The sequence below is a fragment of the Euphorbia lathyris genome, chromosome 4 (genome assembly GCF_963576675.1).
Source record: "Euphorbia lathyris chromosome 4, ddEupLath1.1, whole genome shotgun sequence".
Lineage (NCBI taxonomy): Eukaryota > Viridiplantae > Streptophyta > Magnoliopsida > Malpighiales > Euphorbiaceae > Euphorbia > Euphorbia lathyris.
In genome coordinates, this window is record NC_088913.1 from 24,171,620 (window position 1) to 24,243,708 (window position 72,089).

The window sequence follows — 72,089 nt, forward strand, 5'->3', positions numbered from 1 at the left end:
TTGAAGATAAAGCAGAAAGAGGGGAAAAAACTTCAATTGATGAGCAAATCATTGTAAGTTTTCTTAATAGCAAAACCCCCAATTCTATTGTGTACATTAGTTTTGGTAGCATGGCTCGTATACCTGAAAAACAACTTCTAGAAATTGCATATGGACTTGAAGCTTCTGGTCATCCATTCATTTGGGTAGTTAGAAATGTGTCCAAAATTGGGGAAGAAGAAGAACATGAAACTTGGCTACCCAATGGATTTGAAGAGAGACTTAAGGGGAAAGGATTGATAATTAGAGGATGGGCACCACAACTTTTGATCTTAGAACATGAATCTGTAGGAGGATTTGTGACACATTGTGGATGGAATTCAACTTTAGAAGGTGTTAGTGCAGGATTACCAATGATAACATGGCCAATTTCAGCAGAACAATTCTCTAATGAGAAACTTATAACTGATGTGTTGAAGATTGGGGTTAAATCAGGAAGCATGGAGTGGCAATTATTTAAGACAGAGCCAAAGTTTATTGTTGGGAGAGACAAAGTGGAGATGGCTATTAGAAAAGTAATGGATGATGGAGAAGAAGCACAAGAGATGAGGAGAAGAAGTAAAGAACTTGGATTTAAAGCCAAGAAAGCTGTTGAACAAGGTGGATCATCTTATCTTGATGCTGATATCTTGATTCAAGAACTCAAATCTCGCCGTGGAAATTGAGCGCGAGAGATGATTGGTGTTAAAAATAATTGATTAGTGTGTTGTAAAATTTCTCAATCTTGTTATAGTATTCAGCATAGTTCAATAAAATCTCTAACTTCATATTTGATTTCAATAAATCAATTCAGGAATTTGAATCCAAAAATTCCAATCTTTCCATTTTATTGTTGATTTCTCAAAGTAAACTCATAAAGAAAATGAAAGGCACAGAACAATCAGTTTCTATGCTTAATTAGGTCAATCAAAGCATTGAAATCAGAGAAAGAAGATCCACCAATTTCAACTGCTTCTCTTGCCATCATTCCTAACTTTCTAGCTCTGCTTCTCATTTCCTCAGCCTCTTCACCTTCCATAATTCTTCTTATTGCCTTCTCTATAGCTTCACTTTTAATCTCATCTCCATGAAATTTAACCCAATGTTTGACTCCAACTTCAATCCCAATCTTCAAAACATGAGTAACCAATTTCTCATTATAAAATTGTTCAGCCGCAACAGGCCATGTTACCATTGGTTTCCCTGCTGTTACACCTTCTAGCGTCGAGTTCCATCCGCAATGACTCACAAATCCCCCAATTGCCTCATGTTCAAGTATCAACACTTGGGGCGCCCATCCTCTTATTATCAATCCCTTCCCTTCCATGCGGTCTTCGAATCCTCGAGGCAGCCATTCGTCTTCCTCGCCTTCGCGGCGTTCTCCCTTCTTTTCTCGCCTCACCACCCAAATAAACTGCTGTCCTGAAGCTTCAAGAGCTACTGCAATTCCCTTCAGCTGTGCTGCAGTGAAATTGGTTACGGTTCCAAAGCATATGTAGACAACAGAAGCAGGTTTCTTCGAATCGAGCCATTTCAAGCATTCGTGTTCGTTAATCCATGCTTCGTTTCCTCTCCGTGCTTTATCTTCAATAGCCCTGTTGCATAACGAAACCGGGCCTATATGCCAAGCTCTTCTCCCCAATTCTTTCCTGTAGAAATCAGCATAGTCCGATTCAAGCTCGTAAAAGCTGTTGACAATAACTCCAAAGCTCTTCAACTCGGATTCTTTTGATCCTTTCATCAACCTGGTAAGCGCGGTATCCGCCTGATCTTGCCTCAAATGATCAGGAAGTTGGTTTCTTGTAAGCTTAATCTCCCCAGGAAGACCTGGGATGATAAAAGGTTCAGAATCTGATGAGACTTTCTTGGTGGTTCATACAGCCTTACGCATTCAGCAGCACACAGAGAAAAGAAGCTAATGCCATGAAACACAATCCTCGGAATCCCGAACTTAGAGGCAGCATCAGTAGCCCAAGGAAAGAACATGTCTGCAACTAAACAATCCGGGTGGCATTCTTGAAGTAACTTCTCAAGTTGTTCTTGAAGCATAGTTGTGGCAACTACAAATTTATCTAGCATTTCCCTGCCATTTGAGACAACAAAATCCAAGTTTTCGCATCCTTCTGGCAATCCAGCCTCGGCGGAAGGGAATTTGAGGATTCGAATATCGATTTGGAAGCCGAGATTGTTGGTTGTTCGGATTGATTTGGAGATGGAAGGTGCATTGAGAGGAGTGGTGATGATGGTAGTCTTTGCACCTCGAGATGCAAATAACTTGGCCATATCTACAGTTGGTATGGTATGGCCATGAGCCATGAAAGGGAAGAAAAAGATATGAAGTTGATTATCAAAACTACCCATTACAGGAAACAAAATGCAGATGAAGAAGCAGAGATTTCTTAGGTTTGCTTGTTTTTGAGTGATGCAGAATGCAGATGAATCTTGTGTTATATATACAGACCAGAAATGTGTGGATATGCATATGTGTTAGAAATAGGAAACAAAACTCGATACTTCATTGTGTTGTGTTAAATGGAAAATTCCAGCGCAGACTGGAAACTTGTAATACGTGTTTGCAATTCGTCATCCTTCTTTTTTTCTTTTTCTTTTTCCTGAAAAAATAAGTATCCTTAAGTTTTTGATACTTCCGATAATTTGCTCATTATGATTATGATTTTCCAATTCTGACATTAAATACATCAAATTTTCAATAGTTATAAACATCTAAATGAGTTAATTTTTGCATGGAGTACAAAGACTATAGAACGGGAGAAATTTAGTGTAGGCACGCAGCTAAAATTGTGTAACTCTCAATGAGTATTATTAAACGTAAAAGCTATTAATATAGCTGTACAGATTTAAAACTTAAACATAATATCTTTCCAATATCCTAATAGACCGAATGTTAACAATAATATCTTATTAGCCCCGTCCAAGTTAAAGGTGGGTGAAGCTTTAACTTGTCACGAAAAAGATGAAAGCGAGACTTGGAGAGCGGCTTAGTGAATATGTCAGTGATTTGGTCAAAGGTAGAAAGATAGGAAACTCTGAGCTATTTCTTAGCAACCTTGTCACTGACAAAGTGAAAATCAAGCTCCAAATGTTTTGACCGTACCATGAAAGATTGGATTCGGTGTGAGATAGGTAGCATCGAGATTGTCACACCAAATGGTATAGGTGTTGAAGTGACAAGGTATCCAATTTCAGACATTAGCATTTTAAGCCAAATGATTTCAGAAGAAAGTGCTGCCAAGGCTCGATATTCAGCTTCTGTGGAAGAGCGAGATAAAGTGTTGGAGATTTAAGGGAAATGCCCTTTTTAGTCATTTACCATTTCTCACTCTTGTAACTTTATGTATCCCACATAGGAAACTTGTGAGGAAGTTGAAAGGTTTATATTGGGTTGGGCTTTATGTGATATTAAATTGTGTTAAAGTGGGTTTTACAAAAAACACCACACGCTGTTGTAGAGACACCTTTAGAGTCATGAACAAGAAGATCATGGATGCATTTGTGCTGGTGGAGAGACAAAGTCTAAGAACCCCAATAAGCCTCAATGCCAAAGAAATAAGGCAATTTCCCTAGATCACGGATTGCAAATTTTGTTTTGTCATCAAGTCAACATAACACCATTTATTATGTCATCAAGTTAACATGTCATATCATCAAGTCAACATGTTATGTCAAGGTTAACGATTCATTATTCATATTATCAAAGTCAAAAAAATGTAACATACCATGTTATTTAAGACTAACACCGTTAGTTGAATTTCTTTTCTTTACTAACAGTGTAAAGCACATAATTGTTTTTACAACAAATAGAACACCACATTGTTCTACTTGCAAATTTATGAACCCATGTGTTTTTTTAGTATTTTTTTTCTAAATATTATATATCACATTAAAAAAATATTTTGGTATTCTATACAAATTTTGGTTGAACTAATAACCAAACCAAAAATATCATAAAATACTAATTGATATCGAACTGAAAATATAAAATAGCCGAACTAAGATATAATATCGGTTCGGTTTTCAGTTATCCCGAAGTTTGCTCACCCATAATAAGAAGGAGAAAGGGTATTTACATAGCTGCAATGCTGAGGACAGTGAGAGAACGTAAGCTGTTGGTGAGTAGGCATAAGACCTCCTTCCACAACAGAAATAACAGATGCTGACAAGCAGTAAGCAGAGACCAAAGCCTACAAACCATATTATAGAAATGGCAAACAAGGGAACAGCTGTATATCCTACAGACTGCAATAAATAAAAAAATCTAAGAGATGGCTATTAGAAAAGTAATGGATGATGGAGAAGAAGCACAAGATATGAGGAAAAGAAGTAAAAAACTTGGATTTAAAGCCAAGAAAGCTGTTGAACAAGGTGGATCATCTTATCTTGATGCTGATATCTTGATTCAAGAACTCAAATCTCTCCGCCGAAATTGAGCGCGGATCAAATGAGAGGGATGCATATATCTCGTTCATGAGAGATGATTGGTGTTAGAAAAATAAACGTGTATAAATAACATCAATTGATTGGTGTGTTGTAAAATTTCTCAATCTTGTTATATTATTCAGCATAGTTCAATAAAATCTCTAACTTCATATTTGATTTCAATAAAATCAATACAGCAACTTGTATCCAAAAATTGAAGTCTTTCCTTTTTGTTGTTGATTTCTCAAAGTAAACTCATAAAGAAAATGAAAGGCACAGAACAGTCAATTTCTAGGCTTAATTAGGTCAATCAAAGCATTGAAATCAGAGTCAGAAGATCCATCCTTTTCAACTGCTTCTCTTGCCATCATCCCAAAATTTCTAGCTCTGCTTCTCATTTCCTCAGCATCTTCACCTTCCATTATTCCTCTGATAGCCTTCTCAATAGCTTCACTTTTGATATCATCTCCATGAAATTTAACCCAATGTTTGACTCCAACTTCAATCCCAATCTTCAAAACATGAGTAACAAATTTCTCATTATAGAATTGTTCAGCCGCAACAGGCCATGTTACCATTGGTTTCCCTGCTGTTATACCTTCTAGTGTCGAGTTCCATCCGCAATGAGTCACAAATCCCCCAATTGCCTCATGTTCAAGTATCAAAACTTGCGGCGCCCATCCTCTTATTATCAATCCCTTCCCTTCCATTCGCTCCTCCTCTTCCTCGCCTTCGCGTTCTTCCTTCTTTTCTCGCCTCACCACCCAAATGAACTGCTGCCCTGAAGCTTCAAGAGCTACTGCAATTTCCTTCAGCTGTGCTGCAGTGAAATTCGTTAGAGTTCCAAAACATATGTAGACAACAGAATCAGGTTTCTTCGAATAGAGCCATTTCAAGCATTCGTGTTCGTTGATCGATGCTTTGTTTCCACTCTGTGCTTTATCTTCAATAGCCCTGTTGCATAACGAAAGAGGGCCTATATGCCAAGCTCTTCTCCCCAATTCTTTCCTGTAAAAATCAGCGTAGTCCGATTCAAGCTCGTAAAAGCTGTTGACAATAACTCCAAAGCTCTTCAATTCGGATTCTTTCACCCCTTTCATCAACCTGGTAAGCGCGGTATCAGCCGGATCTTGCCTCAATATATCAGGAAGTTGGTTTCTTGTAAGCTTAATCTCCCCAGGAAGACTTGGAATGACAAAAGTTTCAGAATCTGATGAAACTTTCTTGTGTGGTTCATACAGCCTTATGCATTCCGCAGCACACATAGAAAAGAAGCTAATGCCATGAAACACAATCCTCGGAATCCCGAACTTAGAGGCAGCATCAGTAGCCCAAGGAAAGAACATGTCTGCAACTAAACAATCCGGGTGGCATTCTTGAAGTAACTTCTCAAGTTGTTCTTGAAGCATAGTTGTGGCAACTGCAAATTTATCTAGCATTTCCCTGCCATTTGAGACAACAAAATCCAAGTTTTCGCATCCTTCTGGCAATCCAGCCTCGGCGGAAGGGAACTTCAGGATTCGAATATCGATTTGGAAACCGAGATTCCTGCTTGTTTGGATTGATTTGGAGATGGAAGGTGCATTGAGAGGAGTGGTGATAATGGTTGTCTTTGCACCCCGAGATGCAAATAACTTGGCCATGTCTACAGTTGGTATGGTATGGCCATGAGCCATGAAAGGGAAGAAAAAGATATGAAGTTGATTATCAAAACTACCCATTACAGTGAAGAAAATGCAGATGAAGAACCAGAGATTTCTTAGGTTTGTTTGTTTTTCTGAGACGCAGAGATGCAGATGAATCTCTTATATTATATATACAGACCATAAATGTGTGGATATGCATATCTGGTGGAAATAGGAAACAAAACTGGATACTTCATTTGTGTTTGTGTTAAATGGAAATTCCAGCGAAGAATGGAAACTTGTTTTACGTATTTGCAATCGTCATCCTTCTTATTACCATCTTAAGCTTTTCATTCTTATCCCATTCGGGTTAAATGCATCATTGTCACTGAACTTATATGGTTGTCTCAAAATGGCCATTCAATTTCAATTTGTTTCAATAATATCATTCAATTTTGAGTTCTGTCTCAATTAGATCACACCGAGGATTTTCAGTGATTGAAAAGCATCAAATGATCACGTAGGTGACATGTTAACATGAATCAACTCAGATCAATGACGGTGTCGGTTATTTTTATAAAAAAAACTAATTTTTTTTTCATAAAAATAATCGATATATGATATCCATGTGGCACATACGTGGATGTCATGTGTCGTTTCGGTCCGATATTTGAGTTGACTCATGCAGACGTGTCATGTATGTCATCATTTCAATGATTTTTAATTACGGAAATCGCCATAGTGACCTAATTGAGACAAAACTTAAAATTGAGTGATTTTATTGAGACAAATTGAAGTTAAGTGACAATTACAATTTTGAAATAACCATATAAATTTAGTGACCAATAGTACATTTACCCCTGTCTGATTATTAATTTGACATGAAATCTTTTCTTGTCAAACTCATTAATCGTACCCTAAAGTTGCATGGGCTATTTTTTTTTTATAATAGGAAAAATACCCTAACTTCAACAGTTAAGGGTAATTTTACGTAGAACATTTAAAAGTGGTGTAGTTTTACGTATTATGTTGATAATTCATGGTTAAAGGTAATTTTACTTAGAACATTTAAAAATGGTGTAGTTTTACCTATTATGTTGGTAATTTTACTTATAACATTTAAAAGCGGTGTAGTTTTATGTATTATGTTGGTAATTCATGAGTATTGGATAGAGATAGTTTGACGCTCAAGTAGTCACTCAAGAAACTTAAATTAGTACTTATAATATAGGATGTGAATATATTATATAAAATTAAGACGGCACGGATGGTCTAAATAGTAGTTCAGGCCCTTTCACTTTCTAAGCGGTTTCAAGTTTGAACCTAACCATACTCATTTTATCTTGGCATTTTGATTTTCTCTTAAATCCTCAAAATGTTTGTTAATTCTTTATTTTTCCATTATGATTTTTTTTTTCTTAAATCCTCAAAATATATGTCTATCCAATTATAATTTTATCTCATTGTAATTTTTTTTTCTTAAATTAAAATTTGTTTTTATCCGATTATAATTTTTCCCTTAAATCCTTTTAAATAAAAATGTGATACTAAATTTTATTATTTCTTTCTATCATTATTTTTATCTAATTATATTTAAAAAAAAATTAAAATGCCAATGTTATAATTTAGTTAAATTAAAATGTCAAATCAATGAAAATTCCTTCTTATTACCATCTTAGGCCATCTCCAACCATGCTTTAAAACTTCTCTAACCATCTACTTTATTTTACCTACTCTTTAAATATTTTATTATTATTATATTAATTTTTCACATAACATTTATATTCTTTATATTATTAATCAGAATATATCCATATATAATACAATAAAAAATCAAATAACACTATAATTAATAATTAAATACGCACAAATACTTCTAAAAAAAATACACAAATAATAAATATATATATACAAGAAATAAAAATATACATGAAATTAATATTTAAAAAAAACAAATAACATAAAATAAATACTCTATAAAACAAAATATAAAATAAATAACTACTAAAAACTAAAAGTTAAGTTAAATTTAAAAAAAAAATACAAAGTTAAGTTAGATTTATAAAAAAAATAATACTTTGTCTTGCGGCAAAGATGCCGCAAAGCAAGGTGGTACTGCATATATATATGCAGTACCACCTTGCTTTGCGGCATCTTTGCCGCAAGCTTATCCAGCTCCATTCCTATTTTTAGAGAGTCTTTGGAGATGGTCTTAAGCTTTTGATTTTTACCCGATTCTTTATTAATTTGACATCAAATCTTTTCTTGTCAAACTCATTAGTCGCACCCTATGAATGGGTTTTTTTTTTTTTTTTTTTTTTGAAAATGTAAAAAATATCCTAACCTTAATAGTTAAGGATAATTTTACTTAGGGGTGTTTGGTTCACTAAAAATATATCTTGGGATGAGAATGAAAATAATTAATTCCCTTTTATAATGTTTGATTCACAAAAATTAGCTTAGGAATGGGAATCTAAAATAATAATAATAAAAAAAAATTAATAGATAAAACCGTAAAACCCACCCCACTACCTCAAAAACAATCCCACTTACAATATTTTGACAAAGTATAACCCATGATTAGTTATATATATATATATATATATAAATAAGAGTTCTCAATGGTGATTCTCCATCCATGGAGACTAATATATTTTGATTAAATGACCTGCTATAGCAGGTTACCAAAAGGTTATCAGGTTACCTAGTTATTCACATCTTTCAAAAATACTCTCTTTCCATAATAAATGGTTGTCCATATTTTTCAAAAATACTCTCTCCATCATAAATCCATAAAAATTATTTTGTACATAAAATCATTTAAAATCATATATCAAAATCATTTAAAAAGAACAATAAAATCGTGGTGAATATAACCAAAAAATATTGTTGGTGAATGTTTCTTTTTTAGAAAATTGAAAGTTTGTTTTAAAAAGATAACTATTAAATAATGGGTATAATACATCCATAACCATTGCTGATAAAATAACTATTGCTGGTACATCCATAACCACAAATTACAGGGCAACTGATATTTGGACTCATAAATTTCATCTTGATATAAGAATTATAGAACTTTATATTTTGTAATATTAAAGTCCAAATCAAACAAAAATCCATACAAAAAGTTTAACGATATGATGACCTAGACAATTTTGAATTCATCATGACTTTTTTTATCCATGTCACTAAAAACTACAGTTACATACCTATGAAGTACTAATACTTCTAAAAGATTGACATACATTACGTTACGTTATTTACGTTACGTTACGTTACGCTACGTTACGTTACGTTATGTTACGTCACGTTACGTGATGTTATGTTACGTTACGTTACGTTGCATCACGTTATGTCATGTTACGTTACGTCACGTTACGTTACATTATGTGGCAACTGCAAATTTATCTAGCATTTCCCTGCCATTTGAGACAACAAAATCCAAGTTTTCGCATCCTTCTGGCAATCCAGCCTCCGCGGAAGGGAACTTCAGGATTTGAATATGGATTTGGAAACCGAGATTCTTGCTTGTTTGGATTGATTTGGAGATGAAAGGTGCATTGAGAGGAGTGGTGATGATGGTTGTCTTTGCACCTCGAGATGCAAATAACTTGGCCATGTCTACAGTTGGTATGGTATGGCCATGAAAGGGAAGAAAAAGACATGAAGTTTATTATCAAAACTACCCATTACAGTGAAGAAAATGCAGATGAAGAAGCAGAGATTTCTTAGGTTTGTTTGTTTTTCTGAGATGCAGATGAATCTCTTATATTATATATACAGACCATAAATGTGTGGATATGCATATCTGGTGGAAATAGGAAAACAAAACTGGATACTTCATTGTGTTTGTGTTAAATGGAAATTCCAGCGAAGAATGGAAACTTATTTTACGTATTTGCAATCGTCATCCTTCTTATTACCATCTTAAGCTTTTGATTCTTATCCGATTTGGGTTAAATGGATCATTGGTCACTAGATGTATAAGATTGTCTCAAAATAATTACTCAACTTCAATTTGTCTCAATAAAATCACTCAATTTTGAATTTTGTCTCAATTAGGTCACTGTGACGATATCAAAATGACGACATAGGTGATATGTCAATATGTGTGAACTCAGATCAATGATGGAAGCGACACATGACATTTATTTTTATGGAAAAAAACTAAATTTTGTTTTTTTTCATAAAAATAATTGACATATGATATCCATATGGCGTATACGTGGATGTCATGTGTCATTTTGGTCAAATATTTGAGTTGACTCATGCAGACACGTCATGTATGTCATCATTCCGATGCTTTTTAATCACTGAAATCGCCAGAGTGACCTAATTGAGACAACTTAAAGTTGAGTGATTTTATTAAGACAAATTGAAGTTGAGTGACAATTTTGAAACAACTATATAAGTTTAGCGATCAATGATGCATTTAACCCTATCCAATTCTTTATTAATTTGACACCAAATCTTTTATCGTCAAACTCATTAGTCGTACCCTAAAGTTGAATGGGTTGATTTTTTTTTATGATAGGAAAAATACCCTAACTTCAACGGTTAAGGGTAATTTTACTTAGAACATTTAAAAATGGTGTAGTTTTACTTATTATGTTGATAATTCATGGTTAAAGGTAATTTTACTTAGAACATTTAAAAATAGTGTAGTTTTCCATATTATGTTGGTAATTTTACTTATAACATTTTAAAAGCAGTGTAATTTTATGTATTATGTTGGTAATTCATGAGTATTGTGAGGGGCAGAGACAGTCTGAAGGTCAGGGCTCCGATAGTCACCCAAGAAACTTAAATTAGTACTTATAATATATGATATTATACAAAATTAAGATGGCACAGATGTTCTAAAGAGTAGTTCAGACCCTTTCACTTCTAGAGGGTTTCAAGTTTGAACCTAACAATCCTCATTTTATCTTGACATTTTGATTTTCTCTTAAATCCTCAAAATGTGTGTCAATTCTTTATTTTTTCATTATGATTTTTTTCTTAAATCCTCAAAATATTATCTCATTGTAATTTTTTTCATAAATTAAAATTTGTTTTTATCCGATTATATTTTTTCTCTTAAATCCTTTTAAATAAAAATGTGATACTAAATTTTATTATTTCTTTATCATTATTTTTATCTAATTATATTTTTTTCTTAAATTAAAATGCCAATGTTATATTTAATTTAGTTAAATTAAAATGTCAAATCAATGAAAATTCCTTCTTTATTACCATCTTAGGCCATCTCCAACCATAATCTCTATTTTACTTACTCTATCTTCATTTTTCTCTACTCTTATCTTTAAATATAGAGTTACTACAGTAAAACTTTTCCAACCATCTATTCTATTTTACCTACTCTTTAAATATTTTATTATGATTATATTATTTTTTCACATAACATTTATATTTTTTATATTATTAATCAGAATATATCCATGTACAACGTGATAAAAAATCAAATAACACTACAATTAAAAATTAAATAAAACAAATACTTCTAAAAAAAATAATTCATAAATAATAAATATATATATACAAGAAATAAAAAAATATACATGAAATTAATATTTAAAACAGAAACACATAACATAAAATAAATACTCTATAAAACAAAATATAAAATAATTAACTACTAAAAACTAAAATTTAAGTTAAATTAAAAAAAAATAATACTTTACCTTGCGGCAAAGATGCCGCAAGCTTATCCAGCTCCATTGGAACTGGATTTTCCAAAGGCTCTATATTTTTAGAGAGCTTTTGAAGATGGCCTTAAGCTTTTGATTCTTATCCGATTCTTTATTAATTTGACATCAAATCTTTTCTTGTCAAACTCATTAGTCGCACCCTACGAATGGCTTAATTTTTTTTTTTTTTGAAAATGTGAAAAATACCCTAATCCTAACGGTTAAGGGTAATTTTACTTAGGGGTGTTTGGTTCATTAAAAATATATCTTGGGATGGGAATGAAAATAATTGATTCCCTTTTATAATGTTTGATTCACTAAAATTAGCTTAGGAATGGGAATCTAATTCCCCAAACTATAGGAATCCTGACTCATCTCTGATCCCATTAATCAAATTTCATTCCCCCTTATTTATTAAATTTACCAAAAAAATAAAAAATTAATAGATAAAACCGTAAAATTCACCCCACTACCTCAAAAACAATCCCACTTACAATATTTTGACAAAGTATAACCCATGATTATTTATATATATATATATAAAATAAAATAATAGTAAATAATATATTATATTCTATTTTAGTAAATTATATTTATCAAAATTATTATTAGTCTAATTAATTTAATAAATAAATATTATATTCTGATTACGGATTAAACCAAACATAATTGTTAAATTGTGCTTTCGATTTCTTATCATTCTAATTCTGATTCCAAAGTTTAAACCGAACGCCTCCTTAGAATATTTAAAAATGGTGTAGTTTTAGTATTATGTTGATAATTCATGGTTAAAGGTACTTTTACTTAGAACATTTAAAAATGGTGTAGTTTTACTTTATGATGTTGGTAATTCATGGTTAAAGGTAATTTTACTTATAACATTTAAAAATGGTGTAGTTTTACGTATTATGTTGGTAATTCATGAGTATTGTCGAGGACGGAGACAGCCCGGAGTTCGGAGGGGGGGGAGTTGAGCCCCCCAGTCTCCAGCACCACCCCTGAGCAATAGTGTTTCAGTCCCGAGTAGTCCTCCAAGAAACTTAAATTAGTACTTATAACATAGGACGTGAATATATAACACAAAATTAAGATGACACAGATGGTCTAAATAGTAGTTAAGGCTTTTCCACTTCCAATGTTATACTTAATTTAGTTATCTATTTTCATCATCATTATTAATTAATTTTTAATTTTTTCCAATGATCAAAATATCAATATAAATATTCCATTAATAAAGAATAATATACTTGTTTACGAGTTTTAATTTAGGAAACTAGCGTTAACCTTATATAAAATTAAATATGTCTAAGCGTTTTACGTCAGATACTTTTAATTTTTTAGTCAACACACTAAAATGAAATAGTTTTATCATGTTGGAGGTTAAAAAAAATTTGTCCAACCCGTTAGGGCTGGACTCTACAAAATTAACCCGACTTGTAGGGCTAAAATTAGCCTCATCGGATATGAAATCCTGGCTCCGCCACTGAGTATTGTTACGCTAATGTTGGTAAGTTGTCTATTTCGAACACCACTAAAAAAAGAGATAAGTTCAAAAATAAATCTTGCGGTGTCGGGTTTTGACACTTTGAGAACTGTGGTATTTTTTTTTTTTTTTGATAAATTAAGAGTTTTGGTTTTAGATGTTAGTAAAAAAAAGGATTTTTTTTAGTAATAGAGTTAAAATCGAAGGAAATTTTTGATACATGTGTAGAAATTGATGATGCGGCGGATATAAATTTCAAAATAATAGTCCAAATAAAATCCAATGTCTTCTCTCAATCGGAAAAATTTTCCGGTGACAATGGTGACGTGACGTTATTTTATATATTTGTAATAATAGCGAAATTAAATACCTAGATAAAAGAAAGTGGTTGGACAAAAAAAATCTTTATTTTAATCGTATTATTAGAAAAATCATTTTTTTTTGCTAACATCGAAACGCACAAGTACTAAGGACAAAATATACCACAATCCTCAAAGTGTCAAAACCCGAAACTATAGAGTTTATTTTTGAAATTATCCCTTAAAAAGATACGAATATTTTATTACCATATTCTGCATAAATTGCATATTAGTTACGTTAATAAAATTTCATATTGGAAATAGAAATTGATATTTTTAGATTCGATAAAATATTTGGATTTTTTTTCAAACTCGCCCAGAACACAATATAATTTGGTAATTTTTTCACGTGTGTACAAATGTTTGTCATGTGTTATACTAATGAATAATAAAACTATTTACACATGGGGGAAGATGGCAAGATTGATGACTTAAAAGATACAATTGATGAGTTATTTTTTAAATTTACCCAACTTGTCAACATTAGTGGTAAAATTATTTTTGCACTATGCCATTTTTCTATTCATATGATACAAGATACGTAACAAACAGTTCTTTTACTGACATCTGAGTGTTTTTAGTATCCGTTTTTTAAACTTCTATCATTTGAAATCAGCATGACAAAAAACCTCAAATTAGATGTGACTTTGTGATAATATACATTTGTCATCTCTTAAGCACAATTTCAAGTCTAAATTTCCATTATATATTCAGATGACATATTCAATTAGTCGACTTATATAAATTTAGATGTGTTGGCCAACCGATGAGAAAGTCCGGCACTACGCATGGCGTGTCTTCCAATACGTGGGGCGTAGATCGAGCAACCAGAGAAGGTCTGCTTCAGAGGCTCCAATACGCGGGACGTAACCTCAGAGACGCCACGCGTAAAACTTGGCAACAAGGCGTTTCGAGATCAGAAGCTCCAATACGCGGGCCGTCCATTCTCATACGTAGGACATACTTCCTTACGCGGGACGTAATGCCAAGTACGCCACGCGTATGCACCATCAACAAAACGCGCCAACTCTAGAAGCTGCACTACGCGGGGCGTAGTCGGACATACGCGGGGCGTAAACTCTCTCTCGGCAGCAGTTGGAAGCAGTCAATGGAAGTTAATGGTAGTTAGTGGAAGTTGAGGTAGTGGGGTGATGTGGCATGGAGGTAGTTGAGTTAGTTGGTGAATAATTACCAAAATGCCACTGAATAATTACCAAAGTGCCACTCCAAAATACTATAAATAGACCCCCTCCCCTTCATTAAAAATCACACTCAACACACAACAAAACCCCTCTCTCAAGCTCCAATGCTTAATCCTTAGTTTTGTTCTTTAGTTCTTAAGTTCTTTCGTTCTTAGTTCTTCAAGTTCTTCCTTTCGTTCATCATTTTTCGTAGCTTCAGTCCCTCATTTAGCTTCCTTTAGCTTCAATTCAAGTTCCAAAAGCCTCTTTTCAACTTTCTCGACTCAAATTAGTGTTTCTAAGTCGTTACTCTGCTCAAGTTTTCAATTAGAATTTCCTTTCTAAAATAATTTTCCAGATTCGTCCATCCTTTTTCAAAACCCAATTCTGTCCATTTAACTTTATTTTTTGCCTTCGATCCCTTCGACAAAGTTGTTCCTAACATCCTGAATTTCGATCTAGCCTTTTGATTCACTCAATTCCGTGTCCAGAAACTCCGTTTACAAGCTGATCTTTGTACCCCAAATTCTTTTAGCTATTCTGCCCAGAATTTCCCAGATTCGACTAGTTGTTTTCAAAGCCAGATTCCGTCCATTTAGAATCCGTTTTAGCCTTCGATCCCTTATAGAAAGTTGTCCCTGACTTCCCGAAGTTAAATTTAGCCTATTTACTCGTCCAATTCCGTGTTCTTAAGCATCCAAACGAGCCTCCCGAAGTTGAGGGTTAAATCTGCCCCATTTGCCTACCAACGTTTTGCCATTGCCAAGATCATATACCGTACGGGCCCGACCGGTTGCAGCTCTCCAGGGACCTCGCACCGACACCAAAATTCAACATCAATCCCAGATAGCTATTGTGGCTCCGAGTTTGTTGTTGAATTCCAATTTATTTTAATTGCATTTCAATTCCTTGTATTTGATTTGTTCTTCCAGTTCAATTGAATTAGTTATATGTTTAGTATAGAAGTTCTTCAATTGTAATTCATTTTCAAGTTCATGCTTACCTCAAACACATGTATTCAAACCTTGATTTACATCAATAAAATACCGATTTTTCACCAAATCTCGTGTTAATTTCGCACCTTCAATTTCTTTATTTTTCCGTCTTCAATTTACACGCTTAGCTTAAATAAAAACAATTTATCTCGCAACGTTTTTATAACGGCGCGAGAGACCCAAGAGGGACTTTTTTAATCCTTGCGTCCCTCACCAATCGCTTCGATTTAGAATTCATGTTTTCGGCGCACAATTTCACAAACGTAACCGTTTTTCATAATTGAGGAATAATTCCTCTGGCACGCCCGCACCCTAACCACACGTGACAAGGTTGAAATTAGCATATTTCGAAAATATCGCTAACAATTTTTGGCACGCCCAGTGGGACATTTGTTTTTTTTTTAGCTTAGCCAAAAATTTTAAAAGCCTGTTTCTTTTCGTACCACGTATATATTTTTATTCAGTTCTTAAACCAATTGTTTTTCATGCTATGTTATTATTCCATTAATAAGTATTCATTTATTTTCTTGTCCTTTCTTGTTTAAACTCGATCATTAACTTTTTTTCATCATTTTCACCCATAAATACTCACGGAGAATGCCTCCAAGGAAGAACACCGGGAAGGATCCAATTCCATTCGATCCAGAAGAAAGTCAGAATTAGACCCGAGATCAGAACAATGAGCCCGGCATGCCTGAAGGCTTTGTAGCCGAGACCGTGAGCAATAGCGGAAGTGCAAACCAACAACCACCTCAAGGCCCACCCATATTCGACATAACACCACTATTAGCGAGTATGGAGAAGCAAATCAGCCAATTCCTACATGGATTTTCACAAACCATGAAAGAGAATCATGAGGTTATATGCAACGCAATGCAAGCTATCAATGAGACCCTGTTCAAAACTAGCAATGAGGCGGTAAACAATTCCAATAAGGTTCCGGCTCTCGAGGAGAGGATTGTCGATTTAACCGGAGAAATCGACAAAATCTCGAAAAAATGTGCCGAGCTGTTCTCACAAAAGTCAACATCTCAAGGACCAGCGGACAATGGAAAGGGAACACCGATCTCAGGTGCCGGCGAAAGGTACATCCCGCCACTAGCCCGAGAAGAGAGTCTCAGGTTCAATGAGCGCGGCGATAGGATTAGCCCAGAACCCGTTCAGGTCCCACCACCTCAACAGCATTTTAGGTCTCATATCGGGCCTAGTAACCATGCCGAATACTATAAGGAAAACCATACTCGTAATATGGGGGGCAATAGGAGAGGAACCAGCTTTCACCCACAACGGATAATGCACACACGCATGGAGCCCGCCAACAACTTGGGAGAGGCCCAACGCATAAGAAACATCGTCCAAGAGATTTATGGGCCAGCCGTGAGGGAGGTGTACCGACCCGAGTTTCAAAAACCGTATCCACGGCAGTACGATCAACTATATCCCTTACCTCACAACTTTAGAGTCCCTGATTTCACCTTGTTTTCAAGAGAGGAAGGGCAATCCACCATAGAGCATGTGGCACGCTTCACCTTTCAATGCAGTGGTTTGAGCATGGCTATGAACTTCGACATGTTGCGCTTACGCTTATTCCCAGGATCATTAACAGGACCAGCGTTCTCTTGGTACACCACTTTGCCATCCGGGTCCATTCATGGATGGGAACAAATGGAAAGGCTTTTCCATAACCAATTCTATCGAACGGAGCCCGAGGTCTATGTGGCAGAACTTTCCCATGTAGTGCAGCGACATGGGGAACCGGTCGAAAATTTCATTAATAGATTTAAGAAGATGCGACATCGATGTCGAATCAACATTCCCGAAGTCGAATTTGTAAAAATTGCTCAACGAGGCTTGGAATTCGAAAACTGAAAGAAATTCCAAGGGATCGACTTCCATGATTATTATGAGTTGGTAGCTAAAGTATCTGAGTACGAAGAGTTGATGAAGGAGGATCATTGGCGAAAAAAGAGCACTATGGGGAGCTATCAAGAAAATATGCAAACACATGAGGTAGCTATTGCCGATTTAGCAAACACCGGATCTCGGATGTGCCCCAGTTTGATAAAGAACCCTAAGACACCAGACGTAGTCAAAAGGAGTCCAACCACTCAGTACACTTTCGACGTCTCAAAGACAGAAGAAATCTTCGATTATTTGTTGAAGGAAAAGTTCATCACACTACCACCTAGACATGTGATTCCAGCTAAAGAAGAAATACGTGGACGAGACTATTGCAAGTATCACGACAACTGGAGCCATAATACTCAAACTTGTTTTAGTTTTAGAAATGCCGTGCAGGATAGGATAAACCGCGGGATACTCCAATTCCCGGAAAAGAAGGAAAGCATGTTGATCGATGATGATCCATTCCCGGTGGCCAACATGATCAATGCCACTTCACTAGTGTGGGGGGGGGGGGGGGCAAGGGAAAAGAGTGTTCCAACCCAAGGACCCAACGAGTTTGGGTACCAAAGGCCATATCGTCAACATTTAAGTCGGAGGAGAGTTCGAAGGGCTCAAAGAAGAAAGATATGCAGCAACGGCTACCACATTTTGTGAAGCCTCCAAAGACGTTACCCATCGACCAGTGGCAGATAATCAACCATAAGAAGTTCCCAAGACCTCTCTCAAAAAATGCGAAAAGAAAATTAAGAAAAAAAGAGGCAAAGAAAAGAAATAGTCAAAGGGAATCATCCAACATTAACTCTAATGATGCGAAAGAAAAAGGGAAAAGCCAAGAAAAGAGCATCCAAATCCGTGTGGGGGATTTCAACATACAGACACATTGTGCGACCACCTCTTTGATCTTACCTCCAAATTTTAGAAGTGAAGGCACTAAGAAGGAAGCCTCTAAGCGCGAGCACAAAGAGCAAGAAGATCTAGCGCCGAAGGCGTCCGTCGAAGACGCCATGAGGAGGGTTTACTTTGACAAGCCCACTCCAAGGATGACTCGCCACAATAAACCTTTATACGTTAAGGCTCATATAGATGCCAAAACAATATCGAGAGTGCTCATCGACAATGGATCAGCTGTTAACATCATGCCAATGAAGACGGTCTTGGCCCTAGGCAAATCGGAGGAAGACATAATCTCATCAGAGGCATCAGTTTCAGCCTTTACGGGAGAAATCACGAAGACATACGGTGTCCTACCTTTGGAGCTCACCATTGGCTCTCACACCACCATGGTTGCTTTCTTCGTAGTAAATTCAACTGCAAGCTATCAAGCGCTTTTAGGAAGGGATTGGATTCATTCCAACTCATGCATCCCATCATCTTTGCACCAACTCCTTCTATTTTGGAAAGGAGAGGATGTGGAAGTTGTCTGGGCAAACGAGAAACCATTCAAAACCTACTCAAACGGAGTCGAAGCCTCCAGGAGATTGATGCAATTGGTATAACAAAAATAAAACAGATTTTTCACAAAAAAAAAAAAGGTTCAAAAAATCCTAAATACATTCTTTTGTGTACAAATTTTCAATTCTAGTCAATTTATACACAAAAGAGCGGGGCAATTGTTGGCCCAAAATAAAATAAATTTTATTTTTATGTATATAGAAAGCTTATGTTTAATTTAGGGTATAGTTTCTATTTTTGTCTAGAAAATAATGAAAAAATACACTTGTAAACTAACCGCCAACCGACGAGAAAGTCCGGCACTACGCATGGCGTGTCTTCCAATACGCGGAGCGTAGATCCAGCAACCAGAGAAGGTCTGCTTCAGAGGCTCTAATACGCGGGATGTAACCTCAGAGACGCCACGCGTAAAACTTGGCAACAAGGCGTTTCGAGATCAGAAGCTCCAATACGCGGGGCGTCCATTCTCATACGCAGGACATACTTCCTTACGCGGGACGTAATGCCAAGTACGCCACGCGTATGCACCATCAACAAAACGCGCCAACTCTAGAAGCTGCACTACGCGGGGCGTAGTCAGACATACGCGGGGCGTAAACTCTCTCTCGGCAGCAGTTGGAAGCAGTCAATGGAAGTTAATGGTAGTTAGTGGAAGTTGAGGTAGTGGGGTGATGTGGCATGGAGGTAGTTGAGTTAGTTGGTGAATAATTATCAAAATGCCACTGAATAATTACCAAAGTGCCACTCCAAAATACTATAAATAGACCCCCTCCCCTTCATTAAAAATCACACTCAACACACAACAAAACCCCTCTCTCAAGCTCCAATGCTTAATCCTTAGTTTTGTTCTTTAGTTCTTAGTTCTTCAAGTTCTTCCTTTCGTTCATCATTTTTCGTAGCTTCAGTCCCTCTTTTAGCTTCCTTTAGCTTCAATTCAAGTTTCAAAAGCCTTTTTTCAACTTTCTCGACTCAAATTAGTGTTTCTAAGTCGTTACTCTGCTCAAGTTTTCAATTAGAATTTCCTTTCTAAAATAATTTTCCAGATTCGTCCATTCTTTTTCAAAACCCAATTCTGTCCATTTAACGTTATTTTTTGCCTTCGATCCCTTCGACAAAGTTGTTCCTAACGTCCTGAATTTCGATCTAGCCTTTTGATTCACTCAATTCCGTATCTAGAAACTCCGTTTACAAGCTGATCTTTGTACCCCAAATTCTTTTAGCTATTCTGCCCAGAATTTCCCAGATTCGACTAGTTGTTTTCAAAGCCAGATTCCGTCCATTTAGAATCCGTTTTAGCCTTCGATCCCTTATAGAAAGTTGTCCCTGACTTCCCGAAGTTAAATTTAGCCTATTTACTCGTCCAATTCCGTGTTCTTAAGCATCCAAACGAGCCTCCCGAAGTTGAGGGTTAAATCTGCTCCATTTGCCTACCAACGTTTTGCCATTGCCAAGATCATATACCGTACGGGCCCGACCGGTTGCAGCTCTCCAGGGACCTCGCACCGACACCAAAATTCAACATCAATCCCAGATAGCTATTGTGGCTCCGAGTTTGTTGTTGAATTCCAATTTATTTTAATTGCATTTCAATTCCTTGTATTTGATTTGTTCTTCCAGTTCAATTGAATTAGCTATATGTTTAGTATAGAAGTTCTTCAATTGTAATTCATTTTCAATTTCATGCTTACCTCAAACACATGTATTCAAACCTTGATTTATATCAATAAAATACCGATTTTTCACCAAATCTCGTGTTAATTTCGCACCTTCAATTTCTTTATTTTTCCGTCTTCAATTTACACGCTTAGCTTAAATAAAAACAATTTATCTCGCAAAGTTTCTATAACGGCGCGAGAGACCCAAGAGGGACTTTTTCAATCCTTGCGTCCCTCGCCAATCGCTTCGATTTAGAATTCATGTTTTCGGCGCACAATTTCACAAACGTAACCGTTTTTCATAATTGAGGAATAATTTATCTGGCACGCCCGCACCCTAACCACACGTGACAAGGTTGAAATTAGCATATTTCGAAAATATCGCTAACAAGATGTTATATGGTTATAGCTACATTTATGACCTAGTGAACCAGTTATAACCGACAAACTAACTTTTGAACGTCCAAGTTCAAAATCCACTTCCACACTAACCTTCTTGAAACGAGGAGTGCTCTTTTTAAAATAATTATCTGAAGAACAAACCTATTGTTTTTATTAGGACAACATAAAATGATATCCTTAACTTCTTTTAAGATATCATATAATCTAGAACACTCGTATATAATATGGTGTTTTAGGTGTTTATTTAAATCGGCGGGGCTTTATGTTAAATGATTTGAAGAGATATTGACTTTTAATTGTTCTTTCCTTTTTTATATGAGCATATGAAAAAAAATGTTTATACTTTAATAACCTACTACATCCAATGTATTTGTTGCATTTAGTACTTATAATTTGATTAACTTCTTATTAAATTAATAATTTATCTAAAAACTTATAGTTTGAAAATACAGTTTCTCTTACGTATCTAAGACTAGAGAACTCAGCTCTCTATCATTTGAGTCTCATGTGTGTTATCAGTTTATATGTTTCCTTAAATAATATGCTAATATAGGTTAAGGTTTCTAAATATCTTTTAAAATTTAAAACTTTATTTTACTCTTTATAAATTAGGATTGTTTAAGACCATTCTACCATTAGTACTATACTTATGAAGAAGATATTTGTGAATGTCTAATATTATAAATAAATAATCAGGGTATCCTAATCCAAAGCATATAAATTTTAATTTATCTAATATTATATAAATTAAAATCTATATGCTACTGACATTTTTGATTTTTTTTCAATAACCTCATATTTTTTCCATTTGATGAATTGGTCTCCATCAGTTATAATTATATATATTAAATTTGTGTTATCAAATTACTTAATGGTAAACATTTTATTTGATAGACAAAGCATTACGTATTTTATTTGCGTTTAAAATAATATCCTTACAGTTCGAAATATGTTTTTTTATATTTTTTTCTATAGCAACATTAGATATATATATAAAAAAATGGGTTTGTACTATTAGAAATTGTAAGTTTTAAATATAGGTGAAATAAATAATATTTTATTAATTTAGTTTTACGTTAAAGTATGATTTTTCTAACTATGTGGTTTCCTAACTATTAAAGGTTTAATATCTCTAATTTTGAAATTTAATAAAAAAAAATCTAATTTGTCTAACTAAATGAACTCGCAAAGCCGCCTATAAGGTCTCCCGATTCGGAGATTCCAATATAGTACAATGCAGATAGTGTATGAATAGAAAACGTAATGCATTATATGTATTCTAAATGAAAATTTAGAAAATTGATTGCATTAGTAAATATTTACGTAAATAAATGTCAACTTAGACCTATATATCTTTGGCTGTCGAAGAAAGAAGAAATCTTTTCAAATTAATCAAATTAAAAAAGGAAGGATGACTATTGCTAATTTTTCTCTTGTTTCACTTATTCTTCCTTTTAGTTCTTATGAAGTGGATTTACTATAAATTTTGAATTTTTGTTTTAAGATTCCTAAATTTAAATTTAATGAGATTTAAATTTAAATTTTCATGTTTATCAATCACAAAGAAAACAACCATTCATTATTAAGAAATCTCAATTTCTTCTTATGCATTTTCTTCAATGGCAATGACTCATGGTCCTAAGTTATAATTATATATATATATATATATATATATATATAGGGGAGGGATCAAGTGAGAACCCTCCCTTAGGTGAGAACACTTTGTTAGGTGAGAACACTCAAAACTACGTCGTTTTGAGTATAAAAATCAATTAAAATCAATAAAAAACACTCATTGCTACTTGTAGGATTCAAACTTGGGCTCTCCTATTTACACTTCACCCTACTTACCACTAAGACAATTACTTCTCTTATTCATTATATCACACGCGCTGCTTAATATAACATTGTACTAGTAGCTTCTATTATTTAATATTTGACGCATGCAATTATTAATATCGATTAAATATGCATAATAATGAATTATTAATAGGAAAAAAAGAAATGTGCATAATAATGAATTATTAATAGAAAAAAAAAAGAAATGTGCATAATAATAAATTATTAATAGAATGAAAAATGAGAAAAACAAAAAACACGAAAAACTTGAAAAAAATGCAATAAAAAAGACGAAAAACAAAAAAAAAATCGTGATGGAAATATTTCATCACGTTTTTTGAGTTTTTCGTTTTTTGTATTTTCAAGTTTTAACGTTTTTTTCATTTTTAATGTTTTCTAGTTTTTTTTTTGTTTTATCGTTTAATAAGAATTGTGAATAATAAGTATTAATAACAAAATGCAAGAGTTAGTCGTAATGAGGATTCATGTCTATTATTTATGTAATGCTCATTACATAAATTTGTAAAGAAAACTTGAGTGATGTATTTGTGATTCTAAAATCTAAGAACATGCTCTAATTTTTTATTTATTTAATTCCTTTATATTTTTGTAATTTATGTTATATAAGAAAATATATTTTTTACAACATACGTTAGAACATATATTTTAACTTTTAAAACACGAACTATGAAGTTTAGAACGTACGACATATTTTTTAGAACATACGATATGTTTTTTAGAACATGTGTTATGTTTTTTCGAACATGAGTTATAAATTATATTATAGAACAAATGAAAAAACGATCCAGATATCTACTGATTTTTTTAGAACATTATACTTAATTTTTGGAACACAAACTATATATTTTTTTAGAAAAACGTTAGAACATATATTTTAACTTTTAAAACACGAACTATGAAGTTTAGAACATACGACATATTTTTTAGAACATAAGTTATGTTTTTTAGAACATGTGTTATGTTTTTTCGAACATGAGTTATAAATTATATTATAGAACAAATGAAAAAACGATCGAGATATCTACTGATTTTTTTTTATAACATTATACTTAATTTTTGGAACACAAAATATAAACTTTAGAACATACGTTATGTTTTTTAGAACATACGTTATGTTATTTAGAATATGAGTTATAAATTATATTATAGAACAAATGCAAAAATGGTCCATATATTTACTATTTTTTTTAAAACATTATACTTAATTTTTAGAACACAAATTATAAAGTTTAGAACATATGTAACAATGGTGCCTTCTATGGTTACTTTGTTTTTGACAAAGTACCATTACTTGGTGTGTTTTCACCGTTGGATGATGGAGTGTAAAATTAATCCAATGGTAAAAATACACAAAGTAAGGCTTACTTTGTCAAAATCAAAGTAAGCATGACCTTTACCATGTAACAATATTTAGAACATCGTCCTTAACATTTTAAAATATAAATTACAAAAATATAGAGAAATTAAATAAATAAGAAATTAGAGCATGTTCTTGGATTTTTTTCTATTAATAATTCATTATTATGCACATTTCTTTTTTTTTCTATTAATAATTTATTATTATGCATATTTAATCGATATTAATAAATGCATGTATCAAATATTAAACAATAGAAGCTAAAAGGGCAATGATATATTAAGAAGCGCGCGACATAATATATAAGAGAAGTAATTGGCTCAGTGGTAAGCAATGTGGAGTGTAGTTGAGAAGTTTAAGGTTTGAATCCCCTTATAAGCAGCAACGATTTTTTTTAATTTTCCTACTCAAAACTACGTAGTTTTGAGTGTTCTCACCATAAGGATATATATATTAAATTGATGGTTATATGATAAAAAGACATTTTCTTTGCATCTAAGATAATATATTTTTAATTCATTTTTTATACTTTTTCTGTAGCAGCGTCAAATATATAAAAAAAAAGTAAGTCTGCATTATTAAAATTTTAAATTTTAAATATAAATAAAATAAATAATATTTTATTTAAAAAATATATAATATTTTGTTAATTAGACTTTATATGAAAGTCTGATTTGCTTAATTATGTGATTTCTCTAACTAATAAAGTGCATTTACCATAAATTTTGAATTCTTTTCTAGATTTTTTCCATAAATTTGAATTTTGATATTTGTGAGTCACAAAGAAACAATCATTCGTTAACGAAATCTCAATTTAAAATTGATGGTTATATGATAAAAAGACATTTTCTTTGCATCTAAGATAATATATTTTTAATTCATTTTTTATACTTTTTCTGTAGCAGCGTCAAATATATAAAAAAAAGTAAGTCTGCATTATTAAAATTTTAAATTTTAAATATAAATAAAATAAATAATATTTTATTTAAAAAATATATAATATTTTGTTAATTAGACTTTATATGAAAGTCTGATTTGCTTAATTATGTTCTCTAACTAATAAAGTGCATTTACCATAAATTTTGAATTCTTTTCTAGATTTTTTCCATAAATTTGAATTTTGATATTTGTGAGTCACAAAGAAACAATCATTCGTTAACGAAATCTCAATTTCTTCATATGCATTTTTATAATGGCTCATGGTCATCAATTTATAATTATATATATTAAATTTGTGGTTATCAAATTAGTTAATGGTTTATATGATAAAAAGAGCATGGGGCTGCTAGGTTAAAGGGGAGGGAATAGAATTTTTAATTTCAATTAAACATTATCTTCCCCTTTTTTCCAAAACTGATTTAATTAGGATTTAATTCTAACTTAAATATTGTAATTCAATCTTACCTTAACCATATTTATATTTATATTTGTATTTATATTTATATTTATATTTCCTTAATTAATTATTACCTTAACCATTCAATATAATAACTAATTAGTTAGAATTTAATTCCAAATTTAATTCCAATTTTAATCTTACCATAAGCATATATTTATGTATCCTTTCTATATAAATATATATTATTTGATTAATTATTATAACATATTCACTAATAAATCTTGTAGAATTCCTCTACGAAGGCTTTTGGTCTAGGCTTGATTTTAATTCGCTTGATATCAACTGCTTGTTGGTGAGGTTTTTGTGTTAGAGATAATGTTTTAGTGTTTATAATTGTCCATAACATGTATTGTGTATTCCTAATCTTACACTAACTCATATATTTATCACTATAAATAGAAGGCTTCAGGCGTAACCCTAATTAAGGAACTCATTATATTCTTATACTTCTCTCTCTATTTCCATTATGCATATATCCCTACAATATATTCACCATGTATCTATCACACATTTAACATGGTATCAGTATTCTCTACTTCCGCATCATTCGAACCAATCAATTTATCGATGTCTAATTCCTATTATCCGACATCCACCGTTCCTCCTTCTGCTGCTCATCTCCATAAAATCTAACTCGTTCTTTGACTTCAACATCAATCCCAGTCTTCAAAACATTAGTAACCAATTTCTCATTATAGAATTGTTCTGCAATAACATGCCATGTTACCATTGGTTTCCCTGCTGTTATACCTTCAAGCGTTGAGTTCCATCCGCAATGAGTCACAAATCCCCTGATCACCTCATGTTGAATTATTAACACTTGCGACACCCATCCTCTTATTATCAATCCCTTCCCTTCCATTCGCTCCTGGAATCCTCCAGGGAGCCATTCCTCACTTTACCTTTGCTTTCACCTTCACTAAATGAAATCCGTTACAGTTCCAAAGCATATGTAAACGATAGAATCGGGTTTCCTGGACTCTAGTCATTTCAAACATTCATGTTCGTTGATCGATGCTTCTTTTCGTCTATGTGCTTTATCTTCAACAACTCTATTGCATAACGAAAGGGGCCCTATATGTCAGGTTCTTCTCCCCGATTCTTTCCGGTAAAAATCAGCATAGTCCGGTTCGAGCTCATAAAAGTTGTTGACAAAAACCCCAAAAATGCCTTGGTAACTGGGGTTTCAGCCCGATCTTGCCTCAAATTCATCAGATCTTGCCTCAATTGATAGGCAAGTTGATTTCTTGTAAGCCTGATCTCGCCAAGAAAAAACGTGTCTACATGTATTAGATTCACATCTTACTAATAAGCCCCAGTCACTCTCTCTCCACTTTCGATGTGGGATTCAATTCATTCCTATCCCCATCGCCATCACTTAGAGCCGCTCCTTGCTCAGGCCTTCTACCCATGCACCACCCACTTCGGACCAGGTCGTTATAGGCCCACCAGCTTCCACCTGGTTCGTCCCTGAACCACCAATTGTAACATCCTACCAAATACCATGTACATATTGTCCGCTTTGACCCAAATCCAACACCTTGGACCTCACAGCTTGAAAACGCGTGTACATGTATTGGATTCAGACCTTACTAATAAGCCCCAGTCACCCTCTCATTATTTCTGATGTGGGATTCAATGCATTCCTATCCCCATCGCCATTCCTTAGGGCCGCTCCTTCCTTATACCTTCTACCCTGGTGCCACCCACTCTAGACAAGGTCGTTACAGCAGTAGCCCAGAGAAAGAACATGTCTGCAACTAAAGCATGCAGACAACATTCTTGAAGTAACTCCTCAAGCTGTTCTTAAAGCAAAGTTATTGCAAGTCTAAATTTGTTATACATTTATCCGCTATTTGACATAACAAAATCCATGTTTTTGCAGCCTTCGAGCAATCCAACCTCTGCGGTAGGGAATTTAAAGATTCGAATATCGATTTGGAAACTGAGATTCTTGCTCCTTTCGATTAATTTAGAGATTGAAGGTGCACTGACAGGAGTGGTGATAATGATTGTCTTTACACCTCGAGATGCAAATAATTTGGCCATGTCTACAGTTGGTATGGTATGGCCATGAGACATGAAAGGGAAGAAAAATATATAAAGTACTTGATCACCATCAGCCATTATCATTCAAGAAAATGCAGATGAAAAAACTGAATATTAGATTTATTAATCTCTAATTTTGTATTAGAGAAAATATTTTATCAAATTACAATGGAAAGAAAAGTTTAGTTTTACTTAATTTTAATAATACATGTGTAATCTTGATAGAATAATACATGTGTGACAACTGGTGAACTAGTTATCGTATTTTAAAAATTATACGTCTAATCTTTTTATGGAAGTTTTTTTCCATACTCTTAGTTTGATTAAATCTCTAATTTTATATTAAAGAAAATATTTTATCAAATTAGAATGCAAAGAAAAATTTAGTTTTACTTAATTTTTAATAATACATGTGTAACCGTGATAGAATAATACATGGGTGACAACTGACCAACTAGTTATCGTATTTTAAAAATTATACGTCTAATCTTTTTATGGAAGTTTTTGTCCATACTCTTGGTTTGATTAAATTTATTAATTTAATTTTATATTAAAGAAAATATTTTATCAAATTAGAATGCAGAGAAAAAATAGTTTAATGATAATAATATATGTGTGATAGACACGAATACCTGTGTGACTGAGATTTTGTAAATTTCGTTAACAAGGAAGGATTGTTTAATTTATTTAAATTTAAGCTCATTAAATTAAAATTTAGGAATTTTTTTATAAAAAAATCAAAATTTATGTTAAATGCACTTTATAGAACTAAAAGGAACAATCAACCAAAATATAAGTGCACCAAGAGAAAAAGAATAGCAATAGTCATCCTTCCTTTTTCTTTTTATTTTTTAATTTGGTTAATTTGGAAGATTTCTTATTTATTCGGATGCTAAAAGATATACAAGTCTAAATTGACATTTATTTAAATGTTTACTATTGCAATTAATTTTCTGAATTTGCATTTCAAATACATTAAGGATCCGTTTGGTATACCGTAATGTAATGTAATTGATAATTTAATGGAATGGAATGATGATTCTATTACCATATTTTTGGTTGAGAAATTAAAAGAAAATGATGAAATGTAATGACCATTACAATATTTACTTTTGCCTGGTTAAATGTAATCATAAAATTTTATTTATATAATTAAACTCAACGAAAACCATGAAAACTTAAAAACAGTTGAATTAGTATATAGTTTTTCACATTTCCATATATTTATATATATTTTTCTTGTTTTTTTATTTTCAACCTTTTTTATCATTTTTTTCTATTTTCTCATTTCTTCGTTTTTTATCATATTTTCGGTCCGGAGTTGGTGGCGTCGGAGTAGAAGGCTTGAGCAAGGAACGGTCCTCAGCGCTGGTGATAGGGGCAGGAATGAATTGAATCCCACATCGAAAATGGAGAGGGAGTGATTGGGGCTTATTAGTAAGATGTGAATCCAATACATGCAGACGCGTTTTAAAGCCGTGAGGTCCAATGTGTTGGAATTGGGCTAGAGAGGACAATATCTACATTGTATTGGACTAGGGTGTTATAATGTAGATATTGTCCGTTTTGGCCCAAATCCAACCCCTTGGGCCTAACGGCTTTAAAACGCGTCTACATGTATTGGATTCACACTTTACTAATAAGACCTAGTTCTCTCTCTATTTCCGATATGGGATTCAGTGCATTCCCGTCCCCATCGCCATCCATTAGGGCCGCTCTTTGCTCAGGCCTTCTAACCCGGTTCCACCTACTCCGGACTGGGTCGTTACAGCAGTAGCCCAAGAAAAGAACATGTTTGCAACTAAAGCATGCGGGCAACATTCTTAAAGTAACTCCTCAAACTATTCTTGAAGCAAAGTTTTTTCAAGTCTAAATTCACTATACATTTCTCCGCCATTTGACATAACAAAATCCATGTTTTCGCAGCCTTCGGGCAATCCAATCTCTGCGGTAGGGAATTTAAGGTTTCGAATATCGATTTGGAAACCAAGATTCTTGCTCCTTTCGATTGATTTGGAGATTGAAGGTGCAGTGACAGGAGTGGTGATAATGGTTGTCTTTACACCTCAAGATGCAAATAACTTGGCCATGTCTACAGTCGTATGGTATGGCCATGAGACATGAAAGGGAAGAAAAATATATGAAGTACTTGATCACCATCAGCCATTATCATTCAAGAAAATACAAATGAAATAATTGAATATTAGATTTAATAATCTCTAATTTTATATTAGAGAAAATATTTTATCAAATTAGAATGGGAAGAAAAATTTAGTTTTACTTAATTTTAATAAGACAGTGTAATCGTGATAGAATAATACATGTGTGACAACTGGTCAACTAGTTATCGTATTTTAAAAATTATACATCTAATCTTTTTATGGAAGTTTTTGTCCATACTCTTAGTTTGATTAAATTTATTAATCTCTAATTTTATATTAAAGAAAATATTTTATCAAATTAGAATGCAGAGAAAAAATAGTTGTACTTAATTTTAATAATATATGTGTGACAGACACAAAATAATACATGTGTGTTGAGATTTTGTAAATTTTGTTAACAATGGAGGGGTAGCTTAATTTATTTAAATTTAATGCTCATTAAATTAAAATTTAGGAATTTTTTATAGAAAAAAAATTCAAAATTTATGGTAAATGAACTTTATTAGAATTAAAAGGAACAAAATATAAGTGCAACAAGAAAAAAATTAGCGATAGTCATCTTTCATTTTTCTTTTTCTTTTTTAATTTGGTTAATTTGGAAGATTTTTTATTTCTTGGGATGCTAAAAGATATAGAAGTCTAAGTTGACATTTATTTACTTAAATGTTTACTAATGCAATTAATTTTCTGAATTTTCATTTCAAATACATTAAATGCATTACGTTTTCCATTCATACACTTTCTACATTGTAAGGTCTCCCGATTTGGAGATTTTTTTTAAGATAAAAAAAAAGAATCTCCAAATCGGGAGACCTTATAGGCAGCTCCTGGAGTTTACATAGTTAGACAAATCATATTTTTTCGATTAAATTTGAGATATTAAACCATAGTTAGGGAAATCACATAGTTAGACAAATCATGTTTTAACTTAAAATCTAATTAATAAAATATTATTTATTTTACCTATATTTAAAACTTACATTTTTAATAGTACAAACTCAGTTTTTTATATATATCTGATGCTGTTATAAATAGAGTATAAAAAGTTTATTTCGAATTGTAAATATATTATTTTAAACATAAAGACTGTTTATCAAATAAAATGTTTACCATTTACTAACCTGATAAATAGGGGTGTTCAAAAACCAAACCGGACCGAAACTAGAAATTAACAGCTTTATCTTTTTAGAAACTAAAAAAAATTAATTCTTATAATATTTTAAACATATAGTAGGCACTTTCTGTAGATGTATTTCTTAAGTTATACATTTAAAAAACATAATTTAATTAGATTATTTGCTTAGTTATATAAAAATTAAATGTTGATTTTCCATACATATATGTTTATTGTATATTCATATAATCATGACTTTTGTTTTAATATTCAATCCATAATGTGAATATTGTATATTCACAGGTTATGATATATTCTATCCATATGTCATAACCTATACCATTCACAGAGTCGTGACTTTTCTTTTCAATATAAATATGGTAATAAGATAATCTAAAATAAGAAATAATTTATTTAATAAATGATAAAACCAAATATCGAACCGAACCGAACCAAAATATCTGGTTCGGTTTGGTTCGTTAATATTATTCGGTTAGATTTGGTTTTAATTTTAAATACTATTCAGTATTCGGTTATTTTGGTTCGGTTGGATTTTTAGACCGAACCGACTGTTGAACACTCCTACTGATAAACACGGACGGAATATATATAATTATAACTAATGGAAACCAACATGTCAAATGGTAAAAATTAGAAGGTTATTGAACAAAATCGAAAACATGAGAAGCTTATAGATTTTAATTTTTCTTTTTACGAAACATATGTAAACTTTTTTAGAGAATTCATATGAAAGATTTCTCATGGGATCACATGTCATTGTTTATTAAGGAATCTTATGTAACATTCCATGGCATTGATGGTGAAGGAAAAGATAGGCACAAAAATAAATATATTTTATTATTTTACCTCCTAATGGATAAAATTTTAGAATAGATTGAAAACATTATGTTTTCGGTTCATACACTATATATTGCACTATATTGGAATCTTTAAATCAGAAAATCTTATAGGCAATTACGGTAGTTCCACTCTCCCACACATATTGACATGTTCCATACATATGTCAATATGTGTATGAGGGAAGTTCCATTGGAGCCCTCAAGATCTCTCCTAAATCGATTATAATTTTATAAGAGAAAAACACATTGAGATCTTATTTTTCGATTTTTTTTTTTTTATCAAATTTCTCTTAAATCTATATATAATATTACTAGACGCTTTTTTGGTTTTGTTATTTTGACTCTATTTTTATGATATCGGGATAAAGATGGTCTATGAAGAGGTTCAAGTTCGTTTTTCTTGTTACGTGCAGGGAAGCGACGTAATTCCAACCTACTGTGCCCGATAAATCAGTACTATCATAATATCACGTGTTTTCCATTTGTTTGCTTCAAATATCAATATAAATCGGACGTTCGTGCGAAACCTTTTCAGGAATTTAAGATTATGGTTTATTTTAATTGGAGATTATATATATATATATATATGCGTAATCATATTTATTTATTGAATTTAAAATTTAACTTTGGTTTCTCATATATTACATATACCAAAAGATTTAAACTATGAATTTTAAATAATAGTATTTTTAATATATTATGAAATAATTCGAATAAGGTTTCTATTAATTGAAGTTATCAAATCTAAGATAACATCCTACATTGATTGATTTTTAATTTAGAATCACAAAAGTATGACATACGTGGGATACTATTTAAACTATTAAAATTATTTTTGAGTATATTAAACCTGTGATTGATAAATATCAAAATTTTAATTTAAATCTCATTTAATTAAAATTTAGGATTCAAAATTTATAGTGAATGCACGAGAGAAAAATTTAAATGTACTTCATTAGAATTAAAAGGAAGAAACAAGGAGAAAAATTAGTAATAGTCAATGCACGAGAGAAAAATTAGCAATCTATAGGTTTCCGGACCGTTTTCTCTGCATTCTAATTTGATAAAATATTTTCTTTAATATAAAATTAGAGATTAATAAATTTAATCAAACTAAGAGTATGGATAAAAACTTCCATAAAAAGATTAGATGTATAATTTTTAAAATACGATAACTAGTTGACCAGTTGTCACCTTTAAGGGGAGGAATTATGTATTATCATCTGTGGTTTCGGAGCTTGATGACTTGAAGGTGATGGCACACAACTTCTACCATCCCTTGAACACTCCACTCCAAGTCCTCACCGAGGGTGGGAAATACATGTATTATTCTATCACGATTACACTGTATTATTAAAATTAAGTAAAACTAAATTTTTCTTCTCATTCTAATTTGATAAAATATTTTCTCTAATATAAAATTAGAGATTAGTAAATCTAATATTCAATTATTTCATCTGTATTTTCTTGAATGATAATGGCTGATGGTGATCAAGTACTTCATATATTTTTCTTCCCTTTCATGTCTCCAGGGCCGGCTTTGGGCATAGGCTCGGGGTGCGCCGGCCTAGGGTCCAAGGCCGAAAGGGGGCCCAAAAAAAATTTACTTTTGTAAATAAATTGCATATATTTTAAGTATTATACATAAATTCAAACTAGCATAATGTTAATGCATTGTCTTCCCACTAAAGAGGGTGTGGGTTCAATTCCCATCTTTGTCACTTTTTTGATATTTCTTTTTATGTATTTTTAATATATAAATGTTATGGGTAGTCAAGAGTAAGAAGACAAGTTTCATTTTAGAATAACTATTTTTAATTTGATTAAATTAAAAAAAAAACATTTTATTACCTTGTTTAAATTTTGAAAATTAAAAATTAATTTATATAATGATATGAATAAAAATCAATGGGTGAAGGTGTAAAATTACTCCTAACGTTTTGAATGAGGAGCAATTTTACTCTTAACGTCTAAAATGGTGCAAATTTACCCCTAACGTTCGTAGCCAAGAGCAAATTTACCCATAACGTTGATAATTTAGGTCAATTTCAGACACAATTATAAAACACATATGTTTTTGTCTCTCATTTTGCACCAATTGCATATGAATTCGTTCTAAAAAAGATTTCATGTGTTTTATAATTTAATAAGAGAGCTAAAGATTAATATTTAAAAATTCGGTGAATTTTTTGAATTTTTTTTATCAAATTCGTACAAAAGACTGTATATTTTATTTATTTTTTATTTTTATATTCCAACATATGTTTGTGATTTGTTACTGATAAATTGACGCATGTGTGAAGTGTAGATGACAAGATTCATGATCGAGAAGACAATTTGATGAAATATTTATCAAATTAACCCAATTTATCAATGTTAAGGGTAAAATTGCTCTTGACTTCCAACGTTAGAGATAAAATTGCACCATTTTAGATATTAGGAGTAAAATTGCTCCTGATCCAAAACGTTAGAGATATTTTTGCACCTTAACCCAAAATCAATTAGTAAATTTTATATTAAAGGGGCCCTTACTACTTGTTTTGCCTAGGGCCCCTAAATTGTCAGGACCGGCCCTGCATGTCTCATGGCCATACCATACGACTGTAGACATGGCCAAGTTATTTGCATCTCGAGGTGTAAAGACAACCATTATCACCACTCATGTCAATGCACCTTCAATCTCCAAATCAATCGAAAGGAGCAAGAATCTTGGTTTCCAAATCGATATTCGAAACCTTAAATTCCCTACCACAGAGGTTGGATTGCCTGAAGGCTGCGAAAATATGGATTTTGTTATGTCAAATGGCGGAGAAATGTATAGTGAATTTAGACTTGCAATAACTTTGCTTCAAGAATAGTTTGAGGAGTTACTTTAAGAATGTTGCCTGCATGCTTTAGTTGCAGACATGTTCTTTTCTTGGGCTACTGCTGTAACGACCCGGTCCGGAGTGGGTGGAATCGGGTTAGAAGACCTGAGCAAAGAGCGGTCCTAAGGGATGGCGATTGGGACGGGAATGCACTGAATCCCACATCGGAAATGGAGAGAGAACTGAGTCTTATTATTAAAGTGTGAATCCAATACATGTAGACGCTTTTTAAAGCCGTTAGGTCCAAGGGGTTGGATTTGGACCAAAACGGATAATATCTACATTGTAACACCCTAGTCCAATACCATGTAGATATTGTCCTTTCTGGTCTAATTCCAACACATTGGGTCTCACGGCTTTAAAACGCGTCTGCATGTATTCGATTCACACTTTAATAATAAAACCCACTTCTCTCTCCATTTTCGATGTGGGATTCAGTTCATTCCTGCCCTTATCACCAGCGCTTAGGACCACTCCTTGCTCGGACCTTCTACCCCGGCGCCACCCACTCCAGACCGAAAATATGATAAAAAACGAAGAAATGAGGAAATAGAAAAAAAAATGATAAAAAAAACGTAGAAAATAAAAATCGAAAAAACAAGAAAAATATATATAAATTTATGGAATGTGAAAAACTATATACTAATTCAACTGTTTTTAAGTTTTCATGTTTTTCATTGAGTTTAATTGTATAACTAAAATTTTATGATTACATTTAACCAGGTAAAAATAAATATTGTAATGGTAATTACATTTCATCATTTTCTTTTAATTTCTCAACCAAAAATTTGGTAATGGAATCATCATTCCATTCCATTAAATTATCACTTTGATTACATTACATTACATTACGGCATACTAAACGAATCCTTAATGTATTTGAAATGCAAATTCAGAAAATTAATTGCAATAGTAAATATTTAAATAAATATCAACTTAGACTTATAGATGTCTTCTATGCTTGTTTTTAATAAACAAAAAAAAAAAAAAACAAAGGATTACTGTTGCTATTTTTTTTCTCTTTTTGCACTTATATTTTGGTTTATTGTTTTTTTTGGTAGGCAAAGGAAAGAGGTTTATTGTTCCTTTTAGTTCTATAAAGTTCATTTACCATAAATTTTGATTTTTTATATAAAAAAATTCCTAAAATTTAATTTAATGAGCTTTAAATTTAAATAAATTAAACAATTCCTCCTCGTTAACGAAATTTACAAAATCTCAGTCACACATGTATCCGTGTCTGTCACACACATATTATTAAAATTAAGCTATTTTTTCTATGCATTCTAATTTGATAAAATATTTTCTTTAATATAAAATTAGAAATTAATAAATTTATTCAAAAGAGTATGGACAAAAATTTCCATAAAAAGATTAGACGTATAATTTTTAAAATACGATAACTAGTTGGTCATTTGTCACCCATGTATTATTCTATCACGGTTACACATGTATTATTAAAAATTAAGTAAAACTAAATTTTTCTTTGCATTCTAATTTAATAAAATATTTTCTTTAATATAAAATTAGAGATTAATATATTTAATCAAACTAAGAGTATGGACAAAAACTTCCATAAAAAGATTAGACATATAATTTTTAAAATACGATAACTAGTTGGTTAGTTTTTACACATGTATTATTCTATCACGATTACATATATATTATTAAAATTAAGTAAAACTAAACTTTTCTTTCCATTCTAATTTGATAAAATATTTTCTCTAATATAAAATTAGATATTAATAAATCTAATATTCAGTTTTTCATCTTCATTTTCTTGAATAATAATGGCTAGTGATCAAGTACTTCATATATTTTTCTTCTCTTTCATGTCTCATGGCCATACCATACCAACTGTAGACACGGCCAAGTTATTTGCATCTCGAGGTATAAAGACAATCATTATCACCATTCTTTCAGTGCACCTTCAATCTCCAAATTAATCGAAAGGAGCAAGAATCTCGGTTTCCAAATCGATATTCGAATCTTTAAATTCCCTTCCGCAGAGGTTGGATTGCCCGAAGGTTGCAAAAACATGGATTTTGTTATGTCAAATAGCGGAGAAATGTATAACAAATTTAGACTTGCAATAACTTTGCTTTAAGAACAGCTTGAGGAGTTACTTCAAGAATGTTTCCCGCATGCTTTAGTTGCAGACATGTTCTTTCCTCGGGCTACTGCTGTAACGACCCGGTCCGGAGTGGGTGGCACCGGGGTAGAAGGTCTGAGCAAGGAGCGGCCCTAAAGAGTGGCAATAGGGACAGAAATGCACTGAATCCCATATCAGAAATGACGAGAGAGTGACTAGGGCTTATTAATAAGGTGTGAATCCAATACATGTACATGCGTTTTAAAGTCGTGAGGTCCAAGGTGTTGGATTTGGGCCAAAACGGACAATATGTACATGGTATTTGGTAGGATGTTACAATTGGTAGGATGTTACAATATGTGGTTCAGGGACGAACCAGGTGGAAGCTGGTGGGCCTGTAACGATCTGGTTCGAAGTGGATAGTGCATGGGTAGAAGGCTTGAGCAAGGAGTAGCCCTAACTGATGGCGATTGGGATATGAATGAATTGAATCCCACATCAAAAGTGGAGAGAGAGTGACCAGGGCTTATTAGTAATATGTGAATCCAATACATGTAGACACGTTTTAAAGCCGTGAGGCCCAATGTGTTGGATTTGGGCCAAAGCGGACAATATCTACATGGTATTTGGTAGGATGTTACAACTGTTACATCGACTAAGTTTGAGATTCTAAGGCTTGTGTTTCATGGCACTAGCTTCTTTGCTATGTGTGCTATCAAATGTATAAGGATGTATCAACCACACATGAATGTTTCATCAAAGTTTGATGAACCTTTTCTCATCCCAACTCTTCTTGGCGAGATCAGGCTTACAAGAAATCAACTTACCGATCAATTGAGGCAAGATTGGACAAATTTAAGGCAAGATCGGGCCGAAACCCTAGTTACCAAGGCATCTTTAGGGTTATTGTCAACAACTTTTATGAGCTCGAACCGGACCGTGCTGATTTTTACCGAAAAGAATCGGGGAGAAGAACCTGACATATAGGCCCCTTTTCGTTATGCAATAGAGTTGTTAAAGATAAAGCACATAAAGGAAAGAAGCATCGATCAACGAACAATGTTTGAAATGACTAGAGTCCAGGAAACCCGATTCTATCGTTTACATATGCTTTGAAATTGTAATGGATTTGATTTGGGTGCCGAGAAAAGAAGAGTGAAGGTGAAGGCAAATGTAAAGAAGAGGAATGGCTCCCTAGAGGATTCGAGGACCGAATGGAAGGGAAGGGATTGATAATAAGAGGATGGGTGTCGCAAGTGTTAATACTTGAACATGAGGTGATAAGGGGATTTGTGACTCATTACGGATAGAACTCAATGCTTGAATGTATAACAGCAAGGAAACCAATGGTAACATGACATATTGCTGCTGAACAATTCTATAATGAGAAATTGGTTACTAATGTTTTGAAGACTGGGATTGATGTTGAAGTCAAAGAATGAGTTAGATTTTATGGATATGAGCAGCAGAAGGAGGAACGGTGGATGTCGGATAATAGGAATTAGACATCGATAAATTGATTGGTTCGAATGATGCGGAAGTAGAGAATACTGATACCATGTTAAATGTGTGATAGATACATGGTGAATATATTGTAGGGATATATGCATAATGGAAATAGAAAGAGAAGTATAAGAATATAATGAGTTCCTTAATTAGGGTTAGACCTGAAGCCTTCTATTTATAGTAATAAATACATGAGTTAGTGTAAGATTAGGAATACACAATACATGTTATGGAAAATTATAAACACTAAAACATTATCTCTAACACAAAAACCTCACCAACAAGCAGTTGGTATCAAGCGAATTAAAATCAAGCCTAAGCCTTCATAGAGGAATTCTACTAGATTAATTAGTGAATATGTTATAATAAATAATCAAATAATATATATTTATATAGAAAGGATACATAATATATGATTATGGTAAGATTGAAATTAGAATTAAATTTGGAATTAAATTCTAACTAATTAGTTATTATATTTAATGGTTAAGGTAATAATTAATTAAGGTAATATAAATATAAATATAAATACCAATATGGTTAAGGTAAGATTGAATTACAATATTTAAGTTAGAATTAAATCCTAATTAAATCATTTTTGGAAAAAAGGGGAAGATAATGTTTAATTGAAATTAAAAATTCTATTCCCTCCCCCTTAACCTAGCAGCCCCGTGTATTTCTTTAAAGACTTTTGTGTCTTTTTGACTCATGGTATTTAAGAGAAAATTACGGTTGCGAATTTCAGAAGCAACATTTGCATATGGATATTTTTCCCTACACAAAAGAAAAATCAAACACCCTTGTTTCAATTAGAAATGTGTTAGCACACAATTGGATTTAGCTGTTCTTTCGCATCTGAAATTGTAGAGAGTGTTCGCCTTACAGCTCCTCGTCTCGATTCAGATAATTTCTGTTTACGATACTCAATCCGAATAAAGAAGATACGCTAGTGTAAAAATGGTCTACGGCAACAATGTTTTTGCCTATTGGAGTTTCTAGAATAGTTTCCAATAACCAACGACGCCACTGCCTAGTGTTGGTTGTAAAACTGACACAAAAGGTAGGAGCTTTGGCACGGTTCTCAAACCAACTTTTGCCAATAAGGCGTCACCATTGACCTCTTTTTTACCAGTGGTAAACAATTTTTTTAACCTTTTATTACATGCTTGGATCTGAAACATCGTTTTTAGTCACTTAGAAAATATTTTCGCCGTGATTTTATTCACTTTAAAATCCATAAGTGGTATCAGAGCATACTTACATGCTAATAATCAGATCAAAACTGTTTTGGATCGATTGGATTTTGTGTTTTACATATTAACTAATTATACACCCATGCTTTTATTTGGTTTCATCGTTATTATGTACATGCCTAGAATTTTACAGAATAAAACTGTAATTAATATATAAGTATTAAAATTTAATATAATAAGTTTTGACGTAGCTCGCTGAGCAGCTTGGGGTAGCTCACCGAGCTACTCTATTTTTTTTTGCAGCATTTCCTAGTTTGACTCCTCGCTGAATGCTCATCATCGAACTGGTTGTGTAGCTCACCGAGTTACTTATGTAGCTTGACGAGCTACTGTCTTATTTTTGTCCTTTTTGCTTCACTTCTTGTCTGATTGTACTTGGAATGACTCAAAACACCTATCAAATTAATATGAGGCAAAAGACCATATAAACCAGAGTATTAAGGCTAACAAAACATATAAATAGGGCTAATACGCTACTCTAGACCCTATAAACCATAGTATTAAGATTTAATTTATGTATCATTTTTTTAACTATTGGGCCCTCCATCCCATGGGCGCTAGGCAGGCACCCTCCTGCCCATTACAAGGACGACCCTGGTGCTTCATCTTATAAGTATAGAATATATCTTACAATTTTTTCAAAATGTTCCAATCTTTTCCAATTTATTCTAAAAGTGTAGAGATAGATGGACTAAAGGACTTAATTGGAAAAAATTGAATAACAGTTTCAATTTTAATGTGCTAGTGCTAGGGATGCAAGTGGGGCGGGGATTCACCGTCCCCATCGGTGATTGTCCCAACGGGGACGTGGAATCACCGATACGAATCCCCATAGGACGGGCGATGGGGATAATTTTATCCCTCATGACGTGGATGGGCCGGGGATGAGGAATGGTATCCCCGCACCGTGGGGATCCCCGACCCGCCCCTTAATCCCCGATGGGGAATTCCTGACGGATCCCCAATTATTCCCCATTATAATTAAAATTATACTTTAAATATTATAGCTTATAACATTTAATTTAAATTAAATAGACTTATTTTGAAATAAAAAATTAAATGGGATAAATAAAATATTAGCCAAGGACTAAATGGATATTTTTCATAACCTAAAATAAACTAAAGACATAATATATATGTCATTCTTTCGAACAAAAACTAAAATTAGAAGGGAGAAGAGAAAAAAAATATATACTGATTTTTTTAAAATATAAATGGTAATCTCCCGTGGATGTGGATGTGGAATAGGAAAAAAGTATTTTTAAACGGGGACGGGGATTTCCAACGGGATGGGGATGGGGGACAAATCTTTCCCCGTCTAACTCACGGGGATGGGGACATGGAATCCCCGACTAGTCGAGGATGGGAATGGAAAATGCATTCCCCGTCCCGTCCCGCCCCGTTTACATACCTAGCTAGTACTGCATCTTATAAGCATAAAATAGATGTTAATGTTAGAAAATTAGAATTATTATATTTATTTTATAAACTATATATATATATATATATATTTGGTTTTATTTGATATTTTAGATAAAGTAAAATTATAGCATTATTTTTTTAAATTTACTTTTTCATTGTGAAGAAATGAACAAAAACATCTCCAAAAACCTCAATGCATTAAGCCAGAATAATTTCTATCTCCAATTCCATTAAGCATGACTGCGAGAATTCTCCTCCATTTCATTTTGATGGAAAATTTCATTTCGTCTCAAGCTTTAATGGAACATTTAGTGACATAATTCCGTGTCAAATTTGTCACAAAAATAATTCCCTCCAACATTTCGTTACAATTCTACAATTTTCTAGTAGTGGCATACTGTCGAACCACGTAAATCTCCATGTAATTATTGTTCTCTTTATTTTGTTTTCATTGTATCTATCTAAAATTAAATATTTTGTTCTGCTGTGGGATTTTCTCTAATAAATTGGTACCAGAGTCAATTAATATTTTTTTGGATCTAGTGGATTGTACAAGATGCTACTAGACGAATTACCTATCATGTTAACAAAGAAGAAGAATCAAGAATCAGAGAAAAAAAGTTGTAACTACCATTCAATTATACTTATTGACCGAGGTCTTACGAGAAGTCATCCATATGAAATATCGTCTTCACATGTTTAATATTGCAGCATGTACATCCCTAAACTCATACTTTAAAAATATTAATCTTCAATTCTATTATTAAATCACAAAAATATATAAAAAAATTTAGAAGCAACTGATATGCAATTAGCCTAGAATAAGAAACAAAATATCTGTTTTTATAATGTTGTCTAAAATTGATTAAATTTGCCCTTGTTAGAAATACAATTGCTCCTAACGGTGAATGTTAAAGGCTTTTTAGACACTATTCTTATATGTATTAAATTTGTATTTATGAAATGAGTTAATAGTAAACAATGTATTCGATAAAAAAGCATTGCGTATTTTCTTTACATTTAAAATAATATTTTTATAGTTAAATAAGTTTTTTTTATACTTTTTGTATTGCAGCATCAATTAAATATAATAAAAACCGAGTTTACTATTAAAAATGTAAGTTTTAAATATAAGTGAAGTAAATAATAGTTTATTAATTTAATTTTACGTTAAAGTGTGATTTGCCTAACTATGTGAACTCGCGGAGCCGCCCTATAAGGTCTTCCAATTTGGAGATTCCAATATAGTGCAATGCAGATAGTGTATGAACGGAAAACGTAATGCATTTAGGGTCTGTTTGGTACGTTGTAATGCAATATAATGTTGTAATCAATGTTGTAATGTAATCAAAAGTGTAATGTAATATAATGGAATAATGATTCCATTAATATGCTTGGTTGACAAATTTTAATAAAATTGATAAAGTCCAATTATCATTACACTGTGTATGTTTATTTAGTTAAATGCAATTTCTATGTTTTTTTGCATTTTTTCGTATTTTCTTTCGTTTTTAATATTTTTCCGTTTTTTTCGTGTTTTCATATTTTTCTCGTTTTTCCGTTGTTTTACTCATTGTTTTCTCATTTTTTGTGTATTCATGTTTTTTCGCCCTTTTTCCTTTTTCCGTTGTTTTTCTCGTTTTTGCTCTTTTCCATTTTTTCTCAGTTTTCGTGTTTTTTCTCTTTTTTTCGCATTTTCATATTTTTTTCTCGTTTTCATTTTTTTTCCGTTTTTTTATTTTCATATTTTTTCGTTTTTTTCCTGTTTTCGGTTATTTCACGTTTTTCTCTTTTTCGCATTTTTATGTTTTCATGTTGTTTTCATATTTCACCATTAGTAATAAAAATATAAAGGTTAATTCCAACAGAGATTCATACCTATTTTATTTGTGATGGCCATTACATAAAAAAAAAAAAGGGCGGCCCGGTCGCACTACGCGTCCCCGCTGAGCGATGGCCATTACATAGATTTGAAAAAAAAAAAACCGATATATACGTGATTCCATTACGACAAAAATAATTTGACTAACCAAACATGATAATGCGTCTCCATTATAATCGACATTCCATTACAACGCCGATTATAACGTACCAAACGGGACCTTAATGTATTATAAATGAAAATTCAACATTACTAAACATTTAAGTAAATAAATGTCAGCGTACCATAAAAAAAAGGAAATCCTTCCAAAATTATTCAAATTAAAAAAAGGAAGATGATTGCTAATTTTTCTCTTGTTTCACTTATATTTTTGCTTCCTTATTAGTTCTAATAAAGTGCATTTACCATAAATTTTGAACTTTTTTTTCCATAAAAAATTTCCTAAATTTTAATTTAATGAGCTTTAAATTTAAATAAATTAAAATTTTGATATTTGACAATCCCAGAGAAACAATCCCTCCTTCATTAACTAAATTAACGAAAATCCCTTGCATTTTCTTGAAAGATAATGGCTGATGGTGATCAAGAACTTGGTATCTTTTTCTTCCCCTTCATGGCTCATGGCTAAGTTATTTGCATCTCGAGGCGTAAAGACAACCATTATCACCACTCCTGTCAATGCACCTTCAATCTCCAAATCAATCGAAAGGAGCAAGAATCTCCGTTTCCAAATATACATTCGAATCCTGAAATTCCCTACTGCAGAGGCCGGATTGCCCCAAGGCTGTGAGCACATGGATTTTGTTATGTCAAATGGCGGAGAAATGTATAGTGAATTTAGATTTGCAATAACTTTGCTCCAAGAACAGCTTGAGGAGTTACTTCAAGAATGCCGCCCACATGCTTTAGTTGCAGACATGTGCTTTCCTTGGGCTACTGCTGCTGCCGCTAAGTTTGGGATTCCAAGGCTTGTGTTTCATGGCACTAGCTCCTTTGCTCTATGTGCTACCAAATGCGTAAAGCTGTATGGACCACCCAAGAATCTGAAAGATTCTGATAAACCTTTTCTCATCCCGACTCTTCCTGGCAAGATCAGGCTTACAAGAAACCAACTTGCCGATCGATTGAGGCAAGATCGGGCAGATTTGGGGCAAGATCAGGCTGAAACCCCGGTTACCAAGGCCGGAGTGAAGAGCTTTGGGGTTATTGTCAACAGTTTTTACGAGCTGGAACCGGACTACGCTGATTTTTACAGGAAAGAATCGGGGAGAAGAACTTGGCATATAGGGCCCCTTTCGTTATGCAATAGAGCTGTTGAAGATAAAGCGCATAGAGGAAAAGAAGCATCGATCAACGAACACGAATGTTTGAAATGGCTCGAGTCCAGGAAACCCGATTCTGTTGTGTACATATGCTTTGGAACCGTAACAAATTTCACTGTTAAACAGCTGAAGGAAATTGCAGCAGCTCTTGAGGCTTCAGGGCAGCAGTTTATTTGGGTGGTGACGCGAGAAAAGAAGGGCGAGGGCAAGGGCGAAGATGAGGAATGGCTGCCTGGAGGATTCAATGAGCGAATGGAAGGGAAGGGATTGATAATAAGAGGATGGGCGCCGCAAGTGTTGATACTTGAACATGAGGCCATCAGGGGATTTGTGACTCATTGCGGATGGAACTCAATGCTTGAACGTATAACAGCGGGGAAACCAATGGTGACATGGCCTGTTGCGGCTGAACAATTTTATAATGAGAAATTGGTTACTCATGTTTTGAAGATTGGGATTGATGTTGGAGTTAAACATTGGGTTAGATTTTATGGAGATGAGGTCAAAAGTGAAGCTATAGAGAAGGGTATCAGAGGAATAATGGAGGGTGATGAGGCTGAGGAAATGAGGAACAGAGCTAGAAAGTTAGGAATGATGGCAAGAGAAGCAGTTGAAATTGGTGGATCTTCTTACTCTGACTTGGATGCTTTGCTTGATCAGCTTAAAATGTTGGTCTAATTATGATTCTGATTTATTTACTTTTTGTTTAAATTTAGTGAAATAAATTTATGTGATTTGATCAATATAATCTATGTCTAGAGAATTTTTATTCCATCTAAGTAAAACCAAGTCTTAATATGTATACTGAATACATATACATTATGATGGTGTGAATAATTTAAATTGTTAATCAAATTTTGTTAGTAGTCGTTTTACTGTTGTTACGGTTAATTGTTTGCTGTTATTGCCGATAGATACTAGATATTAGTCGATTCTGTTTGGAAATTTTACCAAACACATTTTATCTGACGTTTAGACTTGAAAGGTAAAAAGTAGTTCCGAAAAATGGAACCAAAGCATTAAGGCAATTAACAACTTAATATTTACATTACTTTATATGGCCATATGCAATTAGCAACTTAATTGCTATTTGAGAGAAATTCCCTTTAGAGAATTGTGAGGTTTTGAGTGTATTGGTGTTAGGGGGGTTTTAGTGTTATTTTCTCCATTTTTGTACCACTTTCGGTTCTCGAGTAGAATAATTTTCCTTCTCCTTTGCTCGTGGAGTAGCACACTTTTGAACTATGTAAATTTCTATGTCATTTATTTTATTGTTCTCGTTCTCATTGGCTCGTGGAGTTGGCACACTTCCGAACCACGTAAATCTCTATGTTATTTATTTTATTGATTTCTTTATTTTGTTGTTATTTTATCTATCCAAAATTAATATTGTGTTCTACTATGAGATTCACCCTAACAAATTGGTATCTGAGTCAATGGCGATAATAAAATCTGATATCGAAAAGTATGATCGTACTATCAGCTTTGACACATGGAATGTCAAGATGAAATCTATTTTGACATAGAGCGGACTATAAGGTGCTACTAGACGACTTACCTGCCATGGTACATAACAAAGAAGAAGAAATAAGAATTGAAGGAAAAAGTTTTGTTGTCATTCAATTATGGTTGTCGAAGGAGACCAAAAATTTATGAGTGAAACTTGAGTCTTTCTATATGTTCAAAAACCTCACGAAGACATTAATCAAATTGAAATGAAGCTTAGATCAAAGCCCATCATGAGAGAATTTGCTAGATTAATTAGTGTATATATTTTAATAGTTAAAACATATATTTATGGTAAGAATAAAATTAGAATTTAATTAAATTAGTGTATATATTTATATAGAAAGATATATAAATATATGATTATGGTAAGAATAAAATTAGAATTTAATTAAATTCTAACTAATTAGTTATTATATTTTAAGTCCTAATAATTCCCTATTTTGCGGTTGGCAACTATCATTTTGAGGCATTAATTAAATTTTAGTTAACGTAATATTAGAAAGTGTAAAATTTATTAATTTTTACGTTACATTTATGACTGAAAATGAATAAAGTTTAGTGGCTTTAGGTGTAATTTACCCATTATTCATATATTGAGTTAGAAATTGTCCCTAGGCCAAAATCATCTATCCAGGAACCCGATAACCCAATACCCAACCAAATTGGAAAAGGAAATCGCTTTTTTTTTTTTTTTTTTTTTCTTCTCTCACTCATTTTCCCCACTCTGACACCAGACGTTTACCAATATCAGGCTCGCCTACTTCTCCAACGTACGTCGCCGACCTTCTCCGCTCCGACGCAGTGCGACTTTTCTATTCCTTCAGGTCGGTATTTAGACTCCAACATTGTAGTGTGATTTTTCTTCCTGTTGTAATTTGTATGTTGCATATCTTTGTTGGTTTGTTAATTCTGCTTCTTTGATTGGGAAAAAATAACTTGAAATGTTTCGATTTGATGGCTAGTCGTGGTCTATTATCTTCTCTTCGTATATATGGTTTGTTTTCTTGTTCTGGTGCTAATACTCAGTATCTAGTTATGGATAATAATATAACCCGTGTATTTTTATGGAATTGGGAATTGCATGATGGATTTGTTTGTATGGTCAGTAAAATGCACTAAGATCAGAGTTTTTTCCCTTTGTACCTTCTCTGTTTTTTTTTTCTTTTTCTTTTTTTGAAGTTTGGATTGATTGAGGCTTATATTTAGCTGCCAGTGGTTCATTTAATTGAAGAAGCGTGAACAAGCATTTATATAGACACCCGCCTTGCTTGTGTTACTGCAGCTTAAGAACTCATTTTTATGAGCTGAAAGATCAAAACAAGTAATCATTAGAATTAATTTAAAATAAAGAAGTGTTGATTATAATTTCCCTAAGTTATAAGAGGTTATACTTATTGTTGTTTCTATGCACTTCTCTTCTGAATTGTTTTGACTTGCTTAGCTTACATGTAATAAGATGTTACAGTAGTTTTGGCGTTGTTTGATCTGTACCTGGAATTTGTAAAAAGGGATGTGTTTGTTACTGTGGCCCTACGTTAACACTTTATAATGAGATACAAGTGCTTTAAGGCATTACATTACAGATGTCTGTCATAAGATTACTAACAGTTGAAGTAATGGTATTAACTGTTGGCATAGTGACGTTCATCAATTTTAAAAATTGAGTTCATTTTTCCAGCGTTCAACTCTTACAGTAAGTCAATAACATCTTTAGTCATGGAATACTCATATTTAGTTGTGCATCTAGCACCACTGTTTTTGTAATATTTATGACCTTACTTTGAATAACTTCCTCCCAAACAACATATGCCATATATCTTGTTGTAAACCTAATCATTTCATATTACTGTACTTATTATCCTCCATACACTCCATCCAATTGAGGAGTAATATTGTTTTCTCCCTATAGGTTTCAATCTCTTCTTTAAATTGCATTTGAGCTGTTTGTTGAAAGGCTAAGCTGATGGTTGTGCGTTGTTGTTGTTGTTTTTTTTTTTTTTTTTTTTATGTGGATAGTTTAAGGGCGTTGTTGTCGTGTGACCAGAGGTCACGGGTTCGAGTCTTAGGAGCGGCCTCTTGCCAATTAAATTGGCAAGGGAAGGCTTGCCCCCAATACACCCTTGTGGTGGGACCCCTCCCCGGACCCTCGCTCAGCGGGGACGCGTAATGCGACCGGGCCGCCCTTTTTTTTTTATGTGGATAGTTTAAGATTTATATATATATATATATATATGTATCTTATATCTATCTTCTAGTTGGGATACAGCTGATTTGGTGTAAATTTCTATCTTCATAATTTATCAGGCGCAACTGATAGAAATAATCAAAGAAATAATCATAAAATTACCGTCAAGGATGCAGTTTAGTGCAGTTTAACATTAATATTTTTTTCAGGGCGAGTGAATGAGCTTCAGTTAGCAGCAATGTTGTTTAGGAAGGTCAGAAAAGCTGTGAACTTGGTTGAGATGATTGTGCAGAATGTGGCTTCACACAGAAGGCTTAATACAGAGCATTTAAAGCATTCTACTGCTTTGTATTGTACTGAGTCATCTTACACAGAGCTTCCTAAGAAGCTCAAAAAATCTGAGAGAAAGCCATGGGTGACGAGTGTTAATGAACTCAAGCGTAAAGCTAGAACTAAGAAGAAAGATTGGGAATTGGCGCGTGAAAGAATTCTGCAGCCACCCGATAATGGACTATTGGTGAAGGCATTAATTCCAGTTGCTCATGAAGTTCATGCTGCTAGAGCTGAAGTTATCTCATGTGTTTCAAGGGTTGCTAAGACCATTGCTGTGTATTCATGCAGGTCAGAAAGCTCTGTACTGGTATCCTAGATTATGTGGTTAATTGAATTTCTTCCCTTTGTTTTATCCAATTTGTTACCAATTATGTAGTTGAGAGACTTCTGACCTGTTCATGTCTATCCCAGGTATGAATGTCACCTAGTTGGCAATAAACAATTTAAAGAATATGGGCATTAACGCGATGTTTTAAACCTAAGTCCCACTTCTGCAGCTCTAGTTTTCTCATGGTGATAATTCAAGATTCAACCATCTATTAAAGGAGCAATGGAATTTATTATAAGAAAAACTGAACCAGTCGTCACCCTATTATATGTCTAATTGTGTGTCAATTTTATTTTTCTTTTGTAAAATAGATATATTCATGTGGTTTATTGAGCATAGCATTAAACTTCCTATGCAGTGTATGTGGAGAAGTTCATGTTGGTGATCCACCACATAAGATAAAATCATGCAATATGACTGGGAGCCTGGCAAGCAAAGAGCACAGTTGGAAAATAGGGGGCATGGAACATATTTTGCCTCTTGTTGAATCTTTTCATCTATATGATAGCCTTGGAAGAGCTGTTTCTCATAATGAGCAACTCCAAGTAGATCGAATCCCAGCCATTTTGGAACTTTGTATCCAAGCGGGTGTTGACATACCAGAGTATCCAACTAGGAGAAGATCGTTCCCTGCCTACAATGTTGCTGGTAGAATTATTGATTTTGAGCGTAGGTTCCCCAAAGAAGAAGCTGCACCTGGAACCGGCATAAGCACTGGTGGGTTTTGGGAGAAGAGAGAGAAGTTGAGGCAGAACAAGGAGCCTGTAGACTTCCATTCTCAAGATATGAAAGGTTATATTTCCATTTCCCTTTGATTAAAAATTGATCCTTGAAATTGGATATTAATTTGCTTCTTTTACTAGGCATATAAGGAATTGTTCAACATATAAGTCTAAATGATGGTAGCTATGCAGATATTGCTATTCAAGGCATGGAAGCATGGAGGACAATGTGTTCAGGAGCAAGAGAACTTATGAAGAGATATGCTGTCCATACTTGTGGATATTGCCCGGAGATCCAAGTAGGGCCTAAGGGTCACAAGGTACGCAATTGCCAAGCTTATAAGCATCAGATGAGGGATGGGCAACATGCATGGCAGGAAGCTACTGTTGATGATGTAGTTCCTATAATGTATGTATGGCATGTGAGAAATCGGCATAGTGGTGAACCACTAGTAAATAGTTTGACGAAGTATTATGGTATGGTGCCCGCAGTTGTGGAGCTTTTTGCACAAGCTGGGGCAAAAATAGGTCAAGAATATGCTGGTTTAATGAGGGAAGATATTGTGGTGCCTGCATTGGATGAAGAGAAGTGGGTTGTCTGAATCTGAAACAATGAAGATTGCTGTAAATATTGTTACGAACAATGTCATTACTAATTGGAGTTGCATGGATTCTCACATTAGACTTGGATTTTGGCTTATGGGTGGCGGAGATAGCACATGCATCTTATGGTTTTTGTTGCTAGATAGGGTGTTTTATGGCTTTCTCCAGACAGTTGACAGGTTTTTGAATGTAAGAGCATTGACCAAACCTCATTCTTCTAAATGACAACTCATACTGTGTTGGATTGCTCATTGAAAATTTCAAATTGTCATTGGTTTCCATGATGTTTGGTAAGTTGCGAATTGCCATTCACTTTTGGCTAGTTTTTGAGTTAAGTTTGCAAATATCTGTTATCCATTGGTTTTAATTTGACATTTTCCACTTCATGTTGCAGCTCTAAAGTCATAAGCACTAAACATGGGAAAGATTATCCTGTTCTAGTGAAGAAATAGCTCAAGCCTTTGAGCTCTCTGTTAGGAATCTCAAGATACAGTATTCACTTTACTTGCAGGACCAAATCATGGTACTACATAATATTTTCTAATGTCAAATTTCAGAGGCATAACCCTTCGTTTGCATTGGGATTTAGGGGATGCTCTTCTGCTTTTTTTGTACACATTTATTCCTCTCAATGTGGACTAGCTTCAGTTTGTATTTCTCACTGAAAACAGCTTTCCATTACCGATATAATATGATGCTTAAAAACCTGCTTTGAAAAGGTTTCTTTTTCTGGCAATAAGGTATCGAAGCAGATGCTATCATTATTGTTGAGAAGAGATCCTTTATATTACTAGGTTTTATTTTTATTTTTTTGGTTGCTCAAATTACAAAACATTAAAGAAAAAAATATCTATGATTTTACTTGAAATGCTTTAGGTACTTACTTGTACTGGAACCATAAGCACTTCCTCAGAAAAAATATCCCAAATGTTCTAGTGCATCAGCATCATGTGGTGTTAAATGTTATATGACTGAGCCAATAGGGGTTGGCTCAAATGATAAGGAGTTGAGACCCATGCTTGTTAGATTTAGTGTTCATGTTTGTACTCTGTTAGTCATTTTTGGTCGGCGGTCTATAGTGTTGAAACACCTTTCCACAAGATTTTGATTTGACAAAATTAATTAAGTGAAAGTAAATATTCTATAACACACTAAGTTTAAATGCTTTGATTTAGTGTTACTAATGTGTTTGTTCAATGTTGAGTTTATAATTTATCATAAGACATAAAGATCATAAGGCTCAAGCCCTATATGGAAATCAAGGCCCAAGTCAAACAAGCCAAAGATCACTCAGCCCGCGTATCTCCAAAACGTCGCCGTTAAAGTGATGAAACGCATGCTGAGTAAAGAAGGATCGAGAAGATCCACGTAGACAACTTCGGTATGAAGCTGCTGAGCTGTCTCGACAAAACGTGCAGGACAACTACTGACCATAAGACAGCTTCCAGACAAAGTATTTCCTCATTAGGTAAAGGTCAGAAGACACAACAAGCTGTCTGGTTACACAACAAGCTGTCTGGTTGACATTACCCAAAATGGTGGAACATACTGACTCACTGACCGAAGAACAGAAGACGCTGGAATCTGATTGGCTAACGAGAACTGCTGGCAGACTCAGTGAAAGCGACCTGTAGCCGTTTCTCTCCAACGGTTATTTCGAAATTCGAAATAACCAGAAGCTCTCACAGCTCTCTATAAATAGTCCATTCAGAATCCACATTCTGTAGAGAACTTTGAGCAAGAGCCGCTACGCTGACCAAACGTATACAAAAGTTCTCCATCAAAAGCAAAGCAAAGTTCTTACACTACAAAGTCTATTCATTTGTGTAAAAGTCTAGAGTGATTGTTTTTCAATCATCTAAGGTGTTCTAGCAATTGTTGTTTAGGACAAAATCTTTATCATTTCTAGAAGTAGAAAGGAGAGGCTGGGTACTCGGTTTTAAGTACTCAGCGGAGAGATTAGGATTGAGTAGAAGTATAGAGGAAGGTACTCTTGTCATACTCAATTGCTGATATTGTAAAAGGTTTGAGGCTCTACCTTTAAAGAGCTCAGTAGAGGATTTGAAATCTCGGAGGTGTTCCGGGGACAGGACGTAGGCTTAGAAGAAGCCGAACCTGGATAAATCTGCTGAGTGAAGTATTTCTAAACCTTAACTCCTTATTCATATTGCTTGCTTAAAACAAACTAAAACTGACCAAGTAAAAGAGGTCAAGCTGAGTTGTGCGCTACCAACGAGAAGGTTCAGGAATAGACTCTAAGTGCTATTTCCTGACCTAAGCAACGAAGCTGTCCTAGTCACTAGTTGACTAAGCCAGTGTCTTGCTGAGTGGTAAGCGCCGCTGTTAGATAAACTTTTCTTGAAGAAAAGAAATCTGCCCAACTTATTTTAAAAAAGGTAAAATAGTTCCTAACCCCCCCTGGAACTATATTTGCAACCTTACAAGGGACTAACATATAGATTCTATTGTAAACTCTAGTCCTAGTTGTGGTTTACCCTGACCTTGGGAATGAGTAAGCTTATCCACAGTCAGTCAGCCATTGTTGGGGAAATGGGGGACTGTCATGGAGGCTATGATGCAATTATGGTAATGCTTAAATCTAATGATATGTGTTAATTTTAGGCTTTTGCAAGCTTATTGGAATTTCAGGAGATTTGAATGTTAGTGTTTCATTATTGTGAAAAAGATGTAAATTGCCATTTGTGTTTTATAATTCTGTGTTCTATTTCTACAGGTCTAAAAGCTTGAAAGCAGTGTTTGCAGATGACTGGGAATTATAACTTGTAATATTGCAACAGAGTACATCACCAATTATTTCAAAGCAATAAATTCTTACGACCAACAGCACAGAGAAAACCATCATTAAAGGTAGAAGATTAGAAGATAAAGAAACCAATTGCAGAAATACCTGAAAGATTGGTTACCGAGATACAAAATACATTTGATTCCAACTTCTATTGATTGTCAAGATGAAACATGGAACTAACAAACCAGTTGCAAATCCCAACCCCCACAGCCAAGTCAAGCCCATTGTCCATATTGGAGTCTTCACCACCATTCTCAACGTGAGCTGCTAAATACCGCTCCCAAATTACTTATCACCGCTCCCATTGGATTTTTTTGCCATTCTCGTAATTTTGATCAAAAACTGAAAATTCTCACTCCAAAATCATAAACCCGAACAACAATAATTGAAATTATGAAAATAATTGATGTGTGACAACCCGAACCCTGAAAATGAATGATTACGAGTCAGAAACATTAAAATTTACATTTTTTTTATCAAAGAACTCATGAAAATAATACATATTTTTCATGACGATTTCGTATTTTCGTCACAAAAAATTAGAGAATTTTGTATTTTTCGTCATAAAAAATTGAAAGATTCAGTATTTTTCGTCACTAAAAATTGAAGAATCTTGCATTTTTCAAAATTTGGCCTAAACAGATGGTGCATTCCCCCGACCCATGGCGGGAATAGATGGTGCATTCCCCTGACCTATGGCGGGAACGGATGGCGCATTCCTCCCGACCCATGGTGGAGGCGGATGCGCCATCCGTTCCCGCCATGGCTCGGGAGGAATGCGCCAACCGTTTATGCCAAATTTTGAAATTTTCTATCAATTTTTTTTTCAGTTCTGCAAAATTTTTATTTAAAGGGTAAAATTGTTCAAATTGGAGCAGTGATAAGTAATTTGGGACGGTAAAAAACAAAACCCCTCTCAAAAGTTTCTTCAAATGTTGAATTTCGATATCTACACACTCAACAATAAGAGGAGCACCACAAAGACCAGGATTACCAATAAAAGAAAAGCAACCTCGAAAGTTGTCGTATGTCCAGTGTATGGGATTCTACCTGACAAGTTGTTGTTTGACAAGTTCAAGTAGCCCAAAAATGATAAATGAAGACAAGCTCGATGGAATCGAACCCCAAAGCATATTTCTTGAGAGATCCGAAAATTCACTCACCTTTGAAATTCGACACTGAAATGATTTTTTAACATCAGGGGGCGTTTGGTTTGGGGTTTGAAGAAAGGAAAGGGAAATGTGAGGCTTCATTCCCTTTATTGGTGTTTGTTTTGCTAATTCAATGATTCTCTTTGCCCTTTTTTAGTTTTGGGTTTACCCCTAACTCCTCTAACTCATTCTCCACTTCCCCCTAAGGTTTTCTATTCTCTTTCCACTCTCTTTCTAACTTAAACTTCTACACTCCTTATAAAATTCTACTTTACTCTCTATTTTGGTTTTTTATTTTTATTTTGGTCTCTATATTTTTTTATTTTTACATTTCTTTATCTTTGGATTAATTTTATTTTCGTTATATATTTTTAATTTTTTTAATCAAAAAATATTTTTGACTAAATTTTACTTTTTTATTTTTGTTTTTTGGTAGGCAAAGGAAAGAACAAACAAAAAACCGAAACATTAACCCGAGATTAGCCTGGGAAAGCTAACCTCAACTCGATCCTCAGAAAGTAAGGAACAAAGGAAATCCGGAGGTGACGAGAAGGTAGTGACTCCCAGCATCATCGCCTGTCCCTCAGAAGCAAGGCGGTCAGCAACCCTGTTCTGCTCCCTAAAGATATGCTCAAAGTTGATGGAGTCGAAGGAAGAGCATAACCTTTTGATCCCTTTAACTAAATTTTGGTTGCCAAAACATAAGGCCTTATTCTCCGAGATGATTTTAACTGCTTCAAGGTTATCCGATTCCACCAGAAGATTCTTTAAACCCAGATTTTTAGCAAGCCTGAGCCCAGAGAAAATTCCCAGAGCTCAGCAGAGAAGGAAGATCCAACTCCTAGGTTCTGAGCAAAGCCAGACACCCAACCACCTCCAGCGTCTCTCAAGACCCCACCAGCCGCAATCCTACCATCCGACGAACAGGAACCATCAGTATTTAACTTCACAGTCCCTTCCCGGGGTTTGCTCCAACTCAATAAGTGAACCGTCTTGCTCTGACACGTGTTTGTCGTTAAACCTTCCTCCTTGAAGCTATTAATAAAAGTATTAATTTTTTTAGAGAAAAAAGTAAGTAAATTAAGGAGAATGACAGCTCCATCTCCAAAAATATCAGCGTTCCTCCATTGCCAAAGCTGGTGACAAACCACTGCAAAGAGAATAGCCCCATGCTCCAGCTCAGGCAAAAGAAAGCTTTTAACTCCATCTATGAACCAATCCTGCCCAGGATAGTCAAAGAAGCTATTCAGCAAGTGGCTCGGAATAATTTCCTTCCACACTTTTTTGCTCTTCTCACAATCTCTTATTTTTGTTTAATCCTTATATTTATTTATTTATTTATATTTTTTTATCACTAGATTAATTTCACTTTTGATTATGAAATAAAAAAAAATAGTTTTGATTTCCTATTTGAACCAAACATCCACAAAGGGAAGGGGGTAGAATTGCATTCCCTTTCTTAAACATATCCAAACATATAAGAGTATGAATGCTTATTCCTTTCCTTTCCTTTCCTTTAGTTTCCATTTCTTGATTCCTTTTCCCTTATCAATTGTGAACCAAACGCCTCCTTAATCCTGCCAACTTTGTTATTTCTTCAAGCATCTCTCCTTGGGAAATTATTGTCAGAAAGGTCAATGCAAGTCAAAAGGGAAAGAGTCTCGGAGTATATTCGAAGAAGCTGGGTTTTTACGTTTACTACTAAATTCTCTTCATAATAAAATATGCCTCTTGTCTTCCCATTTAGTAAAACCATTGTCTGCTTCTCTTGCATAGCTTGAAGATTGATGATGCACATAAGTTTTTTTTTTTTTTATACTTTATTCTCTTCCTATATAAAAAAAATATTATATTAAGTAAATTAAAAAATATTTATGGAAAAATATGTTTTATTATAAGTATTCATTAAAATTTCATTTTGGAACCTTGACTTTTGAGCTTGCAAACTCGAATGCTTACCACTGCACCATCATTCGATTTATGTCTATTATTAACCATTTCCGAATATATTGTAACATTATAAGTAGGGATGCAAGTGGTGCAGGGATTTTCTATCTCCGTTGGTGACCTGCCCCGACGGAGACGGAGAATCACCAATAAGAATCCCCATGGGACAGGAATGAGAATAATTTTATCTCCCATGACGGAGATGGTGTGGAGATGGGAGAATGGTATCCCTGTCCCATGGGGATCCCCGACCCCGTCCTGTTAATCCCCAATGGGGAATCCTTAACGGATCACCAACTATTCCCATTATAACTAAAATTATACTTTAAATATTATAAGTTCTAATATTTAATTGAAATTAAAGAGACTTATTTTGAAATAAAAAATTAAATGGGATAAATAAAATATTAGTTAAGGACTAAATGGTTATTTTTCCGAAACTAGACTGAAAACATAGTATCTCTACCATTATTTCGAACAAAACCTAGAACTAGAAAGGAGAAAAGAAAAGTTTTTTAAATATAAATTGATGTGATATTGGTTATGAAAGAGAAATAATAACCAAATCAACAAGTTTTCCCGATCTATCTTAAATAACAAACATAAATTGGTGATAACAAATCAATCCCAAAGAATTAAAGACAATGAAATGAGATCTAACCTTACACTTTCGAATAATTAAATTGGAACCTGGCTGTTTGGTGATTCACAAGTACCTTACCAAAATACTTGTTCACGATCAAGATAATATTGCAAGAATGATGACCCGGTCTCTCAGTCTCACAATAAAGAATTCAATCCCGTATTGAAAATAACTCTCAAAGGAAGAAGAACTTTTACTCATAAAAATATTGATATTCGATTGATGAAAATTAATGAAGAATACAAGCCTTTATATAGGCTACAAAAGAAACCTAAACATAAACTAAAAAGGAAGTTGAATCCTCTAGTGCACCAAGTTAAAAGAAATCCTAATTAGACAAGGAAAAACATGAAATTCGTTTTTTCCTTTAGAGCCCAATTTCAGCCCACTAAATAATATTATTTGGGCCTTTTAATTAGCTAGAAATAAGCCCAATCAAACCTATAAGGCTATAACATTAATATTTTAAGGGAAAATTACATAGAAATTCATATTATAAAAACTATTTATAACTATGTCAAGTTATAATTTAGATTATGTCAAACTAGTAAAATCAGTACTTTTAATATATTTTAAGGATTGAAATTTATAAATTAGAAATCTAGAATATATTTTTTAGGATTTATGATTTATGAATTGGAGTCTAGATTTTTTAAATGATGGTGTAAAATCATAATATATAGAGAATAATGATATATTAAAAATTAAGTTTGGTGATATGATTTAATTGTAATTTTGTATTTAATTATGATATTCATGTATTTGACCCTAATTTTAATGAGCCCCAATGAGTTTTGCATATGCAAAACACATGCAAGTCCAAAGCTTCTCTTAAAACATGATCAACCTTTTTACATATCATTATTATGGGCTTGGGTTTGGATACAACACAAAAATACACCATCTCTAATGACTTCGCTAGAATCCATTCCTTACTTAAAGAAGCTCAAGACGAGTCCATTAAGCATTTGTTGGTCTTTCTTTGCACGATTCTTCGTCATAGGTCCAATTGACAGCTCCAATGGATCCCCCATGCTTCTACTGGGCTCCTTAACTCCATGCTCATTTGTTCCATGCTCTTGTGCTTTTGATATCACATCATTCCCTCTCTCTTGAAAAGGATTTGTCCTCAAACCTTCATCTCCTACATCAAACAAAGACAAATCAGCCACAGTAAAAGTTGCATGTACACTATACTCACCTGGCAAGTCTAGCTTGTATGAATTATCTCTAATTCGTGCGACTACTTGAAATGGACCATCGCCTCTAGGATGTAGCTTTGATTGTCTCTGAGCGGGGAACCTCTCCTTGCGCATATGCAACCACACCCAATCACCGGGTTCAAATAGCACAAGTTGTCGACTATTGTTAGCTTGCTTTGCATACTGATCATTCTTCTTTTCCAGTTGTTGTTTCACTTGTTCATATAACTTAAGCACCATTTTTGCCTTCTTTTTTCCATTTAAACTTTTCCTTTCATCAACAGGTAAATGGATCAAGTCTAATGGTGTCAAAAGATTAAAACCATAAACAATTTCAAATGGTGAAAAGTTAGTAGATAAATGCATACCCTACTTAGTTCATCCAACATAACATCTAACCTAGGGATATCATGATGATACTTTACCATGATTTTGTTGACGGCTTTACAATCGATGCACATCCGGCAAGTTTCATCTTTCTTTGGTACTAGGATGACTAGTACAGCACATGGACTCATAGATTCACGAATCAACCTTTTTGTAATTAGCTCATCCACTTGCCTTTGAAGCTCTTTGGCTTCATCAGGGTTACTTCTATAGGCTGGTCGATTTGGACTTTGTGCTCCGGGAACAAAGTCAATTTGGTGCTTAATTCCTCGAATCGATGGCAACTTATCCGGCATCTGTTCGGGAAATAAATCTTCAAAGAGCCGACACTTGCGAGTCCTACGAGCAAATTCGGTATCTCCAGGAGGACGTCGGGTATTTTCACCACTTTGTTTGGCAGACGGGAGGACCTAGGATGTCAGATGTCAGCTAGCGGACGATAGGCGTGGCGCCCGACAGTCGAGCATCGCCTCACAAACGCTGGACGTAGTGATGGGCACGTCGGACGCACGCCCGATGGGCGTCCTACGATGCTGGGGCAGACACCCCCGATAGACGTTGGGTGAACGTCCAACGAGCGTTGGACGATCGTTCAGCGACGTTGGACGGACGCTCAATAGTCGTTGGGGCGTCGCCCAACCGTTATTGGGCGTGCACCCAACGAAAGTTGGACGTCGCCCAACAATCGTTGGGCGACGCCCATGAATCGTTGGGCGACGCCCAACGAATCTTGAGCGAGCCCAACAAATGTCGAGCGAGTCCAACCAACGTTGGTCGTGCACGCCCAACCTTGGGGATCCGTGCCTATAAAAGGCATGAATCTCAATGCATTAAAGAGAGAGAATTCTTTTTTTGGAAAAATTATTTTCTAGAGAGAGATAGTGAAATTTTTGGAAAAAAAAATATTTTTCTAAAAAATTTGAAATTTGATAAAAGTTAAATATTGGACAAAAAACACCAAAAACCATAACTCGTGGAATCAACCGACTTCGACTGTCAGTACCGATTTAGAGGTATTATCGGAGGGCTAGACTTGTTTAATTTATTTATTTCGTTTATTTATTGATTTTATTTATAGTTCTAGTTATTTATTCTATTTATCACTTTGATTTATTCCTTCGTATTTATTTAAATTCCGTCTCGTGTTGAATAAATATTTGGTTTTGATTTGAAATAAAAAAAATCTCGTTTTAAGTCCCAATACGAACCGTGACCCGGTTTAGGGGTAGTTCGGGACTAAAACGTTGTAGATCTAGAATTTAAAAATATTTTTTAATTAACGTTTTTGAAATAAAACATCGTTTTGGGAGTCTCCGTTATAGACTATGACCCGATTTGGGTAGTTCGAAGACTAAAATGATAGAATAGATTAGAGCTAAAGTCTTTTAATAAATATGGAAAGTATAGGGACTGTTTCTGATATTCTGCCTTTTCTGTCACTAAAAGCAGTTTAGGACGGATTTTTCGTCGCTAAAGCTGCTGAAACTTAAAAAATGCCCTTTTAAGCCATTTTTCTCAACTTTTTGACATTCGGTCCGATATGTATGTATGTCTAATAATTATTTATCACGTGTCTATTTAGTTCCTATTTAAACATCATTTATATTAATTTAGCTTTGTAAAATTATATGTATATATATATAGTTTTTTGTTTTATTCAAGTTATATTAGTTATTATTTTAGGAAATCATTTGTTTGGATATTTGATTAATAAATACTTTTGGGTCATTAGGGGATATTTTCTATTATCTATATTTGATACTTAGGGAGGGTTATTTTCTATGCATTTATCATAATAACTATTTTGGGTAAAAAGTGATTTTCTTACCATTTATGAACCTTGTTCATTGTTTTTACATGTTTCCCAATTGAAATAAAGGTGTAAGTGCCTAATATTATTTCCATTACTATTTTTACCTATTAATAAGCATAATATACACATCTTCTCTTTACCTCCTTTTTAATTTATAGGTATAATTACCATTTTTTACTAAAAATGTATATATATGTATATATTCATTCTTTTCCTTTTGATATCTGTATGTATATATTTTAAATGTGTTTGGTTGGGTGAGTTTTGGACTAAATGGGTTAGTTGTGGTAATTATGTTTGTATTGATTAAATGGAAATAAGGATTAAAGTGAGTGAAAATGGACAAAAATGAACCAAAAAAGATTTCAATTTGGTTAGTTAAATTAAAAGTATTTAGAAGCTTTCAAAAATGTAAATAGGAGTTCTTTTTAATTTCATTTTCCACTCCAAATGATTTTCTAAAATGTCACGTTTAGAAAACTTAATCCGTTCCAACGACGGATTAAGCGAACTTTGTAATTAAAAGCGTTTTCCAGTAAATAATAGAGTTTTGAATCGTTTTTTTTTTGTTTAAACGGTTTTGTACAAAAATAAATGGACTTGTATGCGTAATCACGTTTTCGATGGAATGTTCAATTTTCACGTTTTCGAGCACTCGAGTCGTTCCAACGGCGATTCGAGTGAAAAGCAAGTGAATCAACGAGGTTTTGAAACGTGCCTAAGTTGTTCCAACGACGATTAAGGCACGAACCATGTAAATAAGCCGTTCTTTTGGGGGAGTGAAGGTTAGTTTAGACTTAATGTATAGCTTAAAGTATATTTCATGTTGTAAATTATTGATTCTTCCTTCTATCTCCCTCCTTCTTCTACATACTCTAAATTCATGCAAATGAGTGATTCTTTATTGAAATGGCTTTCAATAATATATGCTTAAAACGGTTTTCAAAACGAGAAAGAAAAGGTTTCAAATGAATTTTAAACTTAAAGAAATATACGATTAGTCCGTTAGCACCTAAGATGCTAAGTAGGAGGCCGGTGGTTCAGAACCGGGCGATGTCGGGGTGTCTAGTAGCCTTTCTCCGGAAAGGAGCTAGCCTTCTCGGCTCGTACCCAATTTTCTGAACCCTCATCGGTCTCCCGTAAGGGATCAGTGTTCATTTCTCATTCGTGGGTGGCGACTCTTCCATACTCTGAGCTTGGTCTTGCTGAGCAGCTTGATTCCTCGATTGGTTGCTTTTGGCACCAATCACAGCATCTGTCATCAACGGTATCCACCACCCGTGTCTTCCGAGCGAGGCCGCGGCACCTACAGGCATGTGTAGAGAGAAAAGGCACAAGTTCCCGTATACAACTTTGTCATTCTCAGGTCAGAACATAACTTCGTGCACTTCATCAAATCCTCGAAGTCAAGAACGACGACGTTTAACTATACTAAGATCACATCAAGAAAACTGGACATAACCATATTTCAAGAAAGCACCGAACCCTAAAGGGCTCGGATTTTAGCTGAAGGGGGTTGGAGACATCTGATACCCTAGTGAATATTCTTAGAAAGCATTCCTTACTTATGGATCAATGTCACTCTTTGGATCAGGAAGACCCACAAAAACCGTCCGATCTGAAGAAAATAATATCCCCTGAAGATGAGAACGGTACCTTCTAACCATATGGAACGATATCCACTGTGCATCCTAAGAGCAGTACATTAAAGGAAGGAGAGGTTTTAGATCACAAGAGGCATCTATACAAAGGACAACAACCATTTGATAGAGCAAGCCGCCTGGCAGCACGGTCGCTATCTGATAGGTGCACCCCCGAACATCATTACAATCTAAAGGTTGCAGAGCCAACCAAAGAGTAACACGTGTTCGATGAGTCATTAGGGCACATTCTTGATATTATGACAATTATCCTTGGCAACTGCTATAAATATAGATAAGAAGAGCAATCCACAAGAGGTATGTAAATATCACAGTCACCAATATCTTTATTTTCTCCAACCTCCCTTCAATCCTTGCTAACTTAGTATTAGAGCGAATTCGTAGTATGCTGACGTCTCTCTAACTAGTTGTTACTTCTATTTCAAGTGGCTGGAGGAGGTTCTAAAAGACTATACATATTACATGATATCACATCTCTAGTTTCGTGAATTCGAATCCATCTCGTAAAAAAATAGTCTAATTTCCTTATTGTTAAATTTCATCAAATCAGTTGTGTTTCTTGACTACTTTTCTGAACCACTTTTTCCTCCTTTAGTTTAACGGTGTTATATTATTCTTCCTTTAAACAATTAAAGTGAGTTTGTATATACATGCTTTTAATATAATATATAAGATACTTATTAATTTTATTATATTCAGCTCTTCGATTATAAAAAAAATATCTCTATTATAGGATCTAACAACTTTAAGACGTATTTAAAAAAACAACTTTAAAACTTTAAATAAACATACAGATAAGGTGTAAAAGTATTTCCAGCGTTACAACTTATCTGTATAAAAGTATTTCCAACGTTTCTAGTTAGGAACAATTTTATTTTTAATGTCTAAAATTATACAATTTTACTCTTAAGTTTGGCAGCCAAGAGCAATTTAGACATTATTATAAAACATAAATATTTTATTCTTTATTTGGTTCTAAAAAAAATCATAATTTTTATAATTTATTAATAGAATTGAAGAATCATATTTATAAATTTGGTGAAATATTTGATTTTTTTTTGTCAAACTCGTACAAAAGTCAATATATATATATATTTCTAAATTTCACGTCTAATCATATATTTGTGATCTCTTACTAATGCGTGACAAAATGAGGCACATGTAAATATATTGACTTTCGTACGAGTTTGACAAAAAAAATCAAATATTTCACATCTAATCCTAATATGTTTGTCATGTGTTTCTAATGCGTGATAAAATGAGGCAAATATAAAGTGTAGATGACAAGATTGATGACCAATAAGAAAATTTGATGAATTATTTCTCAAATTGACCCAATTTGTCAACGTTAGAGGTAAAATTACTCTTGTCTGTTAACGTTAGGCGTAAAATTGTATCATTTTAAACATTATGAGTAAAATTACATCAAGCTGTAAACATTATATGTATTTTTGCACCTTATCTCATAAATATATAAAAAGAAGGCGTATACTAAGTTTAGATTCTCCAATATTATACTTTCAATAAGATATTGTTCCAAGTTCTAATAACGTCTAAAAAACTGAAATTACATAACCAACCGGTTTAATAGGTACTCAACCCTTTAAACTTGTAACTTTTTTTACCTGGCCCCCTCAACTTAAGGGACAACCTCTCAACCCCCTCAACTTTCCAAAAACATCACATACAACCTTATACCCATATGTTCGGTCAAAATATTGACCCGTGTAGAAAACACGCTTGATTGTTGACCACACCAATGCCACGTGTCATTTTTTTTATTAAATTTTTCCATTGAGACCCCTGCTCGACGAGCAAGTCCATTTGTGATGTTTTCTACACGGGTCAATATTTTGACCGAACATAGAGATGTTTTCTACACGGGTTTTCTACACGGGTCAATATGGGTGTAAGGGCATGTATGTGATGTTTTTGGAGAGTTGAGGGGGTTGAGAGGTTGTCCCCTAAGTTAAGAGGGCGAGGTGAAAAAAAGTTACAAGTTTAGGGGATTGGGTGCCTATTAAACCTAACCAAAATACAGAAGAATCCATTATAAATTAATTTATGGATGATCACCACCAATACCACCAGGACCACCACATTTAATTTTCTGACAAGGCATTTGTGATGGAGATGGAGGCCTTCTTTGCCCAGGAATAAATCCATGTTTAGGTTTAGGATCTGGTGAGAAGGAGAAGCTTTCTCGACATAGAATTTGGCATTGATTCTTGCATGTATGAGATGTTGGATATTTACTGCATTGTTGTGCATAACAATCCTTATAACACACTTTGTCTATTACAGGGTCTTGCCATGGCCATTTCCAACCTTCTGCAACTTGGCTCAATCCTAATATCATATATGTACCAATCAGAATCGATATTTTGATTGTGTTCATAATTAATTGAAGAAAATATATATTTTGGATATGATATTTTTTTCTTAAATTGATTGGAGATTTTAGTTTTCTTATATAATTTGATAAGTAACAGAATTTGTGTTAATAGGTTTTAGTTGGTTACTATAAATACAGTTTGTAAGTTACATTTACTAATTGGAGACGATTTTGTTAGATTAAATGTGTAATGGGTTAATTAGTTTAGCTGTTTTTCAGTTTTTTTTTTTTTTTTTGAAAGCTGTTTTTCAGTTTCTTTTTAACCAATAATTAATAAGATTTATAGACGGTTGTATTACATGATTTAGGAATTGGTAAATGAAAGTTATACAATAAAATATAGGTGGAATAGTTGTCATTTGTATTTCTGTAAAACTTCATTTACATGTTTAATTACAATATGTTTAGAAAGATGGAAAACCATGCCTTAGAGGGAGAGGATGTGTATATCTTTGCATCCTAAGGAATATAAGAAAACATCTCTTAGACATGACTCAATGTTACCATTTAGATCAGGAAGACTTATATGAACCGTTTGATATGAAGAAAGGAATATTCTCTGAAGATGTAAACGGCACCTTCCGACCACGTTTAGTGATATCCACCGTTCGTCCTAATAGTCGTACATTAAATGAACAAGAGCCTTTGGATCACAAGAATACAAAAGAACAACTGCCACTTGACAGACCGTGATTCATGATGCTATAACACTATCCAAAATTTTGCATAAAGCCAGAGGGAGGAAGGAAAGGACTATGGCCATGAGAAGAAGTTGAAGGAAGGTCACCAGCCATATGCGAGGAAAAGGAAGGGAAGCAACTTTCTTCCCAGCACGCCAAGCTATCTTGGTTTCTAGCATAGAAGGCATGTTAGCGTCTGCAAAAATAGGAAGGGGAATAAAAAAAGATCATTTAAAAAAAAGATATATGTAAGCAACTCATCATATGTTTCCCCCCCTCAAAATACACATTCCCTTCTGTAGTCCTATGAAGGAAGGGCATGTCCTCCTAGAGGTGGTCCAAAAACTCTGAACGGGTGAAAAACAACTTGACTTTTGTTAGATAATCCCAAATTAATTCTTCATCAGCCGTAATATCCCTTAACGCTTTCCACGACTCTTTCTCAATAGTATTTCAGGATGTCTGAAAGGGGAACCCCTCAGATAGAGGGCCTCTTCAAGAGGTTTCCCATCTTTATCTTGTATAATACGAATCTAAAACTAATAGGGCTTGAAGTCTTTTGTGTTGGAGCTTTTGTCATAATAAAGGGTTTCCATTCTGAGGGGGTCTTATATAAACCACACATCATCATCAGTAGTCCGAATGGTAGGGGTCCACGTGCTCCAGAAAAATGGCCCATTCATAACAATGTTCATAACATCACAAACCTTATGGAGAGAAGATAGAGCTAACCATTCGTCGAACTTTGAGCAGAACATAGATCAAACTCGTTCGGAACATTCAGAATACCATCAGAAAAAGGAATCCTTTATGTCCTTCCATACCAAGGGCAATAACATGCTCCTCACTAGGAAGCACCGTCTCTAGGTTGACAAATTCAGGATACTTAACAACAAGTTAAGTCAAAGAAATGATGTCCATAAAATAAATCTGCATAGAGTTTTTGGATTTTTGAACGCATGGGTTTTTAGGTTTACTGGTGTTAGGCTCGTTAGAGGCGCCACTTATTCTGGGGGCCATAATAAAAGAAGATAAAAGAGAAAGAAGAAGCGTTGAGACACTTACTTGGACGAAAAAGGATAAAATCGCTGGAGAAGGGGAAGACAAATGCAGATCGTAGCAAAGGTTTCGGAGAGAAAACATAGGTAAAAAGAAAGAAAATGAACATTAACAAGTATTTATAGATTCTCCAAGGCATCCGAAATGGCGGCTCCGCTATAATGACCAATATTGAATGCGACTAATAATGTGGTTCATGGCCTCAAGAGACTTGAGCAATCATAAGAAGTGAGAGACAAATTCAATTGACACCTACCATAGGCGTGTGTAGAGAGAAAAGGCACAAGTTCCCTTATACAACTGTGTCGTTCCAAGGTCATAGCATAACTTCACGCACCTTATCGAATCCCCTAAGTCAAGAATGATGACCTTTAACTCTTCCAAGTTCACATCAAGACAACTGGACAAAGCCATTTTTCAAGCAAGAAGCGAGTCCTAAAGAGCTCAGATTTAATTGAAGGGGGAATGAGACATCCGATACCATAAGGAATATTCTTCGAAAACATTCCTTACATGTGGATCAATGCCACCCTTCAGATCAAGAAGACTCACGAAACTGTATGATGTGAAGAAAAGAAAATTCCCTGAATTTAAGAACGATATACCTTGCAACCATGTGGAGTGATATCCACCATCCGTCCTAATAGCAATACAGTAAAGGAATGAGATATTTTAGATAACAGAAGGTAGCTATACAAAGGACAGCTGCTATTTGATAGAGCACGTCGCCTAGAGGCACAGTTAATATATGGTAGGGTATCCCTAGCATCACTATACTCTGAAGGCTGCAGATGCAATCGAAGGCTAACACATGTCTGATGAGTCATTACAGAACATTCTTGACATTACAACAGTTACCTTTGGCAACTACTATAAATAGATAAGAAGAGCAATCCACAAGATGTATGTAAACATCACGATCACCAATATTCTTATTACAACTCTTGCTAACTTAAGCATTCGAGCAGATTCACAGTACGCTGACCTCTCTCTAACCAGTTGTTACTTCTATTTCAGGTGGATGAAGGAGGTTCTATGGCTACACATATTACACGATTATCACATCTCTAGTTTCGTGAATTTGAATCTAGTAAAAAAATAGTCTAATTTCCTTATTGTTAAATTTCATCAAATCAACTATGTTTCTTGACTACTTTTCTGAACCAATTTTTTCTCTTTTAGTTTAACAACATCCATATATGCTAAATCATTTGGAAGCCCTAATAACCCATTTGCATGCATTGTTAGATGCATTGGCTATACTCTGAAGGTTGTAGAGGCAACCGAAGGCTAATACATGTCTGATGAGTCATTACTGACCATTCTTGACATTACAATAGTTACCTTTGGCAACTATTATAAATAGATAAGAAGAGCAATCCACAAGATGTATGTAAACATCACAATCACCAATATTCTTATTACAACTCTTGTTAACTTAAGCATTAGAGCATATTCACAGTACGCTGAGCTCTCTCTAACCACTTGTTACTTATATTTCAGGTGGCTGAAGGAGGTTCTAAGGATACAAATATTACACGATATCACATCTCTAGTTTCGTGAATCTGAATCTAGCAAAAAAATAGTCTAATTTCCTTATTGTATTCATCAAATCAACTATGTTTCTTGACTACTTTTCTGAACCAATTTTTCCTCTTTTAGTTTAACAACATCCATATATGCTAAATCATTTGGAAGCCCTAATAATCCCCTTCCATGCATTGTTAGATGCATTAGCTATACTCTGAAGGTTGCAGAGGCAACCGAAGGCTAACACATGTCTGATGAGTCATTACGGAACATTCTTGACATTACAACAGTTACCTCTGGCAACTACTATAAATAGATAAGAAGAGCAATCCCCAAGATGTATGTAAACATCACGATCACAAATATTCTTATTACAACTCTTGCTAACTTAAGCATTAGAGCAGATTCACAGTATGCCGACCTCTCTCTAACCAGTTGTTACTTCTATTTCAGGTGGCTGAAGGAGGTTTTAAGGCTATATGTAACATCCCTAAAACTCCAACACATGAGTCTCCCCACATTCATATATGTTTTCATAATTGAATACATACATTTTAGATTCATCTCGTTGTCATTTTTCATATGCATAATGCGATTACCGTACGATTAGTAGGCGATTAGTGAGATGTAACGATTGGTTAGCGAGAGTTAATTGAGTTAGGACATAAATGAATGAAAAAACATGTCCTTAATTGATTAAATTACACTCTTGGAGGGCTGAATTTGAGGTTTGTGAGCAAGCACCTCACTAAGCATGAGGTGTCACCTAATATTAAGACAAAATACACCTCTTCACTTTAAAACGATGTACACAGTTCAATTCTTATTATTTTCAGCCACAATTTCGACCATAGCTTCATCAAACCTTCCTTTTTCATACCCTAATGTCCTCCAAAGAAAACTCTTCCAATTTCTTCCATTTTCAAGCCAAACATGTCAAGTTAGGAAGCATACTAGGTGATAGACACAAATTGAAGGTTAGTATGCTGTTTTAGCTTTTTTTCTATGAGTTTGAGATTATGAAATACCTAGGTATGATGATAGAATTTGTTGTGGATGAGTTATGAATGAGTTTGTTAAGTTTTGGTGTTGTTTAAATTGGTTTTAGTTTGTCTAAATGAAAGATATGTATAAAGTGCCCTAAACATAAATATAGGGTACTGCTCTCAGTGTGGAACATGTTTTTCATCTTGATATTGTTTGAATTTGGAAATACATAAAGCATACACACTATGTTAATATATATGTTAAGAAACTCTCTGTAAAATATGGGACTTTAATTCAATATATAGGTGAAGAAAACCTAGATGGAACATGACTGCCTTGAAATTGAATGTCATGTGAGGCAGCCATGTTGATGTAGCATTTTGAGGACCTTAGATTCATAATTTGAGAAAGTTTATTGAACAAAAGTGTTCCTAAATACTTGAAGTATATGTCTGTAAAAGGATTTGGCAATTCATTGTGTTTAGTGTGAGCTAGATTGAGGGAATTATGGTAGATGCAAAGTTGAGTAGTTTGTTTCTTGGCTGGAAACATGACAGAATCATTTTGCATGCCATATATTGTGTAAAAGTGATATTAATGTGAATTTTGGATATGTTATATCCATATATGTCTAGTTTCAGTAGGTTCATGAAACAGGGAATTTGGATTCATATAAAGAGACGTATGGCAGAGTGTGTGCAAGTAGGTCATGTGACGATCTAAGACAAAAGGATTAGATTGCATGAACTTTGTGGAGTTAGTGTCTTGTAAATCATATAGCATGCGTTAGTTACATCTTCATTAAGTTTATGTTAAGACTAATTATATAAATGTTATGTGACATTAGGAGGACAAGGTGCAATTGAACGCACATCCAATCGTGTAGAATAGATCGAACCGAGTGCGACGGTAAGCATATTGCTTATATATGTGTATGAATGTATTGTGAATTGTAACTTGTTGAGTGTGAGATGTGGTTGAATCTTATGTGAATGATGTGAATAATGTTTGTGTGTTTGTGATACATTGTGATTGATACAAAAGTGATATGATTGAGTACATTGCAGTGTTATGAATATCCTAATAGAATAAAAGTTCAGAATTTTTTAATAAAATCTTAAAATGTAATAATTATACAGATTCATAATAATTGATTAAAATAAAAAACTATTCTAATTTTCAAAATGAAAGTTTAATTTAATAAAAACTTATAGTAAAGGAAATATATACACAAATATTTATTTATTTATTTAAAATAATATTTATTTATATAAAAATATTGAGAATTAACACTATTTAGGTGTTTAACACGAATGTTGTTATAAAAAAGATCAAGAAAGGTCAAGCAATTCATGTTTACAAAGGGATTTGGTAGTTCACGAGATACGTCGTTATGCGGAAACCAAAACTTGTAACTTCGGCCAGCTTCCATAGAACAATTCATTGATGCTGGCTACAAGATTGTTATAGGCGAGATTGTAATGACCTTCTAATTTCTTCGATTGCATTCAATAACTTAAAATTTCAATTGTCTATAAATTTTATTGAGAAATAAAAAGATATTTAATGTAATTGGACAAGAATAGGAGATTGTTTGGAACTTTTGAAACTTCAAAAGGACCGACCAAGTCTAAATGAGTCACATTCAGATATTTTCAATAGTTTAAAGATATATTTCACATTCCATTATTACATTTTTTTTTTACAATTTTGGTATCGTAGTGTTTTCAAAGGATCCATTCCAACGTAAATCAATCTTTGAAGACCGAGTGAGTTATGAAGCTCATAGACAAGACCTAACAAATATCATTAAATAATTTTTGGAAACAAAACTCAAACTACATGATATGATTCACAAGGTTTTCATATTTGTTTGAATACGAAGCCGATAAAAAAATGTCAGAAGTGGGATTTGAACCCACGCCCTCATAAAAGGACCAGAACTTGAGTCTAACGCCTTAGACCACTCGGCCATCCTGACTTATTGATATTGTTTAATTCCATGGAAACCAAGTAAACTTTGGGCTGAAGTAGTTGTCAGCAAGCCAAGTGAAATAATCAATACTAGCATTCAACGAGAAAAGGAATACATATTTAATATCTAACAACTAAAAAATAATATCGCGAGAATCAGATCTAATTAATATCAAATCGAATTTATAATTGGATATAATTTACTTCACCCAATCAAGTAACTCATATCTATATATATATATATAATTGAAAATTATTTTTATAAAATCAGAAATTGTAATAACCAAAGAAGTATATTTTTTCATTAAATTTAAAATAAAAATGAAAAATCCGGGTAATCTAAGGCCCCAGGTTGACCCTAGTTTTTATTAGATTGTTGAAGATTAACAAACCCACAAGATCAGACTGGAAACTTGAATAGCTCTGGTCCAACCGATCGGACCAACTGGTTTGATTCGAGTCTGATAATGTTGCTAAAAAGCAATGCTGTAGAAGCTGAACATGATATAAAATTAGATTTGTAGTGTGGAATCATGGATTACTTAGTTCAATTAAGTGATACGGGTCGGACCGGATGATAGAAGAAAAAAGTAAAAAATACTATTAAATTATATATGTAATTAATTTAAAATTATTTATAAATTATAATGCATTATCATTGTTTTGATAAATATTTATCATTACTTTGATATATATATATAGTGATAGAGACGTCAAGGAAAATCCTAAATTGAACATATAATTCACCTGCCCAACAAGGCAACAAATAAGCTCCAACTAAATTGGCATTGGATAAACAACCATGTCTATTCAAACAGGATAAAATTGGGACAGTTTGATTTCATTGTACTCTTTTCATCTATTATTAGTTTTTGCTGAGTAAAATTGTATCATAAAATAAGAAAGAGAAGTGATAGGCAACAATATGTTTAGAAAAATAGAAAAACTCACAAAAACCGTCCGATATGAAGAAAGGAATATTCTTTGATGACGTGAACGGTACCTTTCGGCCACGTGTAGCAATATCCACCATTCGTCCTAATAGTAGTACGGTAAAGGAACGAGAGCCTTTGAATCGCAGGAGGCAGTTATACAAAAGAACAACTGCGACTTGACAGAGCGCCTCGTCTGACACTTTAACGCTATTCAAAATTTTGAATAGAGCTAAAGGGAGGAAGGAAGGACTCTGGCCATGAGAAAAAGCTGAAGGAACTTCTCCAGCCATAGGCAAGGAAAAAGAAGGGAAGCAGCCTTCTCCCCAGCACGCCGAGCTATCATGGTTTCTCACACAGAAGGCATGTAAGCGTCTGCAAAACAGGAAGGGGAATAAATAAAAAAAGATCAGCTAAAAACATCAAGATACCTGTAAGAAATTCACCATATGCATCTTCCCCCTCAAAGTATACCTTCTCCTCACTAGTCCTAGGAAGGAAGGGAATGTCCTATTGCAAGTGGTCCATAACTCTTGACAGGTGAACAATGACTTCACTTTTGTTAGATAATCCCAAATCAATTCTTCATCAGCTGTAATATCCCTTAATGGTTTCCACGACTCTTTCTTCATAGGATTTCAGGATGTCCGAAAGGGAACCCCTCGGATACATAGCCTCTTCAAGAGGTTTCCCATCTCTATCTTGTATAATACGAATCCAAAACCAATAGGGCTTGAAGTCTTTTACGTTGGAGCTTCTGTTTGTAATAAAGGGCTTCCATTCTGACGGAATCTTATATAAACCACACATCATCATCAATCGCCCGAATGGTAGGTGTTCACATGCTCTAGAAAAGTGGCCCATTCATAACAACATTCAGATCATCACAAACCT

General features: G+C 33.8%; 3 protein-coding genes, 1 non-coding gene and 3 pseudogenes across 4 annotated transcripts in view; 3 read left to right on the forward strand and 4 right to left on the reverse strand.

Moving 5' to 3' along the window:
* The window catches only part of LOC136226856 (abscisate beta-glucosyltransferase-like), a 1,667-nt gene extending 844 nt beyond the window's left edge, over positions 1-823 (forward strand). The window contains exon 1 of the mRNA XM_066015528.1: positions 1-823. This exon is cut by the window's left edge and continues 844 nt beyond it. Coding sequence (XP_065871600.1) covers positions 1-704 — 704 coding nt within the window. The 3' untranslated portion in view covers positions 705-823.
* Positions 824-901: 78 nt separating this feature from the next.
* LOC136226855 (scopoletin glucosyltransferase-like) lies at positions 902-2,379 on the reverse strand (annotated as a pseudogene).
* A 2,224-nt stretch (positions 2,380-4,603) lies between these two features.
* On the reverse strand, positions 4,604-6,274 carry LOC136226648 (scopoletin glucosyltransferase-like). Its single transcript, XM_066015258.1, has one exon. It carries the CDS (start codon positions 6,174-6,176, stop codon positions 4,740-4,742), a length of 1,437 nt encoding a protein of 478 aa, XP_065871330.1. The 5' UTR covers positions 6,177-6,274; the 3' UTR covers positions 4,604-4,739.
* Positions 6,275-26,389: 20,115 nt separating this feature from the next.
* LOC136227097 (UDP-glycosyltransferase 73B3-like) lies at positions 26,390-27,867 on the reverse strand (annotated as a pseudogene).
* Positions 27,868-36,660: 8,793 nt separating this feature from the next.
* Positions 36,661-38,404, forward strand: LOC136227098 (UDP-glycosyltransferase 73B3-like; annotated as a pseudogene).
* Positions 38,405-43,645: 5,241 nt separating this feature from the next.
* LOC136227916 (UDP-glycosyltransferase 73B3-like) lies at positions 43,646-51,941 on the forward strand. Its single transcript, XM_066016713.1, has 5 exons — positions 43,646-44,997; positions 48,465-48,662; positions 49,061-49,494; positions 49,617-50,317; positions 50,422-51,941. The coding sequence occupies exons 1-4, from the start codon at positions 43,646-43,648 to the stop codon at positions 50,024-50,026; spliced, it is 2,394 nt and encodes a 797-aa protein (XP_065872785.1). The 3' UTR covers positions 50,027-50,317; positions 50,422-51,941.
* An 18,245-nt stretch (positions 51,942-70,186) lies between these two features.
* TRNAL-CAA (transfer RNA leucine (anticodon CAA)) lies at positions 70,187-70,270 on the reverse strand. The gene has a single exon. It is a non-coding gene; the product is annotated as a tRNA-Leu (tRNA).
* Positions 70,271-72,089: the final 1,819 nt, after the last annotated feature.

Bases quoted from the DNA above. Each gene is read 5' to 3' on its own strand.
- LOC136226648 (XM_066015258.1), bottom strand. From the start codon at position 6,176: ATGGGTAGTTTTGATAATCAACTTCATATCTTTTTCTTCCCTTTCATG.
- LOC136227916 (XM_066016713.1), top strand. From the start codon at position 43,646: ATGGCTAAGTTATTTGCATCTCGAGGCGTAAAGACAACCATTATCACC. The intron at 44,998-48,464 runs GCTTGATCAGCT...ATGGGTGACGAG, and splicing joins TACTCTGACTTGGATGCTTT to TGTTAATGAACTCAAGCGTA. The intron at 49,495-49,616 runs GTTATATTTCCA...GTAGCTATGCAG, and splicing joins CCATTCTCAAGATATGAAAG to ATATTGCTATTCAAGGCATG.